The sequence below is a fragment of the Lactuca sativa genome, chromosome 8, assembly GCF_002870075.4.
Source record: "Lactuca sativa cultivar Salinas chromosome 8, Lsat_Salinas_v11, whole genome shotgun sequence".
Taxonomy (NCBI): Eukaryota; Viridiplantae; Streptophyta; class Magnoliopsida; order Asterales; family Asteraceae; genus Lactuca; species Lactuca sativa.
In genome coordinates this window covers 185,530,061-185,602,149 of record NC_056630.2, presented here as the reverse complement: position 1 = coordinate 185,602,149, position 72,089 = coordinate 185,530,061, and the positions used below count along the sequence as shown (strand labels likewise).

Here is a 72,089-nt window from a genome sequence, read left to right as displayed (position 1 = left end):
ATTTTGTACAATTAAGAGGACGAAGATAGATAAATCCTAAAAACAAAAAATAAAACTAAAGAGAAAGGTAAAAGAAAGCAAACTCTAGTGACGAGTTACCTCCCGTTAAGTGCTTCTTTTTTAGGAGTCGTTAGCTGGACTACTTCCCGCTCTACGTTTCTTTGTTGTCCTTCATCGGGAATTCATGCTTAGTCTTTTGTTGTTTATACTTTATTTTGTAAGCGTGTATCTTTCTCTTATATGCCCGTCACAATTCTTCTTTCCTTTTCGTTATGGCATCTTCTTCAATTTCACATTTGATCTTTTTCCGAACCTTCTTCTTCTTTACCCCATGCTTATGACCCATCGTTCCCATTCCTCTGGTTCCTTTTTCGCTTCCTTTATCAATCATTATTTCATCATCACTTGAGGTCACAGATTTTATCCCATCTTGATCACATACTAAAGAATCTGGTGGTTCAAAAGCGAACACTTCATTCATTTGATTGTAGTTGTCTTTGTCTCTTGATTAGCCATGTGTGACTCAATGGGTGAGTTATTCATGTCATTAATCCAAGCCTTTGCATTCTCCTTTTCTCCCAAGCTTGCCTTCTTGTCAAGTTGAATTGCTTCATCTTTTTTCATTATCGTGTCAAGGTAAGCCAATTGTGCATTTTGGAAGTCACAAAAATTTTCAACAATTTCACTCTATTCTATTGGACTTTCCAAAGGATCAAGACTAGTGTGCATGTCAAGGCCAAAAAGGGAACTTGTAAGTAGTAGGACAAGAATTTCATTAGAATTGAAATTTTCGATTGGACTCGTCGAGTCAGTCGATGTTACTCGGCGAGTCGATGAGTTTTCCATGATTTTTATTATTTATTTTGAATCAGCTTCCTCTAGCATCTTATCTATCTTCTATAAATCTCTTTCAGCATCAAAATTTTCTTTAGAAGACAATAGAAATTGATTTCGATTTTCTTCTTGTAAAAGCGCAAGCTCTCTTTCTAGCACTTCATCATCCAAATCTATTGAGAAAACTTTATCTTCTTTTGTCTCTTCATGCTTTTTCTCTTGTTTAGCTTTAAACACCACCGAATCATTCCCCACCCTTAGTGTTAATGTGGATTCGCACACATCGACTAATGCACAAGCAGTATTCAAAAATGGTCTCCCCAGAATGATTGGAACTTTAGGGTCTTCTTCCATGTCAAGCACTACAAAATCCACAGGGAACAAATATTTATCGACTTTGATGAGAAGATCTTCACACATTCCTTTTGCATGTATTATTGTCTTATCGGCTAGATGGATTGTCATTTGAGTCGGCTTTGGCTCTGTCAAGTTTAGTTTTTTGAAGAAGGAATATGGCATAAGATTTATGCTTGCTCCCGAATCGGTCAACACATGCGTGACAATTATGTTCCCAAATTGACAAGGAATCGAGATGCTTCCCGGATCACCCCTCTTTTCTGGTAGCTCATTCAATACTAGTTCAACTACTTTTGCCATATATTTTCTAGATGCAAATAGACTCTCAACAAGCTTGCATATTGTTTGAAGTATCGTTTCAGTAAACGGTAGATTCACTTGAAGGGCCTTTATATGCTCCATAAACTTCCTATACTCTTCAACCTGATCATCAGGTTTGGCTGGACTCAGAAATCACAATGGTGGCCGGTAAGGCTTTAAAGAACAAGTAATTTTGTCATCAGGACTTGGACTCATCGAGTCCTTACTGGGACTCGACGAGTCGAGTCGGGTTTTGCTGAGTTCGAGTCTTCTGTCTCTTTTGTTTGTATCTTTACAGAGGTCTTCTGTTCAGGGGTCATAGGAGTGAAAAATCTCTCAGAATAAGTTGTTATAGAATTCAAATGATCCATTCTACGATTCTTTTCGGTATTACTTGGAAGTTCACCCGGTTGTCTTTGATTGATTTGTTGGGCCAGCTGCCCTAGCTGCTTTTCAATGTTATGAATGAATGCTTTCTGATTCCTTATTATTTTTCTTTGCTCTTGTATTGCAGCATCGGTATCATTGTGTATCTTCTCGAATGCAAATACAAATTTAGTGAGCATTTCTTTCAAATTTGGTTTCCTTTCTTGCACCGGCTCCTCCTTTTGGTAAAAACCCTTTGCTTTTTTATTATACTTTTCTTCCTTGGCCTTTTTGTACTCATCATATGGTAGCCATTCTTTCTTTGGTTTTCTCCAATCATTATCAAATCTATCACCGCTTGAATAGTATACTTGAGCTTTCTAGTTCCCATTCTCATCAAAATCACAATCTTTAGTAAGATGGGGTCCGTTACAATTTTCACATCCCACCCGTATAGCATGGATTGTTTGATCCATCTTAGTCATTCTCCTATCCATGTTTTGCAACATCGCCATCATTGCCGACATATATTATGAAACTGATGGGTTTTGGTCATAAGAACATCCTATGTGCTCACACAAACCCTAATGCTTGGATCTAGGTTTCTCTATTGTACATGCAAGTTATCCAAGACTATAAACCCTAATTTTTAGCATTCAAGTAATCATATTAACATGAGAATAGGTTTAAGATCATACCTTGATTGTTATGTAGCAATAACAATCCGAAATCTCCTTGTATGACTTTAGAAAGCTTAGAGTCACAAATGTCACTTCTCTAATGGTTCACAAACACCATAAGCAAGAGGATGAAGAGGAGAGAGGATGGAGGCTGCCCAAAACGTGTTCTAACCCTAAAAGAAGTCTTCCCCATGTTTTTGGGTCATAAGGGGTCTTTATATAATGAGGCTATTAGGGTTATCTAACAAGGAAACCCTAATTTGGATGCTTAATCCCTAACCAACCCATAGACTCCTTTAATTAAGGCCTTGGACGATTTCCTTATGGGCTTCCCCATAGAATTCGTCCACTTCTTAATTTAAGACAATCCATAGCCCAAATTGCAATTATCTTATAATTACAATTCCAGTCCCTTAAGTTTAATTAATCTCTTTTAGTCACAAAACTAATTACTAATTAATTCTTGACTAATATTAATTAAACAATATGATTTCTCCTTTAATATATTATTCTCATAATATATTAATAAATCATATTTAATCCTTTCTCTCCATAATTCATCCTATCAAGTTGCTTTGGTGAAGGCAACCCAAAAGGACCATGCACCATCGGGTCAAGTACATACCAAAATAGTTATGGACTTAGACACTAATCCAACAGTCTCCCACTTGGATAAGTCTAATAACTATTCTGCGTATAACTTCAGATCCTGATCTGCAATCATAGCTTTCCAAAGCTGTTGTCAACTCTGATCCTATCAGATACAGGTGTCCTTTAGATAAGGGATCATATATTCCTCCATTCTAGATATCGTATGAGATATGATTTCAAATCATTCTCTTTGTACTATTTCTCGAATTTCGATTTATGACGACTGACTAATTGAACAAATCAAATTAGCCCTAGCCCAGCCGAGCATTTACGTTTGTCATCACAAAGTCATCGAGGGGCCCAAAGATATCGCTTTTATCCTTCTTTGGATAAAAGGAATGGATAAACTTTGATACAATGCTTGCTTGCACTTACTCACTGAATCACACACAACAATATGTTTTATAACACCAAGTTACTAGTGCGTTTACATATTATCAATGTGCAACCGATTAGCAAGATACAACTCACACATCTCGGTTTCGAGAATATAAGATGTTATCATCTCACCAATCACTCGTGATACAATTCATGGAGTGATCCAAGTGAGTGTGGGTTTAATCCAATGCTCAAATTCATATTTATAAGCACTCATGAACGTTGCAGCAAACATTTGCTTATGTCTAATACTCTTTTAGACAATCCACACACCAATTCACGATAGTCTTCATTCATACCTACTTCCAACATATGAGCGACTGTAGCCCGTTCGAATAATTTGACTGTTCTTAACCAATTAAATTATTCAGGAAGTCAAAACATGCAAAGTGAAATACAAGAATAATACTAATCCCATATGGCCTCAAACCTTTGAGTATAAATAAAACTCCTTTTATTTATCACCATATCGATTACTCATTATTTGTCGTTTCGGGTAATCAACTTCTTACTTGAATTATTACACTTGTCCCATGCTCCTAGTATGCACACAATGTTTACCTATGGTTCTTACTTTGTGAAATAGATCAAATTGAACACATTTCCAATCATTCTCATTTCACAACTCCAAATCCTTTTTCATAATTGAAAGAATATCAAATTCTTTCTACTTATATAATATGCTAGATTCTAACATTCTATGCAATGATTCTTTCGTAATGTCACTGCACCAAAGTCACAAAGACTATTGCCAATGATATTACAAAATCTTCTATCGGAGATTGTTACAAGACAATTCCTTAGATATGATGTCTCTCACTCAAAGTACATTCCTTTGAACATCCTTTTGCATAAAAGTTTCTAATCTAAACATAGATTTTCAATTCCCAATATGGACACGCTTCCATATTTTCCATATGACAACTCATTCTTAATAGAATCTTATCTTTTCGTAATGATGTCGATATGGTCCATCCAATATGGAAACATTTCCATAATTTCCATATAACAACTCATTCTTAATAGAATCTTTTCTATTCGTAATAATGTCGATATGGTCCATTCAATACCATGCTTCCAACTACTCATAAGCAACCAATCCTCGTCGAACTTTGGATTGTCCTTTGATAGTTGTTTAATTATTTTAGTCAAAACCGATTCTAGTCCCTTTTCCCTCTAAATGCACTAGACATTTTGAAAATTTTAGAATGGTCAAACATTAAAGCATTTGCAATCGATCCTATACCCGAAGCGTATGGGACACGATGCATAATGTTTTATTTGCTATGTTCTCAAAATTCGAATTGTGAAAAGGAATGCCATAATCATAATTGAAATTTTAAGAACACACTATGTTTCTTTGACTAAGTTATTTCCACAAACTAAGCCTTTAGATTTGAAATGAAGCATAATATTCTCTCCCTTAATTATAGCAAAACAACTATTCCATCCTTACGACTTTTGCAAAGAATGACTCTTGTTTTCTATAATGAATATTGCCAACTTGCAATACCTGCCTTAATAATCATACAATCATAACATTTATGCTCCCACTATCATGATGATTATTATAAACATAACACTTATGCTCCCACTATCTTTGATATGTATTCATAAACATCTTAACTTTCAGAAAAACAATAGCTATTGAATTTCTTAAGTCCATGTTTCTAATACTTAATGCTTTGATAATCTTTTATCAAGGCTTCTCGAACTTATACACCTTTGCCTTAGATAGTTCATATGTGTGTCTAAACACTTAAGACTAATTGCCAAACCTCACACTCCAAATTATGGAAAGGGATACCGTAACCATAATCGAATTCGAGAATGCAATTTTACAATCACTATCTTCTTAAAATCTTTCTTAGTGAAAGCATTTCCTTACAATCATTTTCATGAAGGAGGAAATCTTATGACACTTAGATTTAAACGGTGTATTTGTTCCTATCCATATGAATTTGTCAAAACCAAAGTTTACGACAAATTCAAACTCGTATGGATCGAACTTTCTTAATCTTGATTTCTTGCCTTATGGTAGCACAACTGCCCACCACGTCTTCCAAGTAGTTAAGCAGCTCACCTTTTCCTATCAATGTACCTTTCATTGATCAAGGTGCCTTGCCCTTTATGCGTTCATAATGAGAACTCGTAGAACTCACATGCATAATTAACTCAATTGGAAACATCACAGAAACAAAATAATGTCTACACGATAGGTTGTAAGCCTCAACTCGTGTGCTAGTGATGATCGATAAGGTTTATTTGATTTGTTCTTGAAACCTTTCAAGACCATTAAGACTCCCACTGACTCCTTGACATATAGGATTCTCTTGTCAATAAACATTTCTTGACAAACAAATATTCAAGATTTAGTGTAGTTTTTATCAAAACACTTCATAAATTGGTCCTAGTTGGTCTTTGTATTATCCAAGACATCACAAATTTCCATATTTAATGAATGTCATAAACCTTGTTAATACTTGTCACTTATTGCCACAATCTTAACTTTAAGACTTGTTATTGGAACGAAGTATGATTGACCTTTTGATTTAACCATTTCTTCAATTCTTGATTCCTCTTCTTAAACATACAATTGTACCAAGACTCACTTAGAGGATTAATTGAGATATGGTTCTTAATCATTAAGACCTATCACAAAGCATAAACGGTACTCTCCCTTCTTCTTAGAATGGAGAACCTTTTATCTTTCTGCCTACTTGATTCTTTTTATTCGTTCTGCCATTGATTTAAACCTTTTTCAATCAATTCAGAGTTACACTTAATCTTATAAGTATAATCATATTTACTAAACTTTTAGTAAATCATGATGAATGTCATGTTACTATTATGGTGGACTTTGACCATCACACAACTTTGTGTACTCGATCTCCTAGTCCTTCACTTGACACTTTGTCAACGAATTAGTCTAATTTCCAAATATGGAATTTCTCATTCATCATGCAACCATGTTGCGTGATTCCAAATTTCTGTCCAATTGAAACTTGGGCGATGAGAAACTCTCCCTATTTGGTAAATTCTCGACTTTTTCCATAAACACCATAAATAAGAATCATATCTATTTTTTGTAGAAATATTCAAACATCAATTTTCATAAGATTTCATTGCAAGGAAGTAAACAAATAAATAAATAAGTCAAACCAAAATTTATTTTATTTATAAAAGTAGCGAAAAACATTTGTCCTTACAACGCAAAATCCATTGAAAACTATGTATTTCAAAAAGAAAATTTCTAACAACTCTATCATAACTATCTAAGCTCAAAATCTAATCTTCAAGTCCATGCGATCAAGATCCATTTCTTGTGATTAGATTCATCTTGCTCTTTCACCAAGCTTCCTTTCTTTTCACCGATCCTGCAAAAACATTCAAATGCAATCTTATCACATCATGTATTTTGAATCAATGAATAGGAACTTAACGAAGTTAGATAGTGGATTTTACCTGAAGCGCAGTCATACTCTTTGACTCTCCCATCTTTGGAATTCTCAGGCTCTTGGGGCAGACTTCTATCCAACGCCCTTTCTCTTGGCAGCAAACACAGGTCGCTTCTCTTAGAACGTCCTCGGAAGCATGGTCGGTTGACTTTCCCAACAAATACGCTCCATTGCTTCGCCAAATCATTTCTGATTCAGCAGCAATGAGCATGTAAGTTAGGTCAATGAGGTTGTCGTCATGATCCATCATATAATACTTTCTTTTGAACTTATTATATGATTCAGGAAGTGACTGCAAAACCCAATTCACAGCCAACTCATCCGGGAATGACACACCCAACATTATCAACCTATCAATGTGTGATTTCATTCCTAGAACGTGGGCACACACGGGTTTACCATCTTCATGTTTCATTTCCAATAGGGCCTTAGTGATATTGAACCTTTCAATTCTTCGATCTTGTGGGTTAGGGAGAACAATTGGAGGAGGTGGAGGAAGTGAAGCATGATATCTTGGTCCTCGTTCGAATCATGGAATACCATCTTCATGTGGAATGCTTGTTCCACGAGATTTAGGAAGACCATAGTTGTCGAACTTTGACATCTACAAAACGGGAGAAACAAATACAAGTTAGTTGATTGATTGAGTCCTTGCTAAATCACCCAAATGAAATTCCAAGGCTAGGACCCAACACAATACGCTACAACCTAGAAAAGGGATGCCGTAATCTAGTTGTAGAATATTTGAAGGTAAGTGAATGACGATTCACTAATTTCCACCATCAAAAACGAAAAAGAAACTTAAGTTTTAAATCTATGAAAACTCCTAAATCCTTTGAGATTCATTGAACATTTCAATGGCATGTTTAAATCTCGATATGCCCCTCTAGTTTGTGACTGGGATGCCGAGGATCACAAAGCGGGTGTGAATAACCATGCAAACTTACATGGTGCCCTCACATGTTACAATCACCTATTCGACGTGCCGGTAAACCACACACGCTCCACCGAACTATGACAAACATTGAGTCACCCTTTGCTACCTTTGCTTAGAACCATTTAGTGTGCCGGTAAACCACACATGCTCCACTAACGTCATCGCAAGGGCACAAAGTGTAATTTCATGGAATTGCATCAATTCACTTTTGCCTAAGTAACTAAGATTGGGAATTTGAAAAACATTTAGTTACTTTGTATTTCATTATACTTATAATGGAAGGTTTCGTCCTATCCTACCCGTTCGGCTAACGACCCTCCACCAGTCAAGAGTGTGGTGGGTAAGAGTGGATACCCATTCAATCGCCATTTTATAGGCAATTTCCTTAAACACCCCTTATAGACCAGCTTCGTGAATGAGGCCTACTAACGGTAAGACTGACTTTTACTCATACATATATATAATGTTAGACTTTTAATGTTATATATATAGTATAGGGTGCATTTTATACTTTTAAAATACTATGTGGTTAACTTTAACAATCACACTTTTAATTCAATTAAATGGTTAACCTAAACTTTTATGGATTTATTAAATCTCTTTTAATTATACTCCTTAATTAATTAATAAAACCATAAGGGTGTATTTGAACTTTTCAAAAAACATTTCTAGGGTTCTAGAATTTAACATTCCTAATTAACTTTTAATCAACTTTTAAATTCCAAAACTTGAGGGCAAGTTTTGAAACATTTCAAAACATTAGGGTTAGAATTTAAATATACATCAAAATTAAACTTTTAATCAAAATTTAAATTCCAAAACTTGAGGGCAAGTTTTGAAACATTTCAAAACATTAGGGTTTCAACTATTTAAATTTCAAAACAACAAAACTTTTGGGTTCAAATTTAAACTATAAAACCTAAAGGGGAAAATCTGAAACTTTTCATAACAACAAGGATCAAATAACAAATAATCTAAATTAACATTTAATCACATAATTATCCATATTTGATTTATTTAATGATTTCTTGCAAAACAATTTACCAATTTAATCAAAATAATTAATCAATTATCACATAAGGAAACAACTATTTTATTAATTGATAAATATCTTCAATTAGATCAAGAATATAGTCAAATATATCATAAAATCGGATTTATATTGATCTAATATGATAAAGGCAAGTATCTCAAAGATAAACAGCAAGAAATCCCGAAAATAGCTCCATCTGACGCTCGAACTCGTCGAGTACCCCCATGGACTCGCCGAGTAGGGGGCAACTCGCCGAGTCCACAGTGGGACTCGCCGAGTCCATCATGCAGAACCACAAAAATCGAATTTTTTTTAACACACAAGGCATCAATACAATAGAAACCAATCTAGGCTCTGATACCACTGATGGGTTTAGGTCATAAGAACATCCTATGTGCTCATACAAATCCTAATGCTTGGATCTAGGTTTCTCTATTGTACATGCAAGTTATCCAAGACTATAAACCCTAATTTTTAGCATTCAAGTAATCATATTAACATGAGAATAGGTTTAAGATCATACATTGATTGTTATGTAGCAATAACAATCCAAAATCTCCTTGTATGACTTTAGAAAGCTTAGAGTCACAAATGTCACTCCTCTAATGGTTCACAAACACCATAAGCAAGAGGATGAAGAGGAGAGAGGATGGAGGCTGCCCAAAACGTATTCTAACCCTAAAAGAAGTCTTCCCCACGTTTTTGGGTCATAAGGGGTCTTTATATAATGAGGCTATTAGGGTTATCTAACAAGGAAACCCTAATTTGGATGCTTAAGCCCTAACCAACCCATAGACTCCTTTAATTAAGGCCTTGGACGATTTCCTTATGGGCTTCCCCATATAATTCGTCCACTTCTTAATTTAAGACAATCCATAGCCCAAATTGCAATTATCTTATAATTACAATTCCAGTCCCTTAAGTTTAATTAATCTCTTTTAGGCACAAAACTAATTACTAATTAATTCTTGACTAATATTAATTAAACAATATGATTTCTCCTTTAATATCTTATTCTCTTAATATATTAATAAATCATATTTAATCCTTTCTCTCCATAATTCATCCTATCAAGTTGCTTTGGTGAAGGCAACCCAAAAGGACCATGCACCATCGGGTCAAGTACATACCAAAATAGTTATGGACTTAGACACTAATCCAACAGAAACTGCATAAGCTGATCCCCTCGTTACATCATTCCTTGGATTATAATATTCTCTAAAGTGCTTAGAGAATTTTTCAGTTAGTTGTTTTATCACCGGGGGTGCCTTCTTTGTTAGTCATCCTTGCGAATCAAGGAGTTGTTGAGTTGTCACATTCACTCCATCATAGAAAATGGAGACTTCTTGTTGTCTATTTAGATCATGATGTGGGCAATTTCTTAATAAACTTTTGTACCTCTCTCATGCCTTATAATGTGACTCTCAAGCTTGTTGCTCAAAGTTTGCTATGGCTATCTTCAACTTAGATATCTTTGATGGTGGGCAAAATTGGTCAATAAACTCTTCTTTCATTTTGGCCCAAGTAATGATGGATCCCGGAGGGAGTGATTTTAGCCAATTTGTTGTAGCTCATTTGAACGTGACCGATAACATACGAAGCAAAACGGTATCGCGGGCCACATTAGGAAAATTGAAGTAGTCAGCTATTTCATTGACCTCTTCTAGGTGCTTGTATGCGTCTTCATGATCTTTTCTGTAGAATGGGATTTCTTTCAGTTAGGTAAGTATGTGGCCTTTAAGTTCAAAGTTGGTATTTGAAGGAATCGTGGGTTGCACGAGCCCGGACCGGTATCTTCACACATCATCTTCTTCCATTCGCCCATGGGAACTTCATCGATGTTAGCCATATATGGTGTTGTCGAATTCGCCTTCTAGACCACTTCATTCTTCAAATTTGCTTTCTTCTCTTTTGGATTCGTACTCGATGTCCTCCTTAATTAGGTCGTCGCTTGCCAAAGAGATGCTTGATTCTTGCCCTTTTTCTTGCTAAAAACAGATTTGAGATTCTTTAATGGTGAGTTCTTCGGTTTTTCGGAATCTCCAATTGTTATGCCTTTATTCTTTCTAAGAGTTGCATCCGGGTCTTCAAATGGCGAGATCAGAGGTGTACCTCCTCCTCTGGTCATAAATGTACTGCAAACAAAATAGAAAACACACGTAAAAAGAACAAAAAGCAAATAAAAACGAAACTGGGAAACAACGATGGACTCGTCGAGTCTGATCGTATGGACTCAGCGAGTTCTCTGCCAAAAACAAAAAAATTTCAAAAATAAATTTACTAAAAACTAAAAACTACTAAATCAATTCTAATTCTAAATCTACTCTAAAAAATAACTTTGTGCAAGAAAATTCTCACACAAAGGGTCGATAACACTAGAAATCAATTTAAAAATTTAGAATTGTTTCCCGACAACGGCACCAAAAACTTGATGTGTGTTAAACTAAGTAGTTTTATTCCTACTTTTTAAAATATAATTTGATCACACAAAAGACAGTGTACTTGTCTATTGGTGGTATAGTTTAGGTAAGCAGGGTATCGAACTCAGGGAACGGAGATTTATAAACTAATTCCTAGAACTATCTAAGTAAGAACAAGTAGATAAAAATGGTTTTCTCTAGTTTTTCAAGACTAGAAAACTTAACTTAAAATTAAACTAAATAACTAACTAACAACTAGCAAGCATAGATAAACTAAATTCAATATCTAAAGAGACTTCTATTCAGGTTCGACTCATTTGATCCTATGGTTGATTTTATGGTAATAGTGCAATGGATTAACTTTTCATTGGCTACCGACTAAGGTGATTAGATTCATGTTCGCTATTACTAATCCCTAGAAAATAAACCAATTCAAATAGAGATCAGTTGTCTAAATTAATTAATTCCCTAGGTTATTTATTCGGGTTAAGTAAGACTTGTAGTGGTTAATTAAATTGGTCCTTCAATTAACCTCTTGCTGATGGTTCGTCAAACAAGCTCACAAATTAATTTACTTATTCTCTAATTAATCCTAGTTTCACATTCGCTAATCCTAGGTATATAACAGTGTGTTCACATAAATCACATGAGATAAACAATTAAGAGATGTTCATGCAGCTTAATTGTTTTCCTATTATTAGAGAATAGTTATGGTTAATGCATAAGGGTCTTTAACAAGCTTAACAAAACAATCTTACCAATTAAAAATTAATCCTACCATTAAATAAAACCATAGTCTCAAATTTATCTTCCCCAAACAGAAGTTTAAAAGGTTTAGCTCATTATTACAGGAAAATCAAACTCAAAAACAAAATCTATAAGTTTCAACATGATTAAAACTAAAGATCTAAATAAAGAGTAATGAATTGTGCCTTAATTCTCTTAGAAATTGGATCTAGGTTGGATCTTCACTCTCCCAGGTGTCTCCTCATGTTCTGAATCGCAACTCTCTTCCAAAGGGTTCCTAAAAAGTTCCTCAATCCAAATAGGAGTTATCTATTTATAATAATCTGGAAACATGGGCGACTCGTCGAGTCCATTACCGACTTGGCGATCCCTCATTAAACTCCTGTGTAAGGCAAGGATTCCTTCAGGCTTCGCGAATGTTCCTCGATACGACTCGTCGAGTCAGTGCCAGACTCGCCGAGTCTTAGTGTAATTTTGGCTCTTTTCTTATTTTATTCATTCCAAAGCTTCCCGAGTGCTAATCCCGCTCCTTTTCGTTCCCGAGCATGTCTTATAGGTTGAAAACATAATTTAAGTGTAATTAAGCATCTTTTGTCCATTAGTTGTGATAATTCAACCAAAAAGTATTAAGATTAAGTGCTAAAAATGTATCTAAATATGCACACATCAACAGTCTATTGAGATTAACATTAGAAAATACAAAGCAATAGGTATTAAGAAACAAAGCTCAGTAACATGAAGAAATAAGTTGTGTTAGCACGATAACATAGTACATTATTGTACTAATCTATTATTCATTACCAAAAAAAGTAGTCATCTAAACCATCAACTAGTAATTTGAGAAAATAGGATACACTTCAGAATGGCTAAGATAGTCTAACATGATAAGAAGAGAGAAAAATAATATCTCATATGTGGACAATTGCTTCTGAAAAAATAAAGGGATATAGTTACAAAAAGCAACCGCATTTCATTCCTTGGATATCGACCTTGCATTTTACTCTATAAGAGTTGCACAAATTAGGGAATTTCGTACATTACCATATCCTAGAACTGGGGACAAATTTTAGTGAATGAGAAGCAAACATCAGCTTCTAAATTCAAGACTTTCAGTAAACTTCTACAGCTCTATGATAAAGATAGAAGTAGTTGAAATTGAGTGAAAATGTCATTGTAAAACATATATGTAATGAGAATAAAAGAAAAGTCTAACATATGAACTTAACAACAGGGATATACAAATGTGAGTTTTGAAGAACGAATTACCCTAATTGATCTAACAAAAATCTCCCAATTAGTTACTACTCCTCAAATCAGACATGCAAACATACCATTAGAATCCGTGTTATGTGATTTTGAAACTAGTTAAACTAAATACAAAGTTGAAACGCGATATGTACCTTGATCAAACAAGTCGGAGCATAGCAGACAAGTCGGAGTAGGGATGCCAATGGAGATAAACATAACATAGGTTTGCGATAGGTGAAGATCAATCATGGATTGCCATTACTACTTAATAAGATACGCAAAGATCTGGGAGGATTGTCGTTATGATTCATCGGAAATCTATAGTAGATACTGGTGATTGTTTTCTCCCTTCGAAATTTGTTGACCTAATGGTGGGGTGGAAAGGGGAGAATCTTTAGTAGCATAAAAGCTAATTGTTAATTATAATAAAATATTTAGTGGCATATATTAATTATATATAATAGAAAGTTTATAATTTTAGTGGCACTTTAAATCTTAATGTCATTAATAAGTTTGAATATTATTGTCACAAAATATTATATGTCATTAAATCTATTAATTTTTTTAGTGGCATTTAAAATATATCACTAAAAGTATAATATAGTGGCACAAAAATTATATGGCATTAAAAACGTATGCCACTAAATGTCATTTTGTTTGTAGTGAACCCTTCCTAGGGTCTGAAAGGACAACTTAACACGTCCAAAACACATCATGCATAATATTGGGAGTTTTTGGGACAAGAAAGGTGTCATGAAGTTATTAAGGAAAGATCTACATCATTCAAGCATAAAGGTTGGAGCTTTTTACCTCCTGGAGCTTCTAGAGAACAAGATAACTTGAGATCTTCAAGCTGCCTTCCTTCTGCAACTCCTTGATGCAACTCCTTCTTCTTCAACTACTCAAAACACCCTCTTTTAGCTCTCTCACACACACAAGAGAGAGGCTAGGGTTTGGGGAAATGGATCAAGGCTATGGAGGCTGAAATGATAGAGTGTTGTGAGCTCATAAGGACACTTATATACCACCCAAACCCTAAATATTAGGGTTTCCATATGTCGTGAATACACCCAACGTACACATGTGTATGCCCTGCGTACTAGGGCGTGCCTAGTACGCTCATCGTACCCTTATATGCATTCAGCGTACTCCTCTTGATCCTAAAGTTGCAACTTTAGCCCTTAGGCATCACATGGTTTCACCCTTCCATCTCCAAGGACTAAAAATGACAAAATAACAATAAAAAGAGGGATTCGAAAATACCTGCAATATTCCGGGATGTTACAAATATATTAAAAATAAATAATAAAAAAAATTTATTTGGTTTTTTTGGATTATTTGGTTCTTACTTTATAAACCAAAACCAATCCGAAATCCAAAATAATAATTTGGTTTTGGTGAAATCCAATCCAAAAATCTGAATATCTGAACCAAATAGTTCAATCCAAATTGTCCAATTGGTCAAACAATGAACAACCCTACCCATGACAATATTTTGGAGCTCGTTATCGACTTAGATCACTTTAGCATCTTTGTTGTCACAAAATAGATCCCCGAGGCTCTTACATATTTGACTTGTGATAGCTTCCCTCTTGAATACCGTTTCAAGGAGAGATTCATATAAAGTACCATAGAGCCACGAGTTAAGAATGAAGTTGGTTCGATTCCATTCTAGATCTTCGGGATTTTCTTGTGTGGAAATATGATGATTGGATACCCCAAATCTAATGCAATGAGTTCGAAGGAATTCTCTTAGAGCGTCATAATTCAAACAATCAAGATCAAGAGTCAAAGGAACTGCCGACTTGATATTGGTGATTCCATATGGCTTCTCAATTAAAGCAACTATCAAAAGAGAAAGAAATTGTAAAGAGGAGATATGAGACAAAAGAGTGAAGGTTGGAAGTTGTGTAGAAGAACCAAATGATAAAATGATGTCTATGTACAACTAGGGTTAGAGCTTTGGGTATGATACCATATTGCAAAGATATTTTCCCATAACCCATGCACATTATATGTTTGAATAAATGCAAAGTATTAAAGCCATGGGTTGATACAGATAATATACATACATAGGCTGACTTATGTATAATACATTATTAGGTGTGAGACATGTATACTATACAAGTTTATTCAAAAAAATAAAATAATATTCAATCATTTAGAAAGATTGAATTTATAAGGAAATTGAAAAAAAAATTGAATTATTGAAATTAAAATGTTCATTTCTCTTTTAATTTTAAATAAATAATTTAATTAAATATATAAATAAAATAATTGGACTTCAATTTAGGGATTTTAAAATTAGAAGGAAAGTTGTATTAATAAAATTGATATGTATTTATTGTTATATTTACTACAATTGTTATATTTAAATACTAGATGAAATTTAATTAAAAAAACCCATGACATTTGGAATAAATTTAATTTAAAATCACTATAAAATTATATTTTACAAAATTAATGAAAATGTGACATGTGACATGTGACAACAACAATTCTTATTTATTAGAAAAGAATATATTTGCTAATATATACCATGTTTTGGTTAAAACATATAAGGCTCCATTTTACAAGTTCTTTTTTTAAGAATTTGTAAATTGATCAAACTTATTTTCGGTCTTTACTTTACTTTTTATCTTTACTATTATATAAATCATATTGTCCATTTAAGAGGCACAATCACTTAAGAACGATGTACAATTTTAAAATGCTTTAAGAAAATTTTATATGGTAACACACTTTGCCGTCAATATCAATCCGCTCTTCCCTAAATTGTCTCCCGTAACCCATGACTCCATCTTCTCTGCCTTCTCTGATGTATATCAATCCAATCTTTACACTTTCTTTTCATTCCTTCGGGGAAGACAACAATCGCCTACCACAACGAAGACACCACGCCCACGGTCTGTGAAATGATGAATCCCACCCACAGTTTGAAAAGGATGAATCTGTTTGATTGATAGTTATTAATCACATGCGACTGATATAATAACTTATTGATTTAACTTTTATCCCCCCATAAAACATTTAAAATCATTTAAAAGGTTGATTAAGAGGTATGAACTCACCTGCAGTGAGTGGTACTGAAGTATAGTTGAAAAGGGTATGCAGAGTGTCAGGTGTAACCTTGACCATACAAAGATCCTAGTAGACAGATAATGACATGTATGTGTATGAAATTAGTGTATAAACAACTAATTATGAAAGGTAACTCCCTAATTGACTAGGAAACTCTAAGGTTGAAGTGCAACAATCACATATGATTGCACACTTAAGGGTATATTGCTACCTTACAGAGTTTACATTCCAAAAGACATAACCACAAGAGTTTACGGTCCAAGTGCTTAAGGTCCATAGGGGTTCACGGTTCATGAGTTCACGGTCCAATGACCTTACGTTCATTGAGTTCACGATTCATGAGTTTACAACCATAAACTCATGTTATTTCGCACATAAGATGGTTTTTAAGGGCTTTATCTAATGAAGAAGATTCTAGGGATCATGATTTAGCCTTAGGAGGGTTTAAGGTCATCAAGACACCCTTAATTAGGGTTTATGGTCTATGAAGATACACTAGACCGTAAACACCTTTGTTCATCGGAAAAAGGATGATTACAAGGCAATAAACAAAGATCTTAACTAGATTTAAGTAAAGGAAGGTAGTACTTACGGTTTTGAAGGCAAGGAAGGTGTTTTCGGTCCAAAACACTAAGATGTTCTTGAGAAACTTTGATGATCTAGATAAAAAGATGGAATCTATGAATGAAACAAGTGTGAATCTTGGGTATTGGAAGGATTAACAACCATAGGAAAGGATCACTTACTTGCTTTGAAGATTTGGAAGCAAAGACTTATGCTTTTTGAGAGAGAAATCAGCTCCAAGACTTGAAAAGGGAAAAGGGTGATCGAAATGATCATCCACCATATATATATAGGGATGGGTTCACGGTCACCTTGACCGTAAACTCAAGGTATTAACCGTAAACTCCCTTATGATGAGGTTTACGGTTGCTAGGTAGTTTATAACTTAAACTGACACTCCCAAATGCCAATTCCTTTAATGTACTAGGGTTTGAATACTCAAGATAGGTTCTAAATAGTGATAATTGAAAGAAAAACGAGTCTAGCACTGATAGGTTCGAATGTTTACACAAATTAGAAATTTCGGGTTGTCACAATATATATATATATATATATATATATATATATATATATATATATATATATATATATATATATATATATGAAATAGTTACAATAAGCCCCCTACACTATACAGTCTAGATAAAAACTATATAAACTAACACACCCCCTCAGTTTGAGCATGGGGTTTACAAATGTTCAAACTGTCCTGAAAATCTATAAACAATTGTGTAGGAAGACCCTTAGTAAATATATCTGCAAACTGATGAGCCAATGGCATGTACAAGACACGCACATGACCAATAGCAACACGTTCCCTCACAAAATGTAAATCTATTTCAACATGCTTGGTACGTTGGTGTTGTACATGGTTAGATGACAAATACATGGTACTCACATTATCACAAAATACAACCGTAGCTTTAGATAGTGGAAATGATAACTCGAGAAGAAGATTGCGAAGCCAAGAAGCTTCAGCAACCACATTTTCCACCCCCCGATACTCAGCCTCAGCTGAGGATCAAGAGACAATGTGTCGACGTTCGGAGGACCGAGAAACTAGATTGTTGCCAAGATAAACACAAAAGCCAGATGTGGACCGATGAGTATGAGGATACCCGGCCCAATCAGCATCAGAATACGAGTCCAAGCAATCAATAGAAGGTGGTCTAAGAAGAAGGCCATGAGATAAAGTACCCTGAAGATAGCAAAGGATACACTTCAGATCAAGAAGATGAGGTTCATGCGGATCATGCATGAAAATATAGATCTTCTGAACAACCGAGTGAATGTAAGATATTGCAAAGCACCGGCAAGGCTCCAGTAGAGAGTAGGGTTAGAGACAGGAGAACCATGGGGAGAGAGTTCAGATTTTGTATCATAGGTAGTGCTACAAGTATTACAAGAGGACATGTCTGCACGAGACAAAATTTCCTTAGCAAACGAGGTTTGAGATAAGAACAAACCCTCATTAATACGAGACGCAGCAATACCAAGAAAAAAGGAAAGAGAACCCAAATCGGACATGGAATTCAGAGGAGAGACGAGAGATAATGCTAGAGATGAGGATAGAGGAAGAAGCAGTGATGCTAATGTCATCAACATATAGTAAAAGGAAGATATGATCAGAACCAGAGTGATATGTAAAGAGAGAGCAATCAGAACGACTGCTAGAGAAACTGAGAGATGTAATAAAAATAGCAAATCGCTGATACCAAGCACGAGGGGCTTGTTTAAGACCATAAAGAGCTTTACGAAGACGAAAAAAATGATTAGGGAAAGTAGGATGAATGTAGCCAGGAAGTTGTTTCATGTAGACTTATGTAGAGAGATCGCCATGAAGGAAGGCATTCTTGACATCCAACTGGTTTATGGGCCAATTTTTGGATATTGCAATGCTCAGAACTGTACGGATGGTAGCAGGTTTGACAACAGGGCTGAAGGTGTCATCCAAGTCAAGGCCAGGAAGTTGAGAGAATCCCTTGGCGACTAAGCGACCTTTATAACAGTCAAGGTTGCCCTTGCTGTCAAACTTGCGACTGTAGAGACAGCGATAACCAACTATGTTGGCATGAGGGGGAGGGGGAACAAGATCCCAAGTGTCGTTTGACTGAAGTGCAATCATCTGAGAATCCATAACAGATTTTCAATTAGGGTCACAAAGAGCCTGAGCAGTAGAACTAGGGATAGGAGAGACGTCTGAAGTGAAAGACAGGTTAAAAATTTGTTTGGGTCGAAGAGACCCAGTATGAGAGCGTGTGACCATATGATGAGGTTGGGGAGGGGGTGGGGTTAGGAGGTGAGGATGGAGTAGTAGACAATTCACTAGGGGAAGATTCAGGTGTAGGAGATAGTGGAGAAGATGAGTCACTAGAAGAAGATCCAGTTGTGGAAGGAGTGATCGTAACCATAGATGGAGAAGGAGTGAAGTCTTCGGATTGAAAAGAATCATAATCAGAACCAAAGGGTTTGTCATGAAAGTCACAATACGGGAAGTGGTCTTCGTCAAATGTGACATGACGAGAGATAATAACACATTGATATATGAGATCAAGACAATAATGTCCACGAAGATCAGAGAAAGGTCCAAGATAGATACATGCAGAAGACCGGGGAGATAGTTTATGAGCAGCAGTAGTAGAGAGGTTCAAATAACATAGACATCCAAAGACACGAAATTGATCATAGGAGGGAAAATGAGAAAAAAGAAGTTCAAAAGGGGTTTTAAATGAAAGAGTGGTGGTAGGAAGAAGATTAAGGGTGTGAACAGCGGTGAGAAGGGCTTCAACCCAAATTTTTGGTGGAAGAGAGGCTTGAAACAGGAAAGTGCGAAGTATATTATTTGTAGTACGGATAACACGTTCGACCTTACCATTATGTTGAGACGTATATGGACAATAAAAACGAATTTTAATGCCCCTGTTAGCAAAAAATATAAGTAAGGATTGGTTGTTGAATTCACGACCATGATTAGATTGGAAAAGTTCGATGGTAGTTTTAAATTGATTTTGAACATATGCATGAAATTTAGAAAAAACATCAAACACTTCAGACTTAGCACGAAGAGGGAATACCCACAAAAAATGAGTAAAATCGTCCAGAAAAAGAATATAGTATTTAAAACCACTCATACTAGAAACATGAGATGTCCATAAATCAGAATGAACCAATTAAAACATGTAAGTTGTTTTAGTAATAGAAGATGAGAAAGGTAAACGACAATGCTTCCCAACCTGACAAGCATGGCAGGTTGGAAGCTTATTAGTAGTACTAGATATCAAGTTTTGAGAATGTAAAAAATCCAGAACATAGGAGCCAGGATGACCAAGTCGTCTGTGCGAGGTAGGAAGAGAGACAACAACACACATAGTAGCAGAGAGAGAAGGAGCCGATGATGGAACAATAGGGTAAAGGTCACCGACACTATCACATCTTTGAATGAATGCACCTGTTTTAAAGTCCTTCACAATGAAACCAAAAGGGTCAAACTTGACATAAACAGAGTTATCAGTAGTGAATTAACGAAAAGAAACAAGATTCTTAACAATTTTGTTTGAGATAAGGACATTATTTAAAGTTAAACGATTGTGAGAATGCGGAAAGTAAGTTTGGCCAATATGAGTGACGGAGAATATAGCACCATTACCAACCATTATACATCTAGAAGTATAGGATGTTAAAGAAGACATGTTACCTGAGTTTAAAGACATGTGAGTGGTAGCACCGGAGTCCATGTAAGTGTTGTTGTCAGGAGGCGGCTAAATAGACATGGCTTGAAACACTGATGCTAGATTTGTATATTGTTGGGGAGAAAACTGCACGTGACCTCCAAATGAAACATCAAAGGAGAAAGGAGGGTGCGGAAAGGAAGCTACATACTGCCCAAAGTTCTGGTGGAACTATTGTTGAGAAGCATGTCCAAGACCATTAGCTACTGCAAAATTATTGGCTGCGTAAGGAGGTTGCTGAGTGTACGCCTGGTGTTGATGATAGGGTTGTTGGTGCATAGGGAGTGGAGAAACCATCTACAGATGCGAGCTGAAAGGCACCTGCTGAGAAGGCGAGAATGGCAACAGACCTGGAGGGAGCTGCTGATGCATGTTTACCTGCTGATGCGGACTCCCGGTGGCAGCAACTGTGTGACCAAGAGCAACAAGAGGCTGAATTGGCGGTACATTACATAATACCCCAGCGAAAGTGGGTTGCGGTCCCATAGAGTTTCCATGAAAAATATTTTTTGAAGCATTTCTTGCATTGGATCTATTTTTGTTCCATTTATTTTTAGATTTTCCCGAGTGATGAGATGATGAAAAGATAGCTGCACTTTGAGATACGGATGAGTCAAGTAGCGAATCGGAAGCCATCTCTCGAGACTCATGCAACAAGAGCATTTTTTTGTCTTAAGGAAGGAAGGAAAAGGATTTGTATTGGTGATGACATCTACAATATTATGGTATGATGGTGGTAGCTGGCGCAATACTTGCATCACTAACTCAATTTATGTGATGTTGGAGTCAACATCTTTGAGGTCATCGGCTAGATTCTTGAGAGTGTGGAAAAAATCGGTAACAGAACTCGAGTCCTTTTTTGTATTACGAAACTGGTCCTGTAGTTGTAGCATCCGATACATTTTGTTGTTCCTAAAGAATTCATCCAATCTATCCTAAAGTTCTTTGGCGGTACATTCATCACTTGATATGATTTGTAATAGTCCGGGATCGCATGTACTATAAAACAACGGCCTGATGCGTGCATCAATTGAAAACCATTCCTCATCATCATTACTAGATGGAGCAGATTTCCCAGAAAGATGACCACAAGAAAGAGTACCTCTGCACATGTTTGAAAAAAATCTGGCACCACAATTTATATCTCGAGCCATCAACAATCAATTTAAAACTAAATTGATTGTATACATTTGTAATTGTACAAACGAGACTTAGCTTGGAGGGAGTTATGGTGGAGGAAGAGGCAGGAACAGTAGACATCTGGGAAATACAGGGCAGCAGTGAAGGTACAGAAGAAGAACAAGTTGTGAATGCTGCAATGAAAGAGTCACTTTGGCAGAAGACGGTGATGATTGCAGTAGAGAGGCAAAGTGGGTCACTGTCATAGGAGAGAACAATGAAACAACACCAAGAACTAGGACGCAAAGAAGAAACAGGCGGCAGAAAAAAAATGTCATGGATGCCGTATTACGTGATTGGATTGGGTAGAAAGTAACCCTAGCTTGATACCATGTTGTTTAGGGTAAAAGCCTCTCTGAATTGGAGGTTATCGTATGCAGAATATATATATATATATATATATATATATATATATATATATATATATATATATATATATATATATATATATATATATATATATATATATATATATATATATATATATATATATATATATATATATATATATCATATTGTCCATTTAAGAGGCACAATCACTTAAGAACGATGTACAATTTTAAAATGCTTTAAGAAAATTTTGTATGGTAACACACTTTGCCGTCAATATCAATCCGCTCTTCCCTAAATTGTCTCCCGTAACCCATGACTCCATCTTCTCTGCCTTCTCTGATGTATATCAATCCAATCTTTACACTTTCTTTTCATTCCTTCGGGGAAGACAACAATCGCCTACCACAACGAAGACACCACGCCCACGGTCTGTGAAATGATGAATCCCACCCACTAATATTGATAGGAAACCCTAAATCCCTTCTCACAACCATCAAATTGTTGACCACTCTTTCACACTAACACTAGCCGTCACTCACCAACACCAGGACAACCATTTTTCAGCAACACTATCCATCATCGTTTGCCTCCCTACCACCGCCATGGCATCACAAGACCAGCCCCGCCGATATCTATAGAAAGGAACTCCTACTGCATCTTTTCCACCACCATACACACCATTCCCCACATATAGACACATGAAACCCTAGCCACGACACGTCTTCAAGATCCGTTAACTATGGTAGAAGATCCAAACCAGTCGAGACTTTGGGTTTAGGGTAATTGATAGTTTTTTAGTTTTTTTATTTTTTATTTTGTTGAAGTTTTGTCTCAAAGTTTTGTTCTTTCGATTTTACAAGAAATGGTGACGGTCTAAAGCCTTTCAATACAGATTATGTGAATGGGTTTCACATTCCCTCCAAAAGGAACCCTAATCTAACTCAACTCATCTTCGATCTTTTATGTTTCTCTTTATTTGTCATTTTAAAAGTAAAATTCAGACCCTAAATGATTTATTTTTGTAGATTTGTAATGTTAGGAACATAATCCACATTTCTGTGTGCATTGAATATCAAGGAAAAGCTACGTATCATCCAATGTTGGATAAGTGATTAGAAGGAATTTCTTGCAGGTTATACCATTTATTAATGTTTTACTTTATGCACCATTTTTTCTGGACTTATGTTTTAAATGAAATTCTTGCAGGCTATGCAGGCACTTGGATTGATATTTGATAGGGTTATGTATTCATGGTTAGCCAAGTGAATCTAATTTGGTGTTTGGCATTCTTTCCCAGTACAAGTATATGATGGTATATGTTTATATTTATGTTCTTGAAAGTGTGTTTTAGGGAATCTGGTTTGCTTTTATATTTATTACTCGAGGCTCAGCAATCACATGTTTGGGGAGCATGTTAAGAGTCTCAAAGGATGTTCCACTAGAAGGTACTTAAGAAGCTAGAATTACTATATGTTGTCTAGCTATAATATAATAATATATGTATGTGTTTTGTTTATGGTATTATGTGTGTGTGTGAATGAACACATGTACATCCAATATGGGCCTAATGAAAAGATGTACTAAAGCTTCTGAAAACCAAGTCATCTTCTTATTGAAGTGTTTATTGCTTTGGTAACCATATATATAGTCTAAGCATCCTGTTTTTTTTTAACTTAATCAAGACAAACATAAACTAAGCTGCATAATAGTAGCAGTGAAGTTAATGTTAGTTGGTTGAGACTTTCAAAACATTAAAATGCTGAAAAATCATTTTGTTTTAAACAACTTGATTGTCTAGATTATTTTGGTTTTGGTTTTAAAAACTAAAAATAAAATCCCAATAGCCTCAAATGCAACAACCACCGTTTCAAATGGCTACTGTTCCAATAAATTAAAATTGTCATTTTTAAGTTAAATACAGAAGAGTTAATTTACATTTTTCGTCCGTGAGTACAACTAATTTTTCAATTTTGGTCTAAAAGGATCATTTACAAATTTGGTCTGAACTTTATTCATTTTGGTATCTATGCAGTTTAAATTAAGATTTTAGACTTTAAAATTTGATAATGCTCATTTTGCACTTGGAAAAAACTAAAAAGGAATAGTATACCACACCATATGAAAACAATTCATTTATTTCTATTATACTTAATTAATGTTTATAGCATTTCTTTTTTAATTATTTTCATACCAATCATAGGATAAGAGGAAATTAGAAAGTTGGTTCCTGCGTTATGCTTTTATTTGAACTTTTCAAGGGTAAAATGGTAATTTTTAAGGCAAAAATGATCTTGATATTGCTTTTTTAATGGAAGTTCTTTTCTGTTTCAACTTTCACTAATTTGGTGGCCAGACTTTCATTTCTTCATGTAGGAGCAGTGTATTTTGAAAAATCTACTCTATCATAGCAATGTCACTCCAACGGAAAGAAATTTTCATTGGTACGAGAGATCCTTTTAAAAGTAGAAGGTAAGAGATAACTTGTAAATACAATGTTATAGTTGGGTAGACCATAATTTACATTGTTGTAATGTAAATAAATACTATATCCGCTAACAGAATTGCAGGAAAAAAAAATATTTTTTTTATTTACTTTATTGAAGATAATATACAAAAAGTTAATGATTCTTTTGTAGATATTGCAGGGTATCGTTTTCCAAACTTTTGCCTATTCAACAGTTCTTCAAAATTTTAGTAGTTAATAGGAAATCCTTTGTAGTCCATTATTTAAGGATGATGTTATTAACAAGGAGGTTGAATTGATGTACATGGAATACGGGTATTATTTATTTGGTTAATTGGGTTTATATTTAGTTGGGTGTAATCTTAAGTTTTAAACATATATGTTTATTCATGAATTGTTGAAAGAATAATTTGTATAAAGCAAGATTATACACAATGCATACAAAAGTCCTACTTAAATTCAATTGCCTTTTTTTTAATAAATTTTGAGACAAGTGAACTTTCATTTACAAAAGTCCTCAACTTACCACCCTCGCCTTTTCTAAAAAATCTAAAAAATAAAAATGATAGATAAATAGACATATAAACACATTTTCTAATTTTTTATAATAGAAAATAAAAAATGAACAGGTTTTAACTAAACGCGTTTACTAAATTCTCTACTATAAATGAAAAAATAATAACGTAAGAGAACCCTTCAAACGAGAACTAGAACTAAAACTTTCATTTGTATTAGTTAACCTCATTGCCTGTTAGATACAAAAAATATAACTAGAAATGACAACGGATCAACAAAAACTTCTAAGTTGCTATATACTGTAGATACGACGACTTCAAAAACCTAAGCAAGAACTCTTGCTTCTAAAGGAAATTGTTTGAAATTACTTTGTAAACTCTATTTCAATACAAAATGTCTTAGGAAACCAATCTCTGATGTACATACTATTCGCTATCCTCGAAAAAATTATTGCCTAAGCGAAACTATTAACGGAAAGGAAACTACTCTTGATAAACAATTGTGTTAAGATTATAATATAAATTTGGTTTCAGTACCAGAAAATAAACTCAACATAGAGTGGAATTAAAAAAACCGAGTTAAATATTACAAACCCACAATCCATCAAACCGGTCAAAGTTTCGAAACAAGTTAAGATGCTATAGTTATTTGAAGTTAAAATTTTGATTGCTTAATTGCAATTTGCAAGGAAGTGACACAAAAATGAATTACTAGTTTTTTGATATTGTAAGAACTAAAGAATTATCAATATTTTGTAACTTGGTTGATACATTATAGTTTTTATGGTTTAACTTGGTTGATATGTAATGATTTTTATGGTTTAACTTTGTATAAACAAATAAACTATTCACTGAAATGAATTAATCACTGTTTGGAAACACTTTCCTCCCGCCGCTTTGCGCGGGTACACAACTAGTATCTATAGAAACATGAAAACAACAAATTAAAGAAAAAGACTTGCATTATGTACGTACAAGAATGATTCACACCCGACCACAATGTTTTATCAAGGAGAAATCTTTATTCATAAAAGCAATGACACCAAGCACTAAGAGATGATATAGAAGCAAACGCAAACAACTAAGATTTATGGACGAAATATACCCCACGCGGTCAAACGAGTAAATAAAGAAGGAAAACCACAAATGATAAAAAAGAAAAAATGAGAGTGTGCACATAAAATGCTTTATTAAAGAGAAGGCACCAATATTGCATTTTCACTCTAGCGATGAAAACCACATATCTTTTTATTCTGCTTTACATTTTTTAGATGAAAACTACATATCTTTTTTCATATAAAGAGAAATAAAATTTTGAAGGGGGATATGCCTACTTAATGTGGGCTGTGGGACTGAACGTCCTCAATTCTATACATACTCTAAAATATTTATAAATAGATATACGTTATAAAGAATAATTAAGTCATTATTATAAACTATAAAATAATATTTTTATATTTGATAATAAATTAAAAAAAATAATGTTAAATATTTTCAACGCGTTTGTTATTAATTTTTAGTCAATTGGTTGAGTGGCTTGTATGATCCTTTTTTGATGATTTTGCACATTTCCATCAATATCATTTCATCACTGCAAAGGTTCTTTCTTGAATAGGCTACTTTGAACATTCTAATGCAGTAGGTCTCATTTTTTGTTTCTATGAATAAACCTTTTATTTCATAAAAAAATGTGGTTCTTTATAAAAACATCATGCTTGTTTTGTTGATTCACATTTGATCATATATATGTACATACACAATCAAATCAAAATGGTAAAAACATCATAGAGATTGATTCAGCCTTAATAATATGTGCACATACATAATCAAATCAATATGTAATTGATTGATTCACCCGTGATAAGTTTCAAAAGACATTACAATATCTAAACTTATATTAAATATTCAACATAATCGGGAACTTGTATCTAGTGTAAACTAGTTGTGTCTACATAATTTTCAAACAATTTCACGTAGGTCTTAATTGGGCTGAACCCATTATCAGTCATTTAGACTCGTTCTTCTATTGTTTGAGTTGTCATATGTGATTCTTAGATGATGTTCGTTGTGTTTACAAATTGTCGTATATCTATAGACATCGTAATGAACAATATTTGTATATTATACAATGCTCATTTTTTTTCGTTCCTCGACTATAGAAGGCAGTAATGGGATTTTCAGTATTATCATTCATTGTTTTGCACGTTGATTATCAGAAATCATTTCTAAAGCAATCATATCAATAAGACGTTGCTCGTCTTTAAGAAGTACTATATCCTAATTTGTTGGCAACTCATCCTCATTGATTGAGTCACTAGATGTTGGTGAATGAAAATAAAATATATTAACATATACATTACAAACCAACTTGCATAAAACGTATCCAAGAATAAAACCAATTTGTTGAAACATATCCATAATACAAAAAATTGTTTGCAACTAGTCTATAATAACATGTTTGTCTAAACTTGTTTTGGTCCCATCTTCGGAGTTCTATCTGCTTTCAATTTAAGTTTTTAACACTCTTTATATTTTTTTTCTTAATTTTATAGGTGTTTTTGCTGATTTATTTTTTATTTTATTTTCTAACTCAAAATCTTGGTTTTTTATCTACAAAAAGAAAATTCCAACAATATTTTAAACCATTACCATAAAAATAAAATAATAATTTGATTTTACCTTTATCAGACGTAATTTTGAAAACTCCTGTAAATGGAATATAACTTATTGTTCCGTAAAACCCACCTTTTTTTAGCAATATCCACACAAATTTGTCTTTGGACTAGTAGGGTTATTAAACAACATCAACACAAAAAAATGATAATAAATACTTATTCAAGATTGTCATTCCATAACATCATTCCGAAATAGATTATCATGTTCCAAACTATATTCTTCATATTCCGGACTTACAATACCATTCCAGATTCTCTAGAAAACCTACTTCCGGACAAAAAACCCGATCCTAACACACCATAAGATACTTACATTTGTCTTATATATGTAAAATGAAATATATATATATATATATATATATATATATATATATATATATATATATATATATATATATATATAATGGATATTTTTGACTCGTTCAACATATTCTAGAGTGTTCTAAGCATTCCAAAATACGTATATTTGTTTGTAAACTCAAATGCAAGTAACTTACAAAGTAGAAATCACTTGGTTTGAGAAATCCATGCTGAAAACTAAATCCGAAATTTGGGTAGATCGAACTTCGGAAAAGAATTCGAAAATCCGTAACGCGAATTCCGAATTTTTAAGTGCGGGGCCCATATATATATATATATATATATATATATATATATATATATATATATATATATATATATATATATATATATATATATATATATATATATAGAGAGAGAGAGAGAGAGAGAGAGAGAAAGAGAAAAGTGAATATACCCTTAAGTGTATATAAGCTTAGGTACCCAAACTCACCATACTAGGTCGTTTTGTATCACATATATATATATATATATATATATATATATATATATATATATATATATATATATATATATATATATATATATATATATTGTAATTGTCCAATATTCTTATAATTCAACTTCTAACTTGATTTACTTCCAAGATTTTTATAAATTTCACATTTATCTTCCTCTTATATAATTTTCATTTTCAATTATATATATATATATATATATATATATATATATATATATATATATATATATATATATAGCCTAATAGGTGTTCGACAAAAAGATGTGATGTAAGAAGAAAATAATTGTGAAATTTTGAAAATCTTGAAAGTAAATCAAGTTAATGATTGAAGTTTAAGAATATTATAATAAATATATCAAACAAAATGATGTATTATGATTAGTTTTGGTACCTAAACTTATATATCCTTAAAGTATATTCACTTTTCCCATCTATATTATATATTTATATATATATATATATATATATATATATATATATATATATATATATATATATATATATATATATATATATATGTAGTGGTTCAAATGAGAACCATAAAAGATTAAGAACCTAAGAACCCCATTAGTTAATAAATATTTACATGATATTCTTGTTAAACATGTGAAAATCTTTTTTTTTTCTCTCTTTTCGATACAAAAAGAGCACAATTGTAATTTTTACAGTATAATATTTTCATTCTTATATGCTCTCATATTTGAACACAAAACTTATATAAATTACAAGTTTATACAGTACATTCGTAATTTAATTCACAAAATTCACAATTTCATACAAACCATTTTATACTAATTCACAAACTTAAAGAAATCAAAATTTCAAACCCTACTACTACCACCACCACACGCTGCCACCAACCACCCATACCAGCATCGCAACCATAATTTTCTTCTAAATTAGATCTGTAAACAAAGTCATGCATTAATAACATAAATACTGCATGCACAGTCTAATAAAACCATTTATTTCACTCATTTTGAATTTAATGCAAAATTATTATTAAACCTAATGTATTCTTGTATACTTATACAACACAAGAAATAAATATATTCAGAAAAAAATTAACAAAAAAATTTATACGTAAATCATTCATATTTTAAATTGTGAATTTACTATATTAAGTCGTGAATAAAATTTACATTATTTCAAAAGCAAACAAAAAAATTATAAAATAATCACAGCTTAATATCAATTCATTCACAGCTTTATACAATCAACTCATAATTCAATACACAAAATTTACAGCTTAATATACTCAATTCATAGTCTATGAAAAAAATATACAGTTTAATGCAGTAAATTCGCAGTTTAAAACACAAAAGTCATAGTTTAATACACAAAATTCAAAGTTTAATACACAAAAAGTATGCATCCATAACAATATTTTCAGCTTAACAATCTTTATATAGTCAATACAAGGTTTATACACAAAATTCATAGCTTAATACAAGTAACTTCATAGTTTCATACACATAATTCACAACTTAATCTAGTCAATTTACAGTTCAAACAGAAAATTCATAGCTTAATACAGTCAATTCGTAGTTTAAAAAGAAAATTCAAAGCTTAATGTAACCAATTCACAGTTTAAAACACAAAAATGACAGCTTAGTAGACTAAATTTACATTTTAATACACAAAAAGTAGTATTCACATCCATATTATCAACTTAAAACACTTAGTACAATTAATACACAATTTAATATATAAAATTCACAAACTAGTATAATAAATTTAAAGTTTAATTCAAAAAAATTATACATTCACAAGTTAATAGCAGTTAAAACTAAGATTAACAAAATTATATGACAAATGAGATATTCAAATATCAAATTCACACATTAACAGAAAAAAAAACCAAAATATAATAGAGATCTACAACAAATGCATGTAGAAAAACATAATATCAACTTAAAACTTTTAATTCATAGTTAAATATAGAAAATTTACTGTTTAATACCCAAAAAAAATATGCATTCAAAAGCATATTTTCAACTAAAAAATTTAATACAATCAATTCACAGTTTAATACAATTAATTCATAGTTAAATATACAAAACTTACAACTTAATATAGTCAATTTACAGTTTAAACAACAAACTCACAGGTTAATGCATTCAATTCGCAATTTTAAACACAAATATCACAGCTAAATACACAAACTTCATACTTCAATATACAAAAAATATGCATTCACAACTTAATTCACAACTTAATAACTTACCAAATTTCATTGAGACATTTCATCAAACACCTTATGCGCATCTTTTTTTTTTTCAGAATTTCCTTTCGTAAACACCATCAATGTAAACACCATACACACACCAGATCTAACCTGAAAATGGACAAAACATTAGATTAGATGTCGATTTGGTGGTGTTTTGACTAAAAATAAGAGAGACAAAGACGAAAATGAGTTATACAATGGAAAGAGGTGACACATAACAGATCTGGTACAAATTTGACACACATTTTCGCCGGTGATGGAACATTTCAGAGAAAAAAATAAGTTCAAGAGTTCTGGAACAAAACATTTTTATAATAACACCAAATTCTCAGATCTATATCAGATCTGAATTTATCTAGAGGTGGTCGGACATCTGGAGGCGGCGCTCGGTGGTGATGGCAGATCTAAAGTCGGAGGTTGCAGATATGAAGGCGAATGCACCAGATCTGAAGGCGGCGACTCCGAATATAAAGATTGTTGTATTCCGGCGACAACGACGGTGTCGACAGTGGTGTCGGCGTTGGTGGTGGTGGTCGGCAGCAGTAGAATGTAAGAGAGAGAGAGAGAGAGAGAGAGAGAGAGCGAGAGAGAGACCAAATCCAAGTCTAGATCTAATTTTGAATATAACAAGTATTATGTAAAAAGTGGGTTAAATTTAATTAGTTGGTTCTTAGGTTCTTGATCTTTTTTGGTTCTTATTTGAACCTTTACCTCTCTCTCTCTCTCTCTCTCTATATATATATATATATATATATATATATATATATATATATATATATATATATATATATATATATATATATATATATATATATATATCATGGGGCTACAATGGGCATGAGCCATTTTTTTATGTCCGAAATATGTCATTGCAGACCGAGTTGTTGATTTTCAAAAAACAAAAAAAAAAAGTAAAATTGTAGTTTGATTACTCGATTTCCCTTAATAATATGTGCCCATCCACATTCAAATCAAAAGAGTAATTTCTTTTAGAGTAAACTAATGAAATGGTCCTTGTAGTTTAGTTAGAATTACATGTCTAATCCACACATTTGAAAGTTATAGATCATATATATATCCTTCTTAATAAATAAAAGTTCTTTTTTGGTAAATGTTAATCTTTCATAAGTTTTGATACTTATCATTGTGTGATATTTTTAAAATAAATATTATGCACTTGTCAAATTTTGATTTGTTTCAATTTTTTAAATTAAAGTCACATAGTTATATATGTAAAGTATTAAATATCATATATATGATATTAAATTACAATAAACACATTTGTTTCTTTTTTATTTTAAAAGTTATACATTAAAACAAAAATTCTATTTACACTTTAATTTAATGTTTAATTTTTTTTTTAAATCAACCACACGAGTCTCACACATAATGATTTCAATATATTACAATGTGCCTACATTTTAAAAAATTAAAATGTCTATCTTAGGTCTAATATAAAAAGATTATTTTATCTATCTAATATCTTTTTTTCTTTCTTTTTCTCATTTACAATTTTAAATAATATAAAAAGAAAATTATTTTACCTTTATAATTTTTAGCTTTAACCATATTATTTGAAAAAAGAAACTTTATTATAATTGATATAAAAGATACATATACGGGGTGCTCAAGTAGATACAATTCCCTTTTTATTTTTCTATACATATAATGATATAAATAACAATTTTTATTAACAATGAATATTTCATTTATTCGTGAACATCATCAAAAGCCATCAAACTAAATAACTTAGTTTTCCGTTTAAAAATAAATAAATAATAACCTATCATTTTTCTAATTATCAATATAAAATGAATGCTATACAACTTAATAAAAACCCAATTGATAGTATATAACCGCTAATTAAAAGAATGAAATATATAGAGCAATTTTATTAACAAATACTGATATAATATGTACAAGATTTTCCGGACATACTTTGGCAAATTTTTACTTTATGGTGAGTACATAGAAGATGGATGGTTGCGCCTACAATTCATGGTAGATATTCATACTAGCCATATATCTACTAATTTCATGCAACATTTGCTCTCACGCACTCTGTTTTTTAATTGCTTCTTCCTTTTTTGCAGGAGAGTTTCTCCTTTCTTGTACATTAGATACCTGCAACATTTCTCTCTCAAATTTCTTTGTGGAAAGCTGTGAACTTTTTAACGTTTATAGGGTTCTTCATGCTTGCTTTTCTCGTACATAATCTCCTTTTCTTCTTTTGGAATTTAAATCCCCATTTCTATGTTATTTGAGCATGACTTAGTTCTTGGGAGTTATATACTTTGATGTTGTATTATCTCATAAAACTGATCACCGAGTGTTTGATGTTTTTAGTGAACCAACTTTTTCAAAATCATATTTTATTGGCTCTAGTTGATTACTGCTGCTACTACTAGTACAACCTATTTTAGTCGAAACCTAAATTTTATTCGAGTCCAGCAGCTTCCACCCTCCTTTCATATCAGCAAATTTTGATTCTGTAGGTTCTGATATGTATATAACTCCAAGAACTATCTTTCTTATCATTATGTTATCTACATATCTTTCTGATCATTATGTTATTTCCAATTAGAGGGTGTATGGAAAAAGGACATTGAAGACAGATTGCTATGAATCCAGTTTGGGGTATGTTGGTGGTGTTGATTTTCATCACTGGCTTTGCCGAAGCTTGGGTACATACCCGAAACTTGTAATTGTGACAAAAAATGATTTCTTTTTGTTCTTGACGTGGAAACCCAGTTTTTTATTGTTTAATGTCAGATTCCTCCATCAAATAAGCTTAAGGATACTACTAATACTCCCCGAAGACCAGAAGATGTAAAAATTGGGTCCGTCTTGGCCTTCGACTCCAACATAGCCAAAGTGTCAAAAATTGCTCTAGAGGTTGCAGTAGAAGATGTGAATTCTGATCCAACAGTTCTTAATGGAACGAAGTTGAAACTAACCGTTCATGACTCTAATTCGAATGGCTTTCTGAGTATTATGGAGGGTATGTCTTCTAAACATTCCCTTGTGTTTTTTCACTATTCTTACAGTTTCAATGAAGATTCATAAATACACGCTTTTTCATAGAAGAGGGAATTACTAGTTTAAGCCATTTTTCTTAATTACCTTTCCAAAAATAATCAAAAAAATAAACTAGCCAAAAATAACCCACGAAAAAGTAATCCACTTTAATTATCTACGGTTTCGTGGACTATTTTTGGATAATTGCTAATTTTTGGCTAAAATGTTAAATAATTACTTAATTAGGCTAGATTAGAACATCTCCAACCCACTCTCATTTCCATTATTTTCTTCATTTTTTCTTTCATTCTTCTCCAACCCACTCCCATTTTGGTGATATAAATAGTATTACACCAAATATGGTGTTATACTAGTCATTTCTCCCAAAATAGGGATGAACTTTGTGTTGTCGGTTTTAATTTTTCTGTTTATATATTTATATATTTCTAATTTATTTTTACATACTAATTATAATTTAAATGTAATATTTAATACTTATAATATTTTGTTATATATTAAATTATATTAACTAATTATAAATATGAAGTTTGTGTTTTGTTCATCAAACTCTGTAAAAAGTTAAATACATATTGAAATTTTAAACAACGATAATGTATTTTACAAAATTTTATAAATGTGCTATAAATATAATCATCTTTATTTAACACAAAAGTACCATCTATATCGATTATAAGGATATTTTAGTCAATTAAGATAAATTTAAAAAAAGAAAAGTCAAGATTTAGGGGATAGTTAATGCTCTTGATTTAAAAAATCCAATGTTTTTTAATTAATTCAATTTGAAACGTAATTCGTAAACATAAACAAATTTTACTCTATCATAATGTTATTTTGTTAGAATTATGTTCCTGTGATTCGGTTAGAATGATATTCTATTAGAATATTAATAAAGAATCATTTTTTTGAACATCCAGTTGAATAATAACTTCATTCTTATATCTATTCATAAGCAGTCAAACTTAAATACAAATTAATACATATTATTACAAAATAACAGCCTTATACATTTTAATATAATGATAGAATGCCATAAAAAATGAATAAATTTTTTACAAAATTACATTCTTAAATATACAATTATTGAATGAATGCACTTAATCTTCTTCAATGGTCCAAATAATCGACTTGATTCCAACTATTTTACAAAAATGTGATGTATTATTGTAAGAATGTAATTCTTCTCAAATATACTTGTTTTTGAACTTATTTCAAGTCTTTCTCTTGTATGATCACTATTTGATTCCTTCTTAAAGGTATTATGGAAGAATAACACGAATTACTTGTTATTATTATCAGGTTAGGAAATATACTTGTTAACAAACATTCATAAAGACATCATGAAAGAATGGATTTATATAAATAAATTCTAATAGAATACACAAAATTCCATTCACACATCATACCCAACTTTCACATCATAATACACTAATTTCTTCTAAAAAACAAGTGCAGTTAGGTTTTTTTATACATTGCAAGAGAGGCAAAGTAAAAAAAAAACAAACACTAATGGTATCCTACTGAAAATTACAAGTTTAATAATGCATAGAATCTTCAAAGTCTTGATATATATTCTGGTAGAATATATGGGTGTATTAGCAATATTTTCTTAGAAATTTCATCCTTACCACAGACACAACTAATAAAATCAGTCACAAGCATGTTGATTGTAAAAATTACTAGAAAGTATGTTTTAAATATGGAATTAGTCAATTACCGAGAATTTGGATTGAAACATCTCTTATGCATTTTATCGAACACCTTCTGTGCATTTTCCAATTGTCCTAGATTTACCTTGAAATATAATGTCAAACACCTTCAACAAGTTGTATTAAACACCAAACACCCTCACAACACCAGAAAATGCACTGAAAGCATGAGAAAGATTCATGAGATGATGGGAAAAGGAGAAGAAAAACAAAATTTAAGTTAAAAAAAAGTAGGAAAAAACCTACCTGATACCAATGTTGTTGTGATTGACGAAGTGGAAGGAGTAAATGGTGATGTTCGGTGACTGAACAAGGAGTAGGATGTTGAAGGAGTGAAGGAGGCGTTGAACATGGGATTAGAGGAAGGCAACAATTGGTGGTTGTTATCGCCGATGGTGAGGTTGGCTCATCGATTGGAAGATAACAAAGAGAAAAGAAAACAATGGGAAGGGGGAAATCATTGCAGATGTGATCGGTTTATGGAGTAGGGTTTTTGAGATGTAGAACAACGTGATTTAATGAGAATTGGTCCAATATCTTAGGAATTTCCAAATAAGCAAGTGCATAGATTACTATTATACACTTTTACGATTTATTAATGATTTTATTTTTTCTTAAGTCTGATTGGTTCTTAGATGTACACAATAGTTGTTAGAAACATTTGAACAAACACACACACACACACATATATATATATATATACATATATGTATATATACATATATATATATATATATATATATATATATATATATATATATATATATAGAGAGAGAGAGAGAGAGAGAGAGGTAGGTTCAAATGTTTCCCATATCTATTGTGTGCTAGAATGCACCAATAAGAATTGAGTAAACATTAAATTTATATTAAATGATATCAATATTTATAATCTTTTTTTATAGAAACTAATTTAATTCGTCATTAATGTCAATAATAATATTCTTTTAGAATGAATTCAAATATAAAATAATAAGAGTGTATTCTAGGAGAACGAGAGTATATTCTATTAGAATACACCCTCATTCTTCATATTTCATACAACTTTATTGTATTTTAAGTGAGTGAGTCTTCAAATAATGTTATTGCTGACATAAATCCTAGATATGAATTCATTCTGAAAGAATGTTATTGCTGACATTAATGATGAATTTAATTAATTTCCATAAACAAAAAATTATAATTATGGATATCATTTAATATACATACAATTATGGAAAACATTTAATATCTATCATTATTTAATTAAATAATAATATAATTTTACTAAATTCCTATTGGTGCATTCTAGTACACAATAAATGTAAAAAACATTTTAACCTAGCCACACACACACACACACACACACACACACACACACACACATATATATATATATATATATATATATATATATATATATATATATATATATATATATATATATATATAGGAGCTTTCAACATTTAAGAACAAATTTGGACCATACTATTTTTTTAATTAAAATTATAAAATAATATTCATATGAATTAAAAAATAGTTATAAATAATTAAAAAACTCACTAACCAACACCACTCACCACCCAACCAACACCACCCACCACCATTACCTACAAACCATCAACCACCACCACCCACTAACCACCAATCATCACTTCCAGCCACCCATCACGACAACCTCACTACCACCACCCACCTCCACCGCCCGCTACCCCCACCACCACACACCACCCACCACTCCTACCAACCACCCAACACCATAACTTATAACTTATTCCCACCACCCACAACAACCACCCATCATCAACACCCACGATCTGCCACTGCCACCCCCACCGCCATCCTACCCACCATCATCACTACCCACCTCCACCACCTACCACAAACCACCACCACTCATCACCACCACCCATCACCACTACCACCTATCTCCACCACCCGCTACCATCCATCACCACAACTAACACTCGCCACCACCACCACCTCATGCTACTACCACCACCACTATCCCCCATCACCACCAACTACCACACGCCACCACCACCACCTACCACTACCACCTACGACCACCACCCCACCACTACCCACCTATCACCACAACTAGTCACCATCACCCGCCTCCACCACCCATCAACACCACAACCCTTCCCATCGCCACTACCCTTACTACCAACCACCAACACCCACTAATACCACCCGTCACCACCATACATCACCATCACCTACCTCCTCCACCCGCCACCACCCACCCATCACCACCACAACCCATTATTACTATTACCCCCACCACCACCACCTATACACCATTTCCATCCCCACCATACCTACCAACATTATAACCACCTACCACCATCATCACCAAGCACTTACCACCACCACCAACACTATCACATGAAACCACCACCCTACATCACCCACCAATAAACACCACCACCACCAACCCAACCACCTCCTATCACCCCCACCACCCTCCACCACTACAACTACCCACCACCCATAAGCACCATAAACCAACTATTACTCATAACCGCTATCACCCACCATCCAAAACCACAACAACCACCCCTACCAACACCACCCTCCCCCACCTTCACTACCATCCACTACCACCCATCTCCACCATACTATCTGACCCAAATGTGATTAAGTGCATATAACCATATAAACCATGTTTGATTATATGTGTTAATTAAAATAAATTACATGTGATTAAATACGTATAATCATATATGATTATATGTATCTAATCACGTAAGGCTCAATTTCAAGTTTTCCTTTCAATAATTTTTCTTATGTATTTAATCAAATTTGATTATATAATATTTAATCATATTTGATTAATATAGATAAGATTTTTTTCCATATAAATCATATGTGATTAGATGTATTTAATCACATATTATTAAAGTTGACCAAGAACAATTATTGAATCAAGAACATGAAAATGAAACTTGTCCACATAATCATATGTTATTGGATGTATATAATCACATGTGATTATATGTATCTAATTACATATGACATATATGGACATAATTTGTTTTTGCTATCTCGATTCAATTATTGTCCTCATGTATTTAATCAAATGTGATTATATGTATTTAATCATACATGATTTATGTGGAAAAGATTTGTTTTTACATTCTTGATTCACTAGTTTTTCTCATGTATATATATATATATATATATATATATATATATATATATATATATATGTATGTATATATATACATATATATATATATATATATATATATATATATATATATATATATATACACACATATAATCACGTGTGATTATATGTATCTAATCACATATGATTATATATATATATATATATGATAACATTTATTGAATCGAGAAACTAAAAATGTCACACCCCGAAACCAAGGATGGCGGAAACGTCCGAGGGTGGCGGACTTCATGTATAGTATCACAACAACGAGTATAATAGTGCTCAAAGTAAATACAACCAATCATATATATATATATATATATATATATATATATATATATATATATATATATATATATATATATATATACACAATTGAAAGAGTTACATCATTGTATGAATTACATGTTTCTAAATCAATTACAATATGTAGACAAAAATGTGAAATGTTTGACGCCTTAGCGTCCCATCCTCAAAAGCACTTGGTTACCTGTTTAGTGATTTCCTGAGAAAACAAGTTGTTTGAAAAAAAGTGTTAACACAAAGGTTGGTGAGTTCATAAGAGTTTTTGTTTGAGAAATAGCCGTTTTCCTTGTAAAAGCGATAGAGTATGTTTCCAGAAAATCCAATATTTTCTTTATTATGTAATTATAGTCTTAAGACCCAAAGACCGTAGTGTACAAGTAATTCATCATACTTACAGTGAATCATGCAAGTTTAAATCAACATAAACTCGTTAATTTAGAAGTAAAACCCCCTATGTAAATTAGAATTTTTCCATGTAAACTTGAAAGATTATTAACTATTTATGTGAGGCGCTATAACCATACTATGACTAGAGGTAACCTGTTGTCACAACCCAAAACCGGAACGGCGGAAACGTTCTGGGGTGGATGACGTCATGTCAAGTATCACAACATATGCAGTATAGTAATCAAAGTACAACAACCATTACATTAATAATAATAGTTTTACCTAGTTTACATTGTATAGAATCATTAAAGTAATACAGAAACTAGTATAGATACAGCTTGGCACAAAACCGTCTTCAACAGAAGCTCCTAGAATGTACATGTCTAATACTGACCTGAGAATACAAGTTATTTGAAAAGCGAGTATCAACATTTTTACAAATGCTGGTGAGTTCATAAGTATTTAGTGTCATTTTATACAAATAACTTTATATAAGTAGTAGTTTTCAAGTATACAGTGAAATAGAGTCATTTCCAGAAAATCCTATATTTTCTGATTAAAAAGCAGTCTTCTACCAAGTCTAGTCAGAGTTATGTGGTAAAAAGTAGTTTTCCCTTAAACACTTTCATTATCAAAATACGAGATTTGATTTTTAAGAAAGTCGTAGAATATCAGGGAAAATAACATATGCCTCAGCAGTGAGGATTGCTGACTAAGGCAAAAGAATCATAGACTCCAGGAGGGTATCGAATGAACGGTATGCCTGGCTCAGTCTAACAAAAGGAGACACAGACCCCAGATAGTATCAAATAAAAGATACAACTAGTAAGGTCTAAAACAGAGAATACAGACCCCAGACAGTATCAAATGAAAGATACAGCTAGCAAGGTCTAAAACAAAGAATACAGACCCCAGACAATATCAAATGAAAGATACAACTAGCAAGGTCTAAAATAGAGAATACAAACCCCTGACAATATCAAATGAAAGATACAGCTAGCAAGGTCTAAAATAGAGAATACATACCCCAGAGTATCAAATGAAAGATACAGCTAGCAAGGTCTAAAATAGAGACAGACCCTAGACAGTATCAAATGAAAGATACAGCTAGTAAGGTCCAATACAGTGAACATAGTGTATACAGTGAAATACTGTGTATAAAACCCGTTACCTTAAAGCCATGAATTATAAGGTAACCCTGAGATACTCGTAACCATACTGATCGACACTAGAGAATCTTGACGCCCTGCAACTGTCGGTATAAAATATGACATTTGTCACCCCTCGACTTGGTAGGCCGTGGACTGTAGCTAGCAGTCAGGGTGCAGGGGTGTCAGTCTCGTATAGATCTATACACACAATGTTCGATCTCCCTACAAGAGACTCTGGTTACCAACTCGACAACGGAGAAGGCCGTGTACTGAGGATGTATCTCGTATAGTGAGATTTAATGTAAAATACTGGACAAGCAATAGAGACTCACAACTGGGCTGACTAGTGTAAACCTATATGTCTATGCATGTATACATAATATATAACTAATGATCAAACGACCTTCGGACGGACATCCGATCCCACCAGACCACATCTCAACGAAGAAAAGGAAATAGGGCGAACAAGCCTTCCTAAGTCCTTCAAACATTATTTATATGCATCCATACAAGCATAGGCATACATCTAACTCTGTGGAAGTGTTATCAGGTATAAGCGTATCACGAAGTGGAAGCGTTCTCAAGTATAAGTGGATCACGAAGTGGAAGCGTTCTCAAGTATAAATGGATCACGAAGTGGAGGCGTTCTCAAGTATAAGTGTATCACGAAGGGGAGGTGTTCTCAAGTATAAGTGGATCACGAAGTGGAGGCGTTCTCAAGTATAAGTGTATCACGAAGTAGAGTGTCTTACAAGGTATAAGCGTATCATGAAGTAGAGTGTCTTACAAGGTATAAGCGTATCATGAAGTAGAGTGTCTTACAAGGTATAAGCGTATCACGAAGTGGAGGCGTTATCAGGTATAAGCGTATCACAAAGTAGAGGCATTACCTAAAATGAAATGAAGCAGTGGTATCTTCACCAAGTAGGAGTATAAAAACATAGACGAAAACTTTGGAAAACCTTTATACATTAAGAAAATCACGACTTGGTATTCCTTTGTAAAATAAGTTTAAAAATATTTAAAAATACTTTGAAAACCTTTCATAAACAAGTTTAAAATGAAACTTTGATTTAACATTATAAGTAAAAGTTGAACAAGTAACGACGTTTTAGAAACCATTTACAGTGTCATTCTTGGTAAAACAGTTAACAGTGTGGTAAATCCTTGTGCATGCGGGTTATCAATCACATGTGATTGATATGATAATTGGCATGTTTAACTTGTATCCCCCCTATAAAATATGTAAAAACATTTAAAAGGTTCATTCAGGGGTATGAACTCACCTGACGTAAGTGGATCCGACGAAGGTGCCGGTTGGGTGCTTGGTGTCAAGTAAAGACTTGAACACACTTAGTGACCTATTAACATATGATAACATATGTTTACATACAATTAGTACATATAATACCAATTAAGCAAGTATACGCATCCTAAAGTGCGGAAAACACTTTGATAAAGTGTTAGGGATGTCCCGGGTAACATTTAAGGGCTTGAATGGCTTAGGAATGGAGTTTACTCTCCAAAAGTAAACTCTATAAATAGAGTTCATGGCCTTGGGACAACTCCCCATGAGTTTACGGCCGTAAACTCATGGTGAGGGTGTTCTAGGATGCTTAAAGGCCTTATATCAATTGTAGATTTATGCTAGGTCCAAATACAAAGTGTATGAGTGGGTTTAAGGCACCTAAATGGACCAAATGGGAGTTTACGGCCCTAAACAAGGGAGTTTACGATCGTAAGCTCCCTGGGACATATTCCTTGGGTGTTTTAAGGGCTTAAATGATAGGGGGTAAATTCCTAAGCATTTTTCCAAGTCAAATGGGGAGTTTAGGGCACCATTTAACCCCTTTATAGGAGTTTACGGCCCAGACACCCTTTCATGAGGGGTTTACGGCCGTGAACTCCTTATGGAGTTGTTTTAATCGAGTTTAAGGCCCCTAACTTGTTGGTGGTTGATTCTAGAATTCAATCTAAGGCTATTGGTGTGTTTAAGTGGCTTTTAAACACTCAAACATGAGTTTACTCCCCATGAAGAGGAGTTTACGGCCCAAGCATATTCTTGGGCAGTAAACTCATGTTTACTCCCCAAAATGCTAGTTCAAGGTGTTCTAAGTCCAATTCCATAAGCCTACAAGCCATATCTAAGCCTTAGGAACAATTTGGATGGGTTTTGGGGTTTAAAAACCCCATTAAATGGTGTTCACGGTCCAAGAGTGTTCTTGGGCCGTAAACACATGATTTGGTCCCTATTTTATGTTTTAAACAAGAATTTTCATGCTAGATAGGCTATACAATGAGTTAGGATAGTTTACCTACTCGTTTGGGGCTCGAAACGGACGATTTTTGGCTTGAAATTAAGTTGTAGAGAGAGAGTGGGGAGAGTGTAAAAAGTCTCTAATGGACTCAAATCACCCTTATATAGGGGTTGGAGTTGGGGCTCAGTGGGAATCTACCCGATACTACTGTTAAACGGGGCTTTTTGGTCGCACCCGATTAAACGGTCAAATTTTGACTTGGTTGAAACTAAACATTTTTAAGGGCATCTAGTGGGTGCTTCTAATTTGTTTCAACCCTTACCAAGTCATTATAATAGTCCCAATATAATTAACCTCACTACTAGAAAAAAGGCCTTTTACGACGCTCATTGCGTGTCGTAAAACGCTCAGACAACGCGCAAATGCGTGTCAAGGAAGGCCCTGTCATAAAGAGAGACGGCGCGCATTTACGACGCGTATTTATGACGCACATTTACGACGCGCGGTTACGACACGCAATGCGTATCAAGGAAGGCCCTGTCATAAAGGAAGACGATACGCATTCGCGTGTCGTAACCTTACGACGCGCGTGTTAATGACACGCAATGCGTATCAAGAAAGCCTCTGTCAAGAAAGGCCATGTCATAAATGAAGATGACACGCATGTTTGCGTATCATAATTTTAAATGTTAACAAAAATTATTTTTTATAGATTTACTAATTTTCAAATTAAATTTGCATTTAATGCCTCACAATATAAAATAAAATATCATATACAAAAAATATAATCCATTTCATAGAATTTAATGTCTTACAATTCTATTTCTTACAATATATAAATTTACATGTAAAAACATCTCTACAGTCTACATGTTTCATGTTTGATTTCCATCTTTTATCGTTTTTAAAAACAAAAGTTCTAACAAGAAACCTTCTTTTAGTAATGCAAGTGATGCTCTTGATAAGCTGATATTCTTAAGTGTAACGGATCCCTCATTACTTGGAGATGCTGGTGAGCTTGAAATCCAAATTAAACCTGATCCAGAAAAAGGGACAATCACAATATCATAAGATTACTTACTTTTCTTCATTCTTGAATCTTTCCTCATGAAATACAACTCTACAAGAGATTTATAAACCTTTTTTTACCCTTATATTAAAAGTGCAGTAGTAGGCATCAAATGAAATGTACGGTAAATGAGGGAGAGAAGCCACCTCTCAAAAGTAGTCAATTATTGAAATGTACTATTTCCTTTAAGGTTTTCAAGGATAAAATTGACATTTCTCAAGGTTTAGGTATCACTTACCAAATAAAAGCATTTCCGCATACTAGAGCAATGCATGCATTCCATCGTACACAACAACATTTAACAGTTTATAAGATAGAAGGTAACCAATTAAGGTTGTAATGTTATTTTTCTTTATTTTTGAAATATGAAAGGAAATGGGAATAGATCTTACGTTCAGAAGGTATGACCGATCTGTTAAATTGTCGGCTTAAGCCCACAACAAATTTGCACATAACAATGAATTCTTGCTATGAAAAAACTTTATTTAATAAGATACAACTTAATAAGATGCGATGATAACTAAAAGTGATTAAGTACATACTTGAACTTCCCCTATTCATTTTGGAAGAATTTTTTCCATTTCAAGTGATAGAAGCCTACCAAGGTACTGAAGCTTGGTTCTTTGTGGATCATCAATCTGTCTAACAATCTCGCCTCGCTTTGGTGCAGGAAGCTGAGAGAAAAAAAATAATTACACATGAGAACTATAAAACAACAGATCAAGGAAAATACTAATTAAGTTATTGATATTTAAACCATATCATTTCCATATGCATTGCAAAACTAGAAAAATACTAATTAAGCTGCCAATTGGTTGGCATTTGTCGTTACAAGGAGTAGCACGAGAAGTGATAAAACTATGAAAACACAAGGATGCAAATCTTGGTGATTTTTGGATTGTATTGATGCTTTAATTATAACAATCATCCAAACAGCTCCTTAATACTTTAATTATAACACAAAAGTCGTAAAACGCTCATCCAAACACCACCTTATACTACTCGACTTCCTCTTTAATACTTTAATTATAACAATCAAAATAAAGTAGTCCCCACAAGTATAAATTCCCTATTCTCATCAAAGTTTGAAATTCAAAGACAATCAAGATAAATGGCAACTTCTCTAAATATTTTCACCATACCTTAAAGTACAGATGATGCATTCTCTTTTTCTCAATTTGCCAACTTCCTGAAATTTTTTTTATGATTACAACATAAACAAATAGATTCAGATGGTGATTTTCTTATTCTACTTCAGATTCAAAACCTATATGACATCCCATCTAAGATTAGTTATTATTTGCAGTTTTTACATCAATCATTATTCCCATTTCCCAACAACTAGCAAACATACAATAAGTTCACATTAAACTGACCTCTTATGTTCCATCAGGCTTGGGTTCATGCTTGCATATCTAGCTGTCCCTGTCAAATTCTTGTTCTCTCTGCAATTTATAAGATATAAAATTTAGATTGATTAGGGTTCACTTTTTTATGAATAAAAGATTGCTGATGAAAGTTTAAAAAAAAATTCACTCACCTATATGGAATGTGCCGATGAGTTGAAGAGTCTCTATATTTCTTGGCTAGCCCGAAATCAATAGCATAGACCTGTAACATGTAGGTTTATATATGTTTTATGTATAAAACTATAAAAAAACAAAATGTACAATGAAATATGGAACAAATTATGGAATGAAACCTGATTAGCACGCCTCCCTAAACTCATAAGGAAGTTGTCTGGCTTTATATCCCTATGTAGAAATGATTTACAGTGAATAAATTCAACTCGGTTGATCTGCAACATATATAATCACATAAAAAACTTTTCCACTTACCAAGAGAAGGTGGCTTCAGTTCCCCTGCAACGTATTTTCCGATAACACCCCCACACCTACATATGTTAATTAAGTAAGAAAAGGTAATAGTCATGAAAACACACAAAAAGAACTTTCCTTTCATGGTGTCTAGATGGTGAAAAAGAAGAAGAAGAAGATTGAACATCTGTAGGGATCTTTTCATTTCCCTCCCCCTGTTTCAAAAATAAATAAATAAAATGTACCAGGACCTTCTATTTTCTTTATGGCTCATAATTATGTGAAATTATAAAGTGTAAAATTTCACTATATTGACACACCTGCAATAGAAGCTTGAGGACTTCATAAACATTTTTAACATTATATTTTGTAAGATTTTGAAAAAAATCAATAACTTAATAGTTTCAATCCATACTGCAATGTTTACTTTAACACTTTTTTTGCTAATTTCTTCAAGGCTTTATATAAATTTACTTATTATTAAATTACATAAGAATTATTTATGACTGTTGTTCAAAATAACCCCTTGTAGAAGAACCCACTTCAGATTGCATCCTCAACTTGATATCCCAATTCCTTATTAAACTATTAAGATTCATATCTGTAACATTTTTTATATAAAGATTTAACAGTTTTAAGTTCAAAAAAATGTGATTAGCTTAAATAATTAGCAACTCTACAGTAACAGATCACAGATGTGACCGTATTGCTGGAATAGTTAGCAACTCTGTGGGGATGTCATTTCTTTACTAAGTTGAGTGAGAAGAAAAAAATCAGAGATATCCAAGAATTTAAGATCAGACATGTTGTCTATGTCGCTCTTTAGTAACAAAATGTCAAGTAATGTGCTTAAAAATGTGAGCTTGCTGCATCAGGTATGGCCGGCGTCATCAGGTTTCAAATGGGTTTTTACTTTCTTTTTCTTTTTTTCCATGTGGGGTACCAGTTAATGGACTTGACTTTTCCAAAACGTAATCAAACATGTGTTGTACCATTGATGTGGAAACCTGTTTATAGCTTAGTAATTCAGATTTGACCCAAGATGGATGTACATGATTCCTGAAATAAAGTTAAGCTCCATGATTCCTGAGATGAAACCTAATCATTTTAAAATTCCAAACCAACTGTAGACTTTGTTGTAGCTATAATACTAATGTTACCTTATTACATCATTATAAAGTTTTATTACAACTTTCAAATTTTTCTACATTAAATGAAGAATTCAATCTGTTGTTTTAATGTTGACACTTGAGAGTATGTCTAAGCTCCCTATTTTGAGGACATCAATACAGAGAGTCTAATGGAATAATTAATGAAAAGATGTATTGCAACAACCTTTATACTCTCAGAGTTGTACTCCATCTCTAACATCATACTCTCATTATTGCCCTAATTAGAACAAGAGAAGGGGAAAAATTATCCCATGGAGAATCAGAGCAACCCATAGGAGTATTGCCACCATAACAAGGAGAAGGTAACCGTACATCAGATGAAGCACAAAGTAACATTGGTGATGGTGAAGGAATGGAAATAAAACAGAAAAAAAACAGAAACCCTAACCAACCTTGGTCGTTGAGATGATGGTGGAGCTTTTCCCTTGACGCAAAACCCTCCATGGTATCAAGCTCAATCTCTGTAGCCCTACGATCTGCCATGTCCAAATCTCTCTCGTCCTCCAGAGAATCGTCCAACCCAACCGACCTTCATAGCCATTTCTATTGATTTCCAACTCGATATCATAAATTATGTTTCGACATGAGAGTGTGGGGAGGTTTCAAGAAGAACAGAGCAGAAGCAACAACGCAAAAGATAACATTAGGTATCGAGGGCTAATTGAGTTTGATTAAAAAGGTTATAAAACTCGTAATAAAGGAAGACAAACCTCTGGAACAAATAAAGAAGTAGAATGTTGATGGTGATTGACCATGGAGTTTCGAGACCTTGACTTTAATGGAGCTACTGTTCTACTTGATATGGAAATCACTCTAAATTTGTAGTTGTGATACAGCTCTTCTATTGATTGAGAGGCTGAGAAAGTACTTGAGGAACTGAAGATCGAGGGAAGTAGATGAAGGGTTTTTGAACTGAAACCCTAGTTCCAACAATAGTCATGGTTCCAAAAATTGTACCCCTTTGATCAATTTCATGGCCTGGTGACCAAAAAACCTTCGATTTCACTAAGAACCGGAACTCTAGTTCCAACAATAGTCGATTTTTGGTATTTGATTGAGAGAGAGAGAGAGAGAGAAGAAGAACGATTGAAAGAAGGTAGAGGAGAGCATGGCGGGGTTTTTAATTTTTTCAGAATTTCATTTCCCCCTTTCCCCCACTATTAAAGGATGGAACGCGCGTTCCATTAAAAAATATAAAGCGACATCCTTAGACGACGCGCATTTTATTATAGGTGCCCTCCGTGTTTTTTTTAGACACTAATTTAAGGGCGCGCAATAATGCGTGTCTTCTATCCTTAAATTTTTTGAAGAGATGACATTTTTCTAATGTCACTCTCCTTTGCGTAACATAGATCAATGAGCGTCGTATTTTGCGCGTCGTAAAAGGCCTTTTTTCTAGTAGTGCCTCTTCCAAAAGGTTAACAGACAGTTAAATAAAACGAAGCTTTTTAACGGAAAAGATTAAAACTGACAGAATAGATTTTGGGTTGTCACACCTGCACAACGTCTTTCAGACGCCCTCATCCTATAACTCTTGTCCCCCGCAGACTTGCCGGTCCGGCTATAGCTAGCAGCGAGGTGTGGGATGTCAACCCCAATATAGATCTATACACAATTATCACGCTCTCCCTACAAGAGACTCTAGTTATAACTTACAGGAATTTGAATCCCTTACTCGAACGTATGGGTAGAGATTGTCTCACAACCTAAGTTAACTAGTTTACAAATGATTTGTTATTGAACCCTTTTCCCATAGAGGGAGTAAAATAACCTTTTATGAATAAATTAGTGATATGAAATCCTTGAACTATTACTTTTATAGTTTATTAGGCCGTGTATGAAAACCCATTTGTTTCGAGAGTAAAGCCTTTGTCATGCGGTAAAAATCCCATAAACTATGCTTATTGTAGTTTATTATATGTATTCGAAATAAATGATGAAACCTTATCATGAGTAACAAATTTTCAGTTTACAATGATAAACTGACAAGGAAATGCATTCAATATTTAGAACTTATCTTTATACACTTTGCTCCGCATAATACAAAGTGTTATAAAAGTTATAGGCTGTTATTTAGTTTTAGCCTTTCAGCACTGATTTAGAAAAGTCATAGAAAAATCATATGAAGTCAAAAACTAAATCCGTAATTTATGTGAGTTCACAAAATGTGTCTTGTTTGTTCATAAATTTTATTACGAATTTTGGGCGCTTCTAACTTGTGTAAACATGCTCATATTCACAGACTGGTCCGGATTCGTAGCTACAGTGATAGGCAGTTTTGTAAAAATCACCATAAATTGTAGAAAAATCGTAAGGAGATGTGCAAGTAGTTATTTTAAAGCTAAGAACTGGAACTACTTGCACCTAAAACAGTTTTGAAAAATAAAATGTTTAAGTTGACCAAAACAGTCCGTGAATGGAGTCCAACTTTTCTGATGAAAGCTGTTAGAAATGTTTAGTTATGTTCTTGGTGTTTTAATTTGTATTCTCCCCCTTAAAACTTAAGAAAACATGACAATAGAGGGGTATGAACTCACCTTGAGTGGTTTTAGTAGATGAGTGTTGGAGATGAGAAGTGTTCAACTCAAGAACACTTGAGGATGCCTAGAAGTTTTTCAAGAATCTAACACCAAAGTGATGGAATTTGTGTAAACAATCTATGATATGAGTAAAGGGAAGTGTAATAATCATAAGGAGGGTGATGATACGTACCAAAATGAAGGAGAAAAGCTGGAAATGCTTTGGAAATCTCGAATTTGTGTGAGAGGATTTGAGAGAACAGTGGTGTTTGATTTGTGGTGGAAATGAGTGAAGTGAGTGAAATGAAGAAAGAGGGAGAGAGTCTTTCAGCTCTTTGGATGTGGGAGAGGCTGTAAATTGAGTGGGAAGGTACAAGGAAGTGACAAGGTATGGTGGGGAGGTATGTGGGTTAGTCATGGAGTGGGTGTGGTGGTTGCTTGTGTCATAAATCAATTATAAGTCAACACTCCACCACAAGGTCTCATTTAATAAATTTTATTCTTAAATATGAATTTCCCTAAAAATATGTTGAATTTATGAATTTATGGAGTCTTATATGTTAAAATATGATTTTTGGAGAAAATCCCGCGTTAAAATAATTAAAAACGGGCTTAAAATGCTAAAAGTATTGAAACCCGGGTAGGAAGTGCTGAAATCCGAAGTTCGGGGTCGTAGGTGCTAAGGTTCGGTCATTAGCAGCCTTGGAATCCGGAGGGAGGTCTTGGTCGCGGAGGTGGATCCGAAGGAAAAAGGGGCTCCGGTCCGAGGTGATGCTCGCTGCAGGGCTTGCTGGCTACGACTCGCTTGCTGCGGGGCTTACGGGCTGCGGCTCGCTTGCTGCAGCTAGCCGACTGCGGCGTGCTTGCTGTGTCTAGGCAAGAGGACCTCGGACTCGGTCCTTGGGGCTTTGGCTCAAGAAGGGTTGGGTCCTTATAGAGGGACTTCGGTCCAAGAGGCTAATTTTCCAAGGAACCTTTTCGTTTCGAGTTGTTTTTCACCCAGTCAAGTGTCGGGATGCCCCAAATGATTAAAATAAATTCAAAAGAGGTTTTGAGAGAGATTTCACATCCTTGGAGAGATTTGGGAGAGATTTCACATATAGAGAGAGATTTGGGAGAGATTCCACATTCTTGGAGAGATTTGGGAGAGATTTGACATACTTGGAGAGATTTGGGAGAGATTTCACATACTCAGAGAGATTTGGGAGAGATTCTAAATAGAGAGATATAGTGAAAACGATTGAGAGAGGTTTCGTGTGTGACATTTGTGAGTGTCTGGTTTCGCAACGCAAGGTCCGTAAACCCCGTTAAGCCATGTTTAAGGATCTTACACGCTCCCAATGAGTATGCTACATTGTTTTATCGATTTGGTTCATTACTTAACGTCGTTTTAGGTTAATGAAATGTAGATATACGAACATTTCATTTGATGATTTCTCATTAGCTTAGCGATTTGTATAGTAATTATCTAACGTAAGCCCTAGTACCCAAGGGTTAATGGAGTCGATCGGTTTGACTTGTTGACTTTAGTTGACTTTGACTTGACCGAAAATTGACGGTTATCACAAAAAATGAATTTTTCCCACATAAATCATAGGCAATTAGATAAATATGATTGAATGTGATTATATAGATAGGAACAACTATTGAATCTAGAAAACAAAAATGAATTTTTTTCCCACATAAATCATATATGATTAGATACACATATTCACATGTGATTATATGTATTTAATCAGATATGCTTTATCTAGATAATATTATTTTCACGTTTTTTATTCAATAACCGGCCGCATGTATTTAATCACATGTGATTATATGTATTAACAAACATATGATTATTGTGGACAAATATTTGTTTTCGTATTTTAATGCAATAGCTATCTTGGTGTAGGTAATCAAATGTGATTATATGTATTTAATCGCATATGATTTATGTGGAAAGTATTCATTTTTGTGTTTCAATTTAATAGTTGGTCTTGTGTATTGCATCACATGTGATTATATGTATTTAATCACATATGAATTATGTGGACATATATTCATTTTCATGTTTTCAATTCAATAGTTGGTCTCGTGTATTTTAATCACATGTGATTCTATATATTTAATCACATATAATTTATGTGGAAAAGATTTGTTTTTGCGTTCTTGATTATATAGTTGTGCTCATGTCTATAATCACATGTGATTATCTATATCTAATAACATGTGATTCCATAATTTTTTTCCGTGTATTTAATTATATATTACTATATGTATTTAAATACATATGATTAATTTTTCTCGTATATTTAATTACATGTAACTATATTATTTCGATTTCATAGTTGGTATCATGTATTTAACTACATGTGATTAAAATCGGATATCATGTTGATAACCTGGAAAACCATAAAACACAATATGTAAAACATTTACATGCATTTAATCAAACATATGGAATTCAAACAATAATACAAAATAAAATCTAAATATTAGAGGTATTGGGAGAAAATCAAAATAAAATTTTGTAGAAAATCTACAAAAGCATTTAATCGAACATATAAAGAAAAACAAAAATTATATATATATATATATATATATATATATATATATATATATATATATATATATATATATATATATATATATATAAAATTTACAAATAATAATATATCTTGTTGTCGTATGTAATATTTAATTGATTAAATAACCACTTTTAATAAGAACCTAATCAAATTTGACACTGTTCTAAACTATTTATTTCAATTCCAAATATATAATTAATGTATAATTTTATGTAAACAACTACATGTTTCAATGGCATTGTTTTTCTTGGATACGTATGGTCATCTTCACGTGCTTTAATAGTTAATTTACACAAAAATCAACAATCAAAAGCCAATTATTATATTTAAATATTCAATATGAAAGAGTTAAAGAAGAATTGATGGATTGAAGCTCTGACCTCCATTTCATATCACTCACATTATGTCTGAAAAAATAAATCGATACACATTCAACCATCTTAGATCATTTCCAACCCATCTCTATTTTTTCCTTATAAATAGAGTAAAAAATGGGGTAAATAGTATTTCATCTCCAACCTACTCCGTTTTCTACCCCATTTTTTATCTTAAAAGTATATTTCTAGAATATTCTATTTTTATAACTTATATAGTAGGTGTTAGACATGTATATTACATAGGTTGATTAAAAAAAATAAACATTAAAATCTAAACATAAAATATTTTTTAATGTATAATTTTAAGATAAGAAAGAAAGAAACATATTTATTACAGTTTAAGTAGTATCATATATATGATATTTAATACTTTACATATATAAGTATATGACTTTAATTTTAAAAAGTGAAACAAACCAAAAATTGACAAGTAGATAATATTTATTTCAAAAATACCACAAAATGACAAGTATCAAAACTCATTAGAGCTTGACATGTGGTAAAAAAAACCTTTATTTATTAAGGAGGATTGTCAGATACACCCTTGTACTAATTAAATTTTAACAAATATATATTATATTTTTTCATTACAAAAATATTTCAAATTATATTATAATAAATAAAATGTTTATATATAATAAATTTAAATTAATTATTACTTTATTATAAATAATTATTAAATAAATAAGATTAAATTTATAATAAATATATCAAGATTACGATCATATATGTTTACTATATTTTATAAATTATGTTACTGTGTTTGAAGTTTTTAACATATATTTAATTTTTTATATGAATTCAATAAATAAATGTTAACCTCTATATTTATGATTAATTAATATAAATTAGTATATAACATGATATTATAAATATTAAATATTGCATTTAAATTATAATTAGTATATAAAATAAACTAGAAATGTAAAAAATAAAAATGAGAGGGACTAAAATTGACAAACCAAACTTCACCTCCATTTTTAGAGATATGAATAATAATCCCCCATATATGGGGGAATACTATTCATATCTCCAAAAAATAGAGGCGGAAATGGGGTAGGGTTGGAGAAGAATGGGGGGAGAAATGGAGGAAAAAATGGAGTTTGAGGGTGGGTTGGAGATGCCTTTAATCCTCTTTGGTCTTTGTTGTCTACGGTCACCATTGTTGATTCACCCTAATTGTGTACTTCAACTAGCTATAAGTAAAACATGAGAATAAATCTTTCCTAATCCTAACTTGAGTTTGTATTTAGGATGCTTAGCAGCTTCGTGAAACTTTTGCTTTTCACAGAACACCACCACCATCTTTAAAGCTAGATCTAAGCTTTTCTATGTCCATATAAGTATAAAAACAACTCAGATCCAATCTCTTCGAAGATTAGAGACACTGCATCAAATGAGTCTGATACCAGATCTAGGTCTTAAGGTAGCCGAAACTTGACCTTGGAGAGTGCACAATGGTGGTGAGACGGACTTAAAGGAAAGGTTAGGATTCGATGCATCTTGCATTTTTTCTCAATTGCATGAGAATGTGGTCTTTACTTGGACTTTACTGGTTCGCTCTCCCTTTTTTCTACTCTTCTCTCAAACGGAGGGAGGCGGAAGGAGATTGTGGTAAGTGTAGAGGCAGAGGATATGGTTTTCAATGGTGGAAGGCGGAGGTCCGGTGGTTCTGGCTAAGGTATGGTTGTTCCGGCGGTTCCGACGGTGTTAGGGTGGTTCCAGAGGAGGTCCGATGCTCATCATGTATCATGGTGGTGCAGATCTAACTTAAGATGAGATAGACAAGAATAGAAAGAAAAAGTGTGTGAGAGAGAAGTTAGTGGTTCAAATTTGTTTTCGATTGTTCTCAAATTAAGAATTGTTCTCGTTTGAACATAAGTGTGTGAGTGAGTGTGTGTGTGTGTGTATATATATATATATATATATATATATATATATATATATATATATATATATATATATATTGTGTTCAATAGAAAATACATAAAACAAAAAACCTACAAACCCTAAAAAACTAGTAAAAGTACATAAAAAATACTTTGAGATAACTATTTGTTTTTTTGTTTTTTTGTTTTTTTTTACTTTATATACATTAAAATCGCATATATAGATTCCTTGTGGCTTGGGGTAATCTATGGTTTGGGGTAATCTACATGTCTGGAAACTATATATATATATATATATATATATATATATATATATATATATATATATATATATATATATATATATATATATATATATATATATATATATATATATATATATATAAACTCAAACCATCCCTATAGTTTGTTTTTGCTTTGCCATTTTGTTTCCGACTTAAAATTACCAATTTACTCTTATAGAGTTTTTAAAACTATTTTTAATGATTTATTTATTATTTTATAGTTGATGTGTTTTCTCACCCTTAACAAGCCACCATTTCATACTATAAGACCATAATACCTTCCAAAGATGGAGATTTGCTATAAGTTTCACATATAAAGCAATGAAACAAATTAAACACCTTCAATGCCTTCCCCGCCTTTTGTATAATCGTATTAGCAGCGATAAAGAAACAGTGAAACACAAAGGATTATACTAAAAGCTTGAAAATCAGCAACAATTTACATAAATTGCAGGAATTGAACTCGAAACGAAGATAAGATGGGGTAGAACTCGGAGTTCTAGATTCAGATATATATTCTACAATTTAATTTAGGTTTGAATTTTAACCTCTCCAAAATTTAAAGTTTTGCCAAAATGTCGTTAGATATTTAAAAAATATGCAATTTTTTTTGGAAAATATGAATTTAAAAAATTGAAAAAAATAATTCTATTAGAAAGCTGCAATTCTTTTTATAACTGTAAATTTTTAAAAATCAGTAAATTTAAAAAAAAAACTGAAATATTAAAAAAAACTAAAATTTTTTTAAACATAAAAATTAACATTTTAGGTGCATATATGCATATTTTTTTCAAGTGCATATAAGCATATTTTTTATGATATAATGCTCGTAAGTAAATCATAAGAAAAACTCATTTTTATTACTAATTTATAAACACAATACTACATGTATTTTATTCGATACAAAATAAAATATAAAAAATAAAAAATGCTACAAAGATTCAATGTGTTATAATTTCTTTTGTCAAGATTTATATATTTTCTTCAATTTATCACTTTTCACCTCTTTAATATTTTTCCACAAATTCTTCCAAATCTACAAGTAAATAAAAAAAATGATTAATGCAAGAACACTGACAAAAATACATATGTATATATCATATAAAATTAACATGTGATTATATCATGTAAGATTCACATCTGCTAATATATATATATATATATATATATATATATATATATATATATATATATATATATATATATATATATATATATGTGATATTCACGTTTGATAGTATCTATTAAGATTCAAATGTGAAACTCACAAAAAAAAATATTTAAATAATTAATGGAGAACACTAACACATAATACATGTGTGTATGTAATGTTATGAATCCTAGATCTATAGATGTTGTTTTTTAAAAGAATTAGTTTTGCCATCTAAAAAGGGGTTATGACACTGCTTGTTGCTTATTTACCCGCTACGTCTATGTAAATCTTTCTTATGGAACTTAAATCTTCAAATGTCTTGATTTAATTAAAAAAATGTGTGCATATAGACGTAATATATATGTGATTCACTTGTGATTTACATGTGTATCACATGTAATTTATATATGATTAACTTGTGATTTATATATGTGAATCACATATAATTAATATGTGAATTACATGTGATTCATATGTGAATTAAATGTGATTTTTATCGATCGAACATCGTAATGTCACCAACCCTCTAGGTTTCTATGGAGGAATTAGATATGATTCAAGAACAATAACTCATTAAAATAGACTGTGAATCTCAAATGTCATCCAAGCCTTTGGTTAAATGGAGGACAACTTTTTCAAATAATCCATCTTAGTGTACCAAGAAATTCAAACTAGTTTTTGGATTATGGTAGGACCTTGGACTTTATAATTATATATAATATGCGGCACCAAATAGATTTTAATCAACTTATCACGAATTCATGATTTATCTACGCCTTTTGCAGTTCATACATGATTACCATATTATAATTAATGATGAACAAATAGATTATAAATAATAATATGGAAGATCGAATTAATAGAACCAAAAAAATAAGTAAATTAATGAGTCCTAAAAATTACCAGGTTTGAAATTATCATAAACTTTGAGGAGAGAAATTGATTGAAGATATCGGTGGTAGATATCAGCATGGGAACGATTGTAGAAACCGATTGCATTGACAATGAGAAAACGATTGTATAAGTCGTTTTCTTGGATGCATGAATCCCGATGGTAGGAGCAAAGCGATGTTGATCCTGGAGATGTGATCATCATGAAGTTGATGGAAAAAGGCGGCAACATAAGGTTACTTTCATTGAGGAGAGTCTTCTTGCAGATCTATCACCGACGGTCAAGGTAATGGTTACCGATCGTTTTATTGATTCTCTAGATTTGGCGATTACTTTCTAGATGTAGATGAACATATGAGAAATCGAGAGAATAACACTAAGAGACGTGAATCGGTCGTCGAAGATGACGTTGCGATCGATCATGGATGTGAGATCCGGCTAAGGAATCGTCATCTCAAATGTTGAGTGTTGGTGAAGAAATGTGTGTGTGTATAGGTGTGTGAGAGATAGAAGTAGAACGTGGGAGCCGATGAACAATGATAAAAAGGGTTTCTCAAATTAGTCAAATTAGTTATCAATAATGATATTGTTATTGTCTAATATGCCCCTGTTATTATTTTTAAATAGTCTAAAATATCTTTGAAATTGTTGATATTTACAAACAAGCCATGTTTGATCTATGCCATTAAAATATTTGATCTAACCCTTCACTTTTAGTTCTCGAGTTGTTGGAAAACTATAACTTATCAAATGATTCTTCCTCTCGCTCTCACTATATATATATATATATATATATATATATATATATATATATATATATATATATATATATATATATATATATATGTGTGTGTGTGTGTGTGTGTGCAATTTTGATGTTTCTAAAGTAAAAAAAAAAGATTAGATATATCAAAGTTTTTTTCTATGTATTTTTATTGATTTTCTAGGGTTTCTAAGGTTCATGCATTTTCTGTTGAACCTTATTTATATATATATATATATATATATATATATATATATATATATATATATATATATATATATATATATATATATATATATATATATATATATATATATATATATAATGGTTCCTTTGAGATTTAAAAAATCAAAGATTTTGAGATTTTTTATTCATATATGATTACTCGATAATCATATATGAATAATGCGTATATGATTTATTCTCATCAGAACCTACATCTATATATGAATAAATTAATCATATGTAATTATTCAACTATGGATATTCCTTTTTGATTATTCATATATGATTATTGAGTAATTATATACGAATAAAAAAATCTCAAGAACTCTATTTTTTAAAAAATCTAGAATGAACCTACATCTCTTTCTTTTAGGATGCATAATAATTAAGATCCGAACCTTCTCTCATAAAAAGAACAAGCCACCACTTGTTTGATGACATGATTCGAACTTTAACCGATGTTGTTCAATATATTCCTATGATGAAGAGACAATTTATCTCCTCGAGTCTTATTGACGACATGTGTTACAATTTTTCGGTTGGACATCATGTTATAAATATTTAATTGTTCAACGATTTAACCGAAAGGTATTTTCAAGAATTTAATAACGAAGAGTCTTTTTACGACTTTCATAACTTTGGATATTTTTAAAAATTTATTACCGTAAGGTATTTTCAAGACTTAAAAATTGAATAGTATGTTCAAGATTTTAATTTCGAATTGTACTTTCAAGACTTTAATACCAAAGGGTACTTTAATGAATTTTATATTATAATGTATTTCTAAGACTTAAATACCAAAAAGTATTTTTAAGATTTTAACATGGAAGGGTATTTTCAAGACATTAATACCGAATGGTATTTTCAAGAATTAAATAACATAATGTATATTTCGCTAAATTAATATTGAATGTTATTTTCAAGATTTTAACACCAAATGGTATTTTCAAGACTTTAATACTGAAGAGTATTTTCAAGAATTTAATATCGTACGGTATTTTTGAGACTATAATACCATAGTATATTTTAGACTTTCATACCGAAGGTATTATAATGGATTTAATATCGCAAAGTATTTTCAAGACTTTAATACGAAAACGTATTTTCAAGAATTTAATATTGTAATGTATTTTTAAGAATGTTATAAGTTGAATCAATCAAATTCAATTTTTCTCGCTCTATCTCAGAGTATCCATTCACGTGAAACTGGTATGCTTCTATTTCTACTTTCCGTAAGCGAGCCCGGGCTTTTTCCAGCTGTTCGATGGCCCCCTCGCACAATTCTTCTGAATTTCTAATAGTATTCATGATTCTCTGTTTTTGATTATCTAATAAATCGCTTAATGAAAGTAGATTATCTTTCCATTCATTTCAAAAATTCCATGATCCCTTCCCGAACGAAACTTGAATCTTTCGATTCATTTGGCTCTCACGCTCAATGTAAATTCTCATATCTTTATTGTTAATGTAATGAGCCTATCCTCTATTCTCTTGTCATATTCCAAAATGAAATCAAAATATCAAAAGGAATCACTAATCCGAGACCAAAATATTCGGAGGACTCTTCTGACCACACAAAAAATATGTAATTGTCAGCAAAGTTGTGTTGTTTACGTTTTTTTTGATCCAATACTGAAGGGTATGTTCAAGAATTTAATATCGTAAGGTATTTTCAAGACTTTAATATCCGAGTGTATATTTAAAACTTTAATACAAAAGGGTATTTTCAAGAATTTAATACCGAAGGATATTTTTAAGAATTTAATATCGTAAGGTACTTTTCAAGACTTTAATATCAAAGGGTGTTTTTTTGAACATTATGATACCGAAAGGCAATCAGGTTTGATGTTTTTACATCTTTAATATCTCGTATCTAATTTTTTATTTAGCATTATTTTAGCAAGGTGGCAGTTTTAGTTTTAGTTTTTGAGGGCATTGAGAGGCATGTTATATGTATTATGAAAACTAATTTGGCTTGAGTGGTTTGGCATCGTTGCAATTGTTTTTGATGAATTTACAATACTTAAAAGGTATTTATGAGGTATATGCATTGAGTTTGAAGGATCGTATCTAATGGAGTTTTGGTGATTTGATCAATCGCCGTTTTTCCCGTTTGTGCAATTCGAGAGAGTTAAGTCCTCGGGGACTTTTCAACGCTATATATTTTTTTCGTGATGACCGAAGGCTACTTTGTTGAAGAATGATTTTGTCCTAAGGTGGAGTTTGTTAAATATGCTCATGCATGGATTTTCTTTGCTAGATGGTCCATCCTTCTTGACGAAAGGAAATTATTAATGGCGCCAACTTCCTTCCTTTCATGGTGAACACAAGAAATAAAGTTACGTACCTAGAGACATTTAAATACTTATAAGAGTCACACTTCCACACTTCGGTTTCACGGTAGTTCTCTACACGACATTATCTAGTTACGTACCTAGAGACATTGCATCGTGCACCAACTACATCCAAATGAGAAAAACGTAAACTAGTCATGATTGTTAAACTATCACTAATTAGTACAAAAATGTTAAGTTGGTTTCCCTAAAAAGTCAAACCCACAACCACCAAGGAGAGGACCATAAATAAACAATCAATGCTATTCCTTATATTGTCCATCTTCATTACCAACATGGATGTTAACTTTGGGAGCCTGAAGTTTAGCCTTCTAGTAGTAGCTACTAAAAATGTCAAAACTATTTTTTGGGTGCGTTCGGCACGAATCATTTGGGAGAGTTTGAGAGCTTCTAGCTTTTAGCGTTTGACAAAACACTCCGTTTTGAACTAAAAGCCTTGTTTGGCACTAGAAGCTTCTATCGTTTAATTTAAACAAAACGCTCTAAATCCAAATGTTAATTCATGTAACGTTTAACAAAACGCTACCCGCTATAAGCTACCCACTACCAGCTAGTTTTGTCAAACACACCCTTCATATATCTTGTTTAAATCGATTAATAGATCCCCTTTTACTATTGGATGGGTGTTTGCATTCACTGATATATATGTTACATTTGAATGACATCGAATAACTTCTAAGTATATTTATCAAAATGAAGGTACATATAACATAAGTTTTCTAACATATTCCCTATATATCTACCATATTTGTCCTAAAGATCTATGCCATAAAACTTATTGGTTGATAGCAATTCATGTGCAAGATTCATCTGTACCACACTTCCCCTAAACTTCTATCAAACCAAGAAGTAGATATCTATTCATGGATCTTTTGAACAAATTATACAAAATTAAAGTGAATTTACAAAAAGTGAATGACTAATCTAAAAATTGTAGATAATATAGAGTTTCGAGATTGCTCATTAGAGTTTTGAAATTGTTCTATAGTTTGATAAAATGTAGACTCTATTTTAGTGTACATGAAGAATACAAGACCACAATATACCATGTTTAGGCACTTTGTAAGAACTTTATAACATTTAGACACAAAGCTAACTAAAAAGCTTAAAAACCAGCAACATTACAGATTCCTTAACAAGGAGTAGGAGAGTCTTTACCTTTCGTTCATGAGTTGGTGACAATTTTTTAGGGAAATGAGGTCAACCCAACATGGTGCATCAAGGGACTAGCTACCAAATTGGGAGGAAAGGACAATGACTGATTTCATCAAAATGGTTTCTAAGGAAGTTGGTGAAACCCTATCAGGGAAAAGGGGAGGTGTGATCCGAGATGCCATGATCACCAAACAAACAGGGGTAATTGAAAAGAAAAACCGAAGTGGGTGAGTAAGGAAGCCATGCAGTCATATGCATGAAAAAATATATATAGCCATGGCTTTTGCCCTAGCTTCACGAGACATAAGCCTCAAGGCTAAACGAGGCGTAAGCCTCACGGGACTATTAATATATAATTATATAAAATTGTATATCTCATAATTTTATATCAAAATGAGAAATAAGAAAAGTTAGTAGCTCAAATGTGTAACACAAAATCCTTAAATGTCAGATGTTAAGCCTTCCGATTTAGATAGAGAATTTAAGAAGGTGCGAAGGTGAGAGAGAAAGCGATGGGGGAGGTTTATTAGGTCACAAAGGGTTTATGAATTAAGTCTTTTAAGTATACATATAGCTAATGAGAAATCAAATATCCTCCTACTTTTTTCTATTACCATCTTCCTACACACTTTAGATTGTGATATTTTTCATATCTAATAAAATTAATAAAGATTTATTACACTTGTCATCACCTAAAAGTGGTAGAAGGATGGGTAGGAAGAGCAAGTGGGAGGATATATAACTTATCTATGATAAATAAGTAATTATCAAAGAGGTAATAATTGAGTCAAAGTAAAAAAGTAAAAAAACAAAGTCAAAATGTCAATGAAAATAATCAAAATAGTGTGTTTGATGCATCTTAAGCCTCAACGCCTCGCCTCATAGCCTCACGCTGCCTCACATCGCCTCACTCCGGTGAGGCTTAAGCCTCATTCTAGCCATATGAGGCTTAGGATTTGAGGCTTTTTTTCCCTCGCCTCAGCCGAGGCCAGCCTCGAGGCGTAAGCCTCAAAAAGCCTTTTTAAACTATTGCCATGAGTAGGCATGACAAGAACTAACCCACCACCCGCAGAAAGAAAGCTTTTTTCATTTAAGGGAGATATAAAAGTGAATGAAACAGAGTTTGGGGGAGAGCTTCTAAAGACACAGACCACTCCAAACAAAGATAGCTCCGAGTGTTTTTTAAAATAGAGAAAATTGTTTGATATACAGAAAATTCTTATAAAGCTCCTTGTCTTCTTTTCTAATTTGTATTAACTCTTGGATAACTTGTTGAACATCCGTTCAAGGGTGCCCTGTTCTAAACCTTGAACAAATCAGCAAAAGAAAAACTATACTAACATAACTGAAGACAAACTCAGAAACTCTGTTGTTAATAAAGACCACATTTCAATTGAAGCAGTAAAATTTATAGGCAAAATCCAAGATCAATTTATCCATACACATAAAGAACCCTAAATTAGTTGAAGAACGCTTACTTGAAGGGATTGACATATTCAGTGGTGTTGAAGATGATGTCATACTTTGATTATTTTCACTTCCTGTAATGATGCCTCATTGGTAGTCTGATAGGTCGATTTTTACACATATGATCATGGTGTTTATATGGAAAATATGTATGAGGGAAAGAGTCAAATAGATAATTAGATGTCCCCTCATTTTATGTTTCTCCCATATGGCCATATGTGTTAATTTTTCACCATTGCATCTTACCAATAAGTTATAGAACAACACACATTAATTCCCTCAAGTTATAGACAAAATGTTATATCCATCCATGTAATAAATATTACAAAATTTATGGTACAAATTAAACGTAATTGTACAAAGCATGTAATAAATATTACAAGATATATAGTCCATAGGCGACATTGACCAGTTATTTTCCAACATAAGCGTTTTTATGCATGTCCTGTTAGGAATATTCAGCAATTCATTTAATTTTCCTTATCATATTATGATCTTTTGGCCTCTACATAAATTTATTGCAACAGCTAAGCAGTTAATGGAGAGTGAAAGTGTGGCACTAATAGGTCCAGAATCATCAGCTTTCACTCATATGATCTCCTACATCGCGAAAGAACTCCAAGTTCCTCTACTATCTTTCACAGCCACAGACCCTACATTGTCCTCGCTTCAATGTCCATTCTTTTTGCGAACAACTCACAGTGATCTATTCCAAATGGCTGCCATAGCAGACATAATCGACTACTATGAATGGAGACAAGTGGTAGCCATTTACATTGATGATGATCGTGGGAGGAATGGCATAACTTCATTAGCAGATCAATTAGCTGCCAAAAGGTCGAAGATCTCACATAAAGCGCCTATCAATCCCGATGCAACACATGAAGACATACGAAATGTTTTGCTTCAGGTTTCGTTCATGGAATCAAGAGTTATTGTTGTTCACACATGCACCAACTGGGGATTAGATATACTTAATGTTGCTCAAGATCTTGGTATGATGGATAGTGGGTACGTTTGGATCACAACCGACTGGCTTTCTACCATCATAGACATAAGCTCGCCACTCCCAAGAAAGTCCATTGCTTCTATGCAAGGAGTTATTACACTGAGATCATACGTCAAAGATTCAGACCTTAGAAGAAAGTTTGTTACCAAATGGGAAAACATGACCACATTTGGCGTGAGTACGTATTCTCTATATGCATACGACACTATTTGGCTGCTTGCTCGTGCTCTTGATGACTTTTTTGATCAGGGTGGGAACCTTTCGTTCTTGAAAGTTCCTCAAATGAAGGACTCACAAAGCAGATTCTTGAATCTTGATTCTTTCAGAGTTTTTAGTGGAGGGAAAATCTTGGTTGAAAAAATCTTAGGAGTCAAAATGAACGGAACAACAGGACCCATCGAGTTCACTTCCGATAAAAGCTTGGATTTTCCAGCATTTGAAGTTATTAACGTAATCGGCACTGGGTTTAGGAGAGTTGGGTATTGGTCAAACTCATCACGTCTGTCCACTTCTCCTCCAGAAACACCCAAAACAAACGAATCTAGTTCGTCGTCTGAGCTGTTGCATAGTGTAGTTTGGCCAGGTGAAACCGTTAAAAAGCCTCGTGGATGGGTTCTTCCACAGAATGGAAAACATCTGAAAATTGGGGTTCCAATTCGAGTCAGTTTTCAGGACTTCGTGAAAGAAGTCAACGAGACTGATAGGTATGTAGGATACAGCATCGATGTGTTTGTTGCTGCAGTGAATCTGCTTCCATATGCTGTGCCATATAAGTTCTATTCGTATGGAGATGGTCATAAGAACCCGAGTTACACTGATCTCATGAGCTTGGTCAGCACTGGTGTGAGTGTTTCTTTCTACCTCTTCAATCTTTCCTATTTAAAGGTACTGCATGATTTCTTTCGATCTTTATGAGCTAATGAATGTACAGGTCTATGATGCTGCGGTGGGTGATATTGCCATTATCACTAACCGAACAAGGATGGTGGATTTTACTCAGCCGTATATTGAGTCTGGGCTAGTTGTGGTGACACCGGTGAAGAAGCTAAGCTCTGGAACATGGGCTTTTTTTAGGCCGTTCTCTGCTGAATTGTGGTGTGTTATTGGGATTTTTTTTGTAGTAGTGGGAGCAGTTGTTTGGATTCTAGAACATCGCAAAAACGTTGAATTTCGTGGTACTCCTAAACAACAGGTTGTCACAACCCTATGGTAAGTGTAAATGTGTGTGTGTGTGTGTGTGTGTGTTTTCTAATTTAGCCCTAATACTTCTAGTTTTGGGCATTCTAGAGTAGTAGCTGGTGTTGGAATTTCTTTGCTCCACCAATTCTTGTGACTTCAAAAGAGTCTTCATTTTTATACTGCAAGAATGAATATTGTTACCTTTGGAAATTGGGATAAAGGGTTAAGACGAAGGATTTGCAGTATTGCTCGCCATTGTTTGCACTCCTATATGTTCTCTGTTTCACTTGGGAAACACTTTTTTCTATTCTCTGTGTTTCAGTACTCCAGGACTCACCTGGTATGAGAAAGAGAGACTTTGCTCATGTCCACTTTCCTCAAGTTCTACAATACCCCAAACTCAGTGTTTGATAACACAAAGTGAAAAAGGGAGTTATATAAAAACTCAAGCAGAAAGAAAGAGTCCTTATTTATTCAACCGCTGTAACATAAAATTAAGGAAAACCAAACAATTTACAATGCAAATTTTGAAAAGCTACCAAAGCTGAAAACATCACAAGGCATGTCCCTTGATCTACCACACTACCCAAAAAACAAGTTTATCACTAATAAGACCCATTAATGCTTATAAAGTTTTAGATCGTTATTCAGTATAGTTAGTATTCGTTAGGATGTATACTTCGTTATTTTCTTACTAATGGTCTGTGTTTTGTTCTTTGCAGGTTTAGCTTTTCTACCCTATTTTTCTCCCACAGTAAGTTACTACATATGAAACCAACTAAGGTCTTTTATCTTTTTGACATGGTGAATTTAACGTATATGTATGTGGTTCTTTTTTACTCGAGTGTTAAGTTCACGGATAGCAACCTGCTTTTAAATTATGTTTATTATAGCATCCTACTCCGACGTCTTATTATATAGAATTGTACAATTGTATAATATTGTAACGTAACAAATGATAGGATGATGTTTTAAATCAAATTAATGAAAGTACATTGTCATTAACCCTTGACTTGAATCTTAATGCGGAAACAATGATTTACTGGAGAAAGCAAGGGAAAGGAGGATTTTCCTTTGAGTCTTGATATTTTACATGTTTGCCATCATTTTCTCAAATTTTGTAGACATCATTTATCCATAACAACACTTAATGGGGAAACTAAGAGACATAACATTAATAATCATTCCTCCTCCCAAGGGTGGTGTTTACCTTTTTTGAAAAACATATTGCTTCATTTGACGATTTCTTTCTATATGCTAAAACCTTAAACACGGTTAATGCAGAACAAAACATGAGGAGCACTCTTGGTCGTTTCGTATTAATTCTATGGTTGTTCGTAGTTCTGATAATCAGCTCGAGTTATACAGCAAGTCTCACCTCAATATTGACCGTTCAAAAGCTTTATTCACCGATTGAAGGAATTAATAGTTTGCAATCAAGAAAAGATCGTATTGGGTACCAAGAAAGTTCTTTTGTTCGAAACTATTTGGTCAAAGAAATTGGCATTTCTGAATCTAGACTTGTTCCTCTTAACTTGCAAGAAGACTATGATAAAGCCTTAAACGATGGACCGAACAATGGCGGTGTCATTGCAATTGTTGATGAACGTCCATATATCGAACTTTTCCTTTCAACTCGTTGCCAGTTCAGCATCGTTGGTCCAGATTTCACAAAAAATGGATGGGGATTTGTAAGTAGTTACACCAGACCATTCTTACACTTAAAATTTGATATGAAGAAGTTGATTTTCCACTGAAGTATTGCTACAACCTTAAACTTTATAACAAATAATATCTTTTTTTTATAAATCTTTAATTCAAATCATAAATGTTTTGTGCTTAATTTCCATAGTTAAATCGACTTGAGTTGACTTAATTTTCATTTATCTGTGTATTATGGCGTCCCACTTTCATTTCTTTCTCCTACATTACTGTACCTTCATTTTGTTCCGGACAAAGGTGAACTATGAAATTTCTGCATTATACTACCAACTTTTTTTCTTATTAGGACATGATACATTGGAATTTCTATACAATTATAATACTGAAAATTGGTTTCTATATAGTGGTGTAATTATGTAGATTCTTTAAAACAACAGTGATGCAATACGAAAAATTATTATAATACACAAATTAATGAAAGTACATTGCTAATCCTTGCATTTATACATTCTCTTTACCCTATGTCCAACTTCTATAGTCGACCCAAATCCTTTCAAAGATTATATGTTGATATGAATTTGTTGATTTTCCATAAATGTCTTGCTACACATAAAGCTTTTTACAAATAACTTTTTTTTACCAATATCATATTCAAATCATAATTATTTTGTGTTTCTGATTCTTTATAGGCCTTTCCACACGAGTCTCCCCTTGCAATAGATATTTCGGATGCCATTCTCAAACTATCAGAAACCGGAGAGTTACAAAGGATCCACAATAAATGGCTAATGCGGAGTGCTTGCAGTTCACAAGGAGCAGAGCTTGCAGTTGATAGGCTCGAGCTAAAGAGGTTTAAAGGTCTATTTCTTATAATTGGATTAGCTTGTTTTCTTTCTCTGGTTGTATACTTAGTGCCCATAATATACCACTATACTATAAAGAAATCAAACTCGTCCGAGTCACCTCGACCAAGACCCATTCAAACGTTCATTTCATCTGTTGATGGAAAAGGAGCGGTTAGTGCATATTCTAAGAAAAGGCTTAGAGGAACAAGTTCACTTAGGAGCGACGACAACGATGCATTTCACCATAAGTTTACCATAAACGAGTCATCATCAAACATATTACATTGGTCACAACAAGGACATTGATTTTAAGTATGAAATATGTGTTTTTCCACCTTGGAGGAGTATAAACCATGTTAACGCCCATGCACCACAAGTAAGGAAAGTTGTTTAGTTAGGAGGTATTGGTAGTTTTTATATAATTTCTTTATCTCTTGTCTCCTTATTATTGACTTTATACCCATGTAACTCCTTCATTGTCGGTTTTATATATACAAGTTGTTGTGCCTTGTTGTTTTGCCCATAAAGGTTTCCACCAATATACTTGTGTTCTTGCTTTTTTATTTCTCATGTTATGCCAAAACCGATTTTTCCCCTTTAACGTTTTTTAGTCTAAATTATTTCTTCTCTCATAAAAATGTTCCAATAATCTATTCTCCCCGACACAAGTTTAGGGTATATCCACTTTTGTTAAATGTGACTTGAGAATTGAAGACTCGAAATTCACAGTGGAGCATTCTTATCCGAGATGGAGCATTTTGTTGTTTGGTTATAGGGCATTCTAAACACATGATCATAACAACAAAAGACTTAAAAAAATCCTATGTGTTCATGCATCCTACGACGATCTGAGCTTCATACTATTATTTACAACTACTTGAGTAATAAGAGAAAAACACATACCTCTTTTACAGCTAGATATCTTCTTGCTTGCGATCTTGTTCTTTCCACCTTGCTTTTGATGAAATGTAACACCGATAAATTTCAACAATTTTTCATTTAATTTTTAATAAAAACATTTCATTCCAAATCATCCCAAAATCATGTATCCAATATTTTCACAAAAACACAATACATAATCCATACCCCAAGATCTCAAAAGCACATCATCTGCAAGTGTGTACTGATCATGCCGACGCCTTCCCACGATTATCACTGTTACCTGAAACACATAACACACAAACGGTAAGCATAAATGCTTAGTGAGTTCCCCAAAATACCACATACAACACATACGCCTTTCCAAGCCATAACTCTATAGGATATTCCGATCCAAGTGTCTCAGGGGATTTCCATCCCATAACTCTGATGACCTTCCGGTCCATACTCTGTTGACCTTCCGGTCTATACTGTATTGACCTTTCGGTCCATATCATCATAACATATCACATATATAACATGCATCACATAATCATCATACAACTAAGACCTTCCGGTCGCATATAAATTCCCCATCGGGTATGGCATAGTGAGAAGACTCACCTCGCTGATGTCGGATAATCACTCGAGCTTGATTCCCTGACCTATCGTCCTCCTATATCATGAATACATCTCTAATTAATACTTTCCTGACTTAGTTTGACTAACACTATTGAGTCAACACTAGTCAACCTTGGTCAACGGTCAACCTTGACCCAACTCGTCGAGTCTCGCATAGACTCGTCGAGTCCATACATGAACTCGAGACCTTTGCATCCTTTCTGAATCACTGAATCATTCTCCCAACTCGGCGAATCATCCACTGATATGAGTCACGGGACAACCCGCTCCGACTCGTCGAGTCTGTTCATGGATTCGGCGAGTTCATTTAATGCACAACCTCAAACAAACTTCTAAGGTCAGATCTATTCCTCTAATCCTTAGATCTAACCTTCCCAAGCTCAATAATCACGTAAAGTATCTATCTTGATGCACATGCATCATCTAAATGACCATATATGATGATTTAGCCCCAAATACCATAACCCAAGGTCATAACCTCCATTGCTCTTCATAAAGCTTGATGAGTAAGGCTCTCTGGACCTCTATAGATCCAGATCCAAAGCCTCATCACCAGAAAGGGACTATTTGGACATCAAATCATCCTATCAAAGGGCCTAAGAAACCCTAAATCCATATATTCATCATAAAACAGAAGAAGAGCCAAATTACTACCTCAAATGCGATGATCTTGGCTTCAATCCACAAAATAGCAACCTCCTTTGCTTCCTCTTGGCTATGACCTCCTTCTTCTTGCTAATCAACACCACAAAGGTCAATAATGGCTTCCTTTCTCTCTCAAAACGTCCAAGCACTCTAGGGTTTCTCTCTATGGACTGGTAGCCGCAAATGAAGGCCATAAGGGCCTTTAAATAGGTCCCAAACCCAATAAATTAGGGTTTCTTTCGTCAGCTCTGACTCGGCGAGTCACTCCCCTGACTCGTCGAGTCCCCTCATTAACCACGTCATCCAGTCGCGACCAGACTCGACGAGTCTAAGCACCAACTCGTCGAGTCACCACTCATAAATAAAGAAATATAACATAAATTAATATACTTGGGATACTGGGTGTTAAATGAAAATACCCAAACTAGAATCCTTTTAATGGTTGACACCCAAAACTCCAAAAGAGCAAAAATGACAAAACCCTAGGAGACGGGAGGTTAAGATCAAAAATATCACAAACCCTAGAAAGGTTACAAATTTTTGTCCAAGGAGAGGAAGGGGAAGGGAGGCCTAACTTTTCAGCGGATTAGGAACCCCTAAGGTTTGATCCTTACTCCTTATTTATAGGTTCTAATTGCATAAACTTAAACCAAGTCGAATACTTTGGATATTCCCTATTCATTTTCATCCATCATATCACTTAGGGTCCTTGATATTCCAATTAAGTCACTGTAATTTAAATAACATTCAACGTATCTATTAAATTAATTTCTAATTAATTCTAAAATAGTTTCTAATTAATTTATCAAATAATGAAAAATTATTAAACTAATTTCTTCTAAATAATTTCTATATTTTAGTTCCTCAAATAGGTCATGACGGAGACCCAAAAGGACAGTACTATTATTATAAATATTACCAATAGTTAATGTATAACATCCAGTTTCCAGGTATTCATTTCTAAGTTTTAGCTACTTATTTTTATTATTTAGCCTGACCATGGTGTGGCATTAGGGATGCCATGATTTTTCACTCGTTAATGTAGAACACGCATCCGCGATAGGCCACAACGTGGCATTATGTTTGCAAAGGTGTGTCATCCGTTTTGGGATGAAAACCCTAATTTCGATATTGGTGCCCTATTTAAGGGCACTAACTCATGGGGTTGCCTCATTTGGCAACCTCCACCCTCTGAGAATGAACCTCATCCAAACCCTAACCTCTATTTGTTTGTTTTCAATGCTTGAGCTCCATTTTTGTGAAGGTTGAAGGAAAAAGGAGCCCTTGGTGTTGCTTGTGAGTGTGGTTTCTGCTTAGATCCATCATCTTCATCTCATTTCTGACTTACTGGAGTTAAAAAGTCTCTACCTTTCTAATTATTTCTCTAGATCTAATTCTAGGTCATTTACAAAGTCGTCGATCCCAAATCTTCTTGTTCTTGGAGTTTGAGTGAACTCCATAACCCTTGAGTGCATTGTTAGCTTCTTAACCTTGGGATTGGTTGGAAAGATGTCTTGCATAGCTCATAGAGTGAGTCCATGCCTTGGTGTTGTCCTTAAGAACTTGGAAATTGAGATCTTATTTTAATGGGATGTACTAATGGATAAAGTTGAAAATTTATCCATCTAGACCTTAAGGAAAACATGGCTACCAGTTGTTGGACCTTGAGCTTTTGGGTTTGAGGAATAATAACTCAATCCATTAAGTTGTTGGTGCCTAGTGTTTACAACATGGCTACTAGTTTCTACGACATGGTGACTAATGTTTCTACAATCATCCCATGGGTGGCCATGATGTGGGAATCGTCTTGCCTGTCGTCTTGGGGAGCCCACGACGTGGCCTATGGGTGGCCACGACATGGAGATCTATCAAATTTGACTTTGATCTTTGACTTTTTGAGCATGGTTCACTTTTAGTGAATTTGGTGGTTATAGAGTGTAGATTGAGTGGGTACTTCCTTATTGCTGAGTACGTATTTCATAATACTAATATTAATCGGGTGAGAGTTGTGTTTTAGCTGCTATCTACGGTGTGAGTTCTCACATTATATTATAGGACACTAGGTGTCATTTGTGCATGCATCTATGTGAATATTGTTGGTATGATTATATGTTGTGTGCGTGGAGTCAATATGGGCTCGGAGTCAATACAGACTTAGGGTTGATACAGACCCGATGGAGCCGATCTAGCTTGGAGTCAATATTGACTCGGGGTTGATACGAACCTGGGGTTGCTACAGACCCGATACCACTGTGTGTTGTTATATATCTTCTATGTGGTATTTTGGGGGAACTCACTAAACTTCGTGCTTATACTTATGATATATTGTGTTTCAGGTACTTCATATTTGTTTGTATAACTAAACGAACTGGAATTTGTGATTTATTAAACAAACGGACTTCTTGCCAACCGGTTGAGGAATGTTTGCTAAATGTTTACTTTGTTTATAGCCCTACGTACAAGACATATTATGGATTAGGAGGGCACTGACTTTTGGGAGAGGCGCCTCAAAACAGAAAGAGAACGAACAAGATGTGAGGTCAGC

The 72,089-nt window shown here is 33.2% G+C and overlaps 2 protein-coding genes and 3 long non-coding RNA genes across 11 annotated transcripts; 2 read left to right on the top strand and 3 right to left on the bottom strand.

The window, feature by feature from the left end:
• Nucleotides 1–897: 897 nt before the first annotated feature.
• Nucleotides 898–2,372, bottom strand: LOC111911826 (uncharacterized). Its single transcript, XM_023907570.1, has 3 exons — nt 2,307–2,372; nt 1,788–2,237; nt 898–1,614 (listed from the first exon to the last, which is right to left on the bottom strand). Exons 1-3 carry the CDS (start codon nt 2,370–2,372, stop codon nt 898–900), a joined length of 1,233 nt encoding a protein of 410 aa, XP_023763338.1.
• Nucleotides 2,373–22,502: 20,130 nt separating this feature from the next.
• Nucleotides 22,503–25,107, top strand: LOC111911856 (uncharacterized). Of its 5 annotated transcripts, none has more exons than XR_006185472.2 (3): nt 22,503–23,426; nt 23,501–24,763; nt 24,940–25,107. It is a non-coding gene; the product is annotated as an uncharacterized LOC111911856 (long non-coding RNA). The 5 variants fall into 5 exon arrangements; XR_006185470.2 differs by having other exon boundaries at nt 24,931–25,107; XR_006185471.2 differs by having other exon boundaries at nt 22,509–23,073; nt 23,155–23,426; nt 23,501–25,107.
• Nucleotides 25,108–33,023: 7,916 nt separating this feature from the next.
• On the top strand, nt 33,024–67,895 carry LOC111911853 (glutamate receptor 3.6). Its single transcript, XM_023907596.2, has 8 exons — nt 33,024–33,205; nt 33,583–33,682; nt 33,771–33,999; nt 63,232–64,556; nt 64,645–64,922; nt 65,615–65,646; nt 66,177–66,583; nt 67,244–67,895. The coding sequence occupies exons 2-8, from the start codon at nt 33,620–33,622 to the stop codon at nt 67,703–67,705; spliced, it is 2,796 nt and encodes a 931-aa protein (XP_023763364.2). The 5' UTR covers nt 33,024–33,205; nt 33,583–33,619; the 3' UTR covers nt 67,706–67,895.
• LOC111911855 (uncharacterized) lies at nt 43,774–46,320 on the bottom strand. 3 transcript variants are annotated; one of them, XR_008225924.1, is made up of 5 exons: nt 45,771–45,864; nt 45,609–45,679; nt 45,445–45,513; nt 45,211–45,257; nt 43,774–44,742 (listed from the first exon to the last, which is right to left on the bottom strand). It is a non-coding gene; the product is annotated as an uncharacterized LOC111911855 (long non-coding RNA). The 3 variants fall into 3 exon arrangements; XR_002857002.3 differs by lacking the exons at nt 43,774–44,742; nt 45,211–45,257 and adding an exon at nt 45,907–46,320 and having other exon boundaries at nt 45,274–45,513; nt 45,771–45,822; XR_008225923.1 differs by lacking the exons at nt 43,774–44,742; nt 45,211–45,257 and having other exon boundaries at nt 45,274–45,513.
• On the bottom strand, nt 55,538–57,289 carry LOC128128164 (uncharacterized). The gene is made up of 2 exons (XR_008225925.1): nt 56,753–57,289; nt 55,538–55,732 (listed from the first exon to the last, which is right to left on the bottom strand). It is a non-coding gene; the product is annotated as an uncharacterized LOC128128164 (long non-coding RNA).
• Nucleotides 67,896–72,089: the final 4,194 nt, after the last annotated feature.

Coding starts and splice junctions, on each gene's coding strand:
- LOC111911826 (XM_023907570.1), bottom strand. CDS start 2,372: ATGGCGATGTTGCAAAACATGGATAGGAGAATGACTAAGATGGATCAA. Junction 2,238..2,306: donor AAACAATCCATGCTATACGG/GTGGGATGTGAA, acceptor AATGGGAACTAG/AAAGCTCAAGTATACTATTC. Junction 1,615..1,787: donor CCCCTGAACAGAAGACCTCT/GTAAAGATACAA, acceptor CCTGATGATCAG/GTTGAAGAGTATAGGAAGTT.
- LOC111911853 (XM_023907596.2), top strand. CDS start 33,620: ATGAATCCAGTTTGGGGTATGTTGGTGGTGTTGATTTTCATCACTGGC. Junction 34,000..63,231: donor CTTTCTGAGTATTATGGAGG/GTATGTCTTCTA, acceptor TTATTGCAACAG/CTAAGCAGTTAATGGAGAGT. Junction 64,923..65,614: donor CAGGTTGTCACAACCCTATG/GTAAGTGTAAAT, acceptor TGTTCTTTGCAG/GTTTAGCTTTTCTACCCTAT.